General features: G+C 40.1%; 2 protein-coding genes across 2 annotated transcripts in view; both read right to left on the reverse strand.

Annotated features, from left to right (window-relative positions):
- Positions 1 to 4,783: 4,783 nt before the first annotated feature.
- hdac11 (histone deacetylase 11) lies at positions 4,784 to 33,529 on the reverse strand. The gene is made up of 11 exons (XM_010744256.3): positions 33,290 to 33,529; positions 32,764 to 32,823; positions 32,496 to 32,644; positions 30,512 to 30,612; positions 28,848 to 28,964; positions 24,711 to 24,753; positions 21,173 to 21,249; positions 17,606 to 17,668; positions 12,776 to 12,872; positions 11,535 to 11,713; positions 4,784 to 8,655 (listed from the first exon to the last, which is right to left on the reverse strand). Exons 2-11 carry the CDS (start codon positions 32,796 to 32,798, stop codon positions 8,413 to 8,415), a joined length of 1,104 nt encoding a protein of 367 aa, XP_010742558.1. The 5' UTR covers positions 32,799 to 32,823; positions 33,290 to 33,529; the 3' UTR covers positions 4,784 to 8,412.
- Positions 33,530 to 45,935: 12,406 nt separating this feature from the next.
- LOC104936177 (serine/threonine-protein kinase pim-1) overlaps positions 45,936 to 51,367 on the reverse strand; it is a 5,595-nt gene continuing 163 nt past the window's right edge. Inside the window, exons 2-8 of the mRNA XM_027275954.1 lie at positions 49,556 to 49,780; positions 47,365 to 47,433; positions 47,217 to 47,260; positions 46,806 to 47,021; positions 46,532 to 46,709; positions 46,236 to 46,409; positions 45,936 to 46,151 (exon numbers count right to left, since the gene is read on the reverse strand). Of these exons, the coding sequence (XP_027131755.1) occupies positions 46,060 to 46,151; positions 46,236 to 46,409; positions 46,532 to 46,709; positions 46,806 to 47,021; positions 47,217 to 47,260; positions 47,365 to 47,433; positions 49,556 to 49,780 (998 nt within the window). The 3' untranslated portion in view covers positions 45,936 to 46,059. The remainder of the gene's footprint in view (positions 46,152 to 46,235; positions 46,410 to 46,531; positions 46,710 to 46,805; positions 47,022 to 47,216; positions 47,261 to 47,364; positions 47,434 to 49,555; positions 49,781 to 51,367) is intronic.

The following is a 51,367-nucleotide window of genomic DNA, read 5'->3' on the forward strand; positions in this document are numbered from 1 at the left end:
AGTCAAAGTCTGGCCAATAACCATGAAAAACAATTGATGCAAAAATTGTTCTCACTTATTTTGTAACCATTCCAGAAAAGATCTTTGATCTCCAGCTTCATTGTCTGCAGTCATTAGAACTACTTAGTGAAAGTATCTTTGAAGAAGAGGACTTTGTTATATGAGGCCTGAGGCGGAACAAGCGCTTCACAAATCAGGCACCGAGTCAACACCATCAGCTCTGTGTTTTTTTTAAGTATCACATTTCTGTGTGACTGGCAAGGTCAGCACATGTGGATTGGAAAACAATGAGAAGCACTGACAACAGTATCATGACTTCCCGGATGATGGATAGGCATAAACAACTCTGCTTTGAAACAGTTTGCCAGTGAATACATTTCCCATGCAGCCTTGGAATTAGACACAAATTCAGACCTCACATTATGCTACGCGTGCCAGTAATTGCTGACTTAGTTTAAACACCTGAGCAAACTCTAATACGACTGTCTGATCAAATTTCCATCTAGATTACATCGCATCCCCGTTCTCTGGGGTTTGGCCCATTTACTCTGACAGCGAAGCCAGAAGCCCACAGTGTCACATGTTGTTCAGTAATGGTCTTTTTAATGATGTTGCTGAGATCTTTAAGCTGGTAGATTCCATTGAATTGTGAAGCCTTTTGCCTATTGATTTGACAGTGTTTATATAGGGAGAAAATTTTCCACCATCGCCCATAACCAGAGGAGATCTGTGGTTGTATTCTATTAAAACCATCTAAGACTGAGACTGGAAGTAACCTTTGAGAATCAGTCTGGAGTTTTAAGGATGGATTTACAGACTGTGCTGTGAAAGAAATAAGCTTCTGTTGTGTTGTGTCTGGCCAATCTTAAAGGGCAGCAATTTAGTGTTCCACATCCATGTTGGCGGCTCACTCAAGAGCCAGACTGAAACAGGACTAAGTGTGTACCGCATGCTAACATTAGTATGGCAGCATGCTCACAATGACAATGCTAACACAGTGTTTACCATACCATCTGAGAACATTTGCTAATTTTCACTAAAGACAAAGTGCAGCTGAGGCTGTTCAGAATGTAATTAGTTTTACTGTCAGAGTTATTACATATCATCATGAGGTAGTGGTGGGTGTCAAAATTCAATCCAGCCAATAGTTTTTGAGATATTTGGTGGTGGAACAACCAATCACCATCGATAGAGCTGTGCTGCCAGCATAACTGAAATGATATGCTGACTTTAAGGTCCGAGTATGGATCAAGCTTTTAAAAAACACTGGATACTACATTTCCCATAATGCAATAATAGGGTTTTTCATTCGACCCTCGCTGCCTTCTAGTGGTGTGTTCAAGAAACCACTCAAAGAGTGCCTTGGTGCAAATCCATCTGCCCAAACTCCACGAAGAAGCAGTTGACACACCTTTTCCTGTAGATTTCAACACATACCTGAATGAAAGTGCCGCGCAATAAAATGTATTATGACGTGTGTTAGCTCACGCATTGTTTTCCTCCTCAATTATGTTTATATATGCAAGCCTGCTCTGTGGAGAGTTCAGTTGTGTGAAGACCTGCCAAAGAAAGTTCAGTTTGTCATGGTCAGCCATGTTTTCTGTTGAGGTTTGGCATTGTTCACCTGGAATGCTGAAAGTCGTAAATTTCAGCTGGGAAATTCCGACCTCCAGCTTTGACTAGAACGCAGCAGCATTATTCCCCACCTTTCTTAAACTAACACCAATTTATCATGGAAGCTTTCTGTTAACAAGATCAAGAGCTGACAGCCATGCTAGCAGCTCTGTGAGGCTCAACAAGTTCACAATAAAAATGGTTACCATGGTGTTATGTTTACCATGTTACTTTAGCATGTTGATGCTGATGGGAATGGCATTCGTTTTGCAGTTATGTGCTCATGAACTGCACTAAATTCCATGACATTCTTACTATCTAACAAAACCACAAATCTCAACCTCATAGTAGCGTTAAAGGAAAAGTCAGTAGGATATATCATCTGAGGAACATGAATGTCAGTACAAAATGTATTAATATGGATAGTTTTTCAGATCTGGGCCAAAGCAGTGGACAAGCAGTTCAACATTGCCATAGCCGTGCTGCTGGATGCGTGTGTCTTAGCGGACATAACCTTGATAACATCATTAGAGCTGTTTTTAAAGAGAAACTTTAGAAAGTTCTTTCCAGAAAACATTATACAACTGTTTTCACAAGCTGACTCCTCGTGACACTCAAACTGAACTTTATGTGGCCCTTTAATCTAGCCAAAGACCATAAAACTCTCATTATCACAGTCCCCTGTGAAAGTAAAACATATTGAGCAGAGCTTTCATTAACTTGTTCTAATGCTGTTTTCACACCTGTGCTGTTGAGGGCTGCTGATAGTGGAGTGTTTATACCTCACTTGGGTTGCTTCGTCTGGAGAGGTGAAAACATCCCGATCGAAGAAGCCAGACAGCGAGCGCTCCACAGTCTCGGCCTGCGTCCAGCTGAACCCTAGAGCAGTTCATTTGAGGTAAGACAGCATCCAGGAGTCAGGCAAACTGCCAGGGAATCATGTTTAATGAAGCTTACTGCAAGGTTTTCTTTGTCCCACTGCCACAGTACCTGGTCTGCATGAAATCATGTCATGGTGGGTTCTGTCTGTCTGTCTGTCTGTCTGTCTGTCAGTCACTCGGTGTGTCTGTGGGCAGACACATGCAGGGAATACAATAACAATCCAAGATAACAACTTCACACAGACTCCATCCAAAGTTCATATTAGTAGCACCGATGTGTTATGTGATGACAAGTATGATGTTGCTTAAATATTCACTAATTAATACACTGACTTACATTAATAAACTATATAACATACACTATATATTATGACAGTCATGGGAGATTAACATAGGCGGTGGTTTAAGCTTGGCACACACCCCAGTACATACCGTTCATGATCATGTGTTTTGTGTTTAGTAATTTGAAAGCATTTTAATTTGTTCATCTGACACAAAATGAGAGCCGCTCATCACGTTGAAGCAGCAGTGACCATAATCTGTTTGTCTGTGCAGCTGCTCCACACAACTTTTGATTGATTTTTTGTTTCAATCCAAAGCTGAACTGGCACTGCTTTGTTCGAAAAATATAGTTTTATCGTCAGCTGGCAAACGAAAACAACATGAACACTAAAAAAAAAAAAGCCTCCACACACGCCCAGGTGTTTCTTATTTGCCTTGATTAGTGTGGACCTCTTCTCAGGGCTGTGTGGGCTTGTACAGACTGTGGTTGATTTCCATCTCACTGACTGACAGATAAAGATGTGGAGAATTTTCCATTCTGCATTGTCTGAAAGTCTAGTGACTGCAGTGATGGTGGTAGTCGAGTGATCATACACTACGGCAGTGGTTTCCAAACTCTTCCATGCCAAGGCCCCCCAGATAGCATTTGCTTATTGTTTAAGCTCCATGCCAGATCTTTAAAAACACACTGACAATACTTTAGCAAATGTAAAAAAAGAAAATCTAAAATCTAAAGAAAATCTGAATAAAGAAAAGTTTCATTGTCTGCAAATCTAAAGAAAATCTATTTATTTACTTTTATTAATAATCAAATCAACATTTTTATTTCAGATCTTCAGTATTTGTGTTTTCCATGTCAGTTCAACTTTTCTAAAATGTGTCCATGAGTAAGCTAGCACTAGCTATTTAGTTGCTATCAAACAAGCTAGTCGGATTATTTTCAGGACCAGGACACCTGACCTGGTAACAGACTGCCAACTAAATACCCTTCACCTCACCTACTCCTTCCTAGTGTGTTAAAGAAAATAGGTTCCGTTTAAATGCATGGAAAATGTAAAAGTCCCTATCTAGATCCAGTATTCAGTTTGTCCATTCTGGGCTACTGTAGAAACATGGCAGTTCAACATTGTGGACTCAAAGGACCTGCACCCTCTGTAGATATAAAGACTACGATAACAAAAACATAATGGTTCTTATATTCATGTGATTGTACATTATTGAAAACAGTTATGAATATTTTATTCAATTTCTGCCATATTCTGTAAATAGAGCCCCCTAAATCTGACACACTGGACCTTTTGATAATTCTAAGCATGTGCAGAACCTTGATCTAATGAACTACCTAGACTGGGTATGAAAATGAGCTGAGATTGTACCGGCAGGATGCATCAGGACAACTAAATGGCCTAAGATAAGGCAGATTATTAAATATATTTTTAAAAAAGTCATGTTGAAGACAGCCATGTGGTCATGCAGGTGTTAAAGAGTCTGACAGCTGTTGGAATGAAGGACCTGTGGTAGAGCTCCTCTTCCATGGTGGCAATAGCAGCTGTTTAAGGCCTCCACAGTGTCATGCAGGATGTGAGAGGAGCTGTTCATGATAGATGTCAGCTTTGCTCACATCCTCCTCTCCACCACTTCCTCTGTGGAGTCTAGGGGCAGTCCAGAACAGAGCTGGACCTCTTGACAGTTTGTTCAGTCTTTTTCTGTGACCCTCCGTGCTTCCCCCACTCATAGAATAATGCAGATGCCACCTTCTATGCAGATGTCTGCTGGGGAGGGGGAAGACCATGAGGGACTTTTCTTAGATATTTGCTTACTGAGTCACTGAGGTGCAACTGTGGGATCTTCATTACATCATATAGGGCAGGGTTTTAGGAACACCCATATGGGACAAACAGCACTCAATGGAGCAGTGCATAACAGCAGAGTTATTAACTAGAATTTTCCACTTTAACACACTTTAAGCATGAGCAGTAAATAAAAACAAAACGAACCCTTTGGTTGTTATGGTTTTATTCAGTATCATTATGAATGCATAGTAGTAGTTACATACATACATTACAGCTTTGAAGACTTCACCATTATTTTTGGCACACAACAATCCAATCAACTCAAATGACTAACATGCTGGCCGACAGAGAGAGGAGCTGATGAGCTGGAATCTGAGATCGCATCAGGTATTAAGGGCAGGCCTGCACACAATAAGTGATATATTCGGAGTCCTGATTAAAGGTAGACTGCACTAAACCTTTCAGCCGCATTCAGAAGCAGCACAGCAGATCAAAGGCTTTAGCTAATTAGCACCGACACTGCTAATACAGGCTGCCTTTCAGTTTCATTATGAATGTGTCCAAACAGCTTCCTGGATAAGCACCCGAACACAGCTTTCCATGCTGTGCAAAGATCGGCCTCTTAATCCTTTAAATGATCATGAGCCTGGAGTCCAGAACTTTGGAAACTTTATTTTTTTTTTTAAACAGTAGACTTTAGCCAGAGTAGCCAAATACTGAATGTGAAAATACATTAGAAAATCATTACAGCAGCACCTGCCAGCTGCCACTTCAGATCCACTCAGCTGCAAAACACATCGAGTGCACGCGCAGGCACAGTCCACAGAGGATGTGGCTTATTATTTCAACTATCCGGCCACATTCACATTAGCATCTCTTCTAATTGGTCAACAGCATTGTGTCGCTCTTTTCCCTGAGCTTTTTGAACACAAATTACTCACAGGCCAGACGTACGTGTCTTGGTGTTCAGGACTGTGAAATTCTCACGTATGAACGTGTGTGTGTGTGCAAATATCCATCCACTTCCATCTACTATGCTCTTTCAGGACACTGCCTATGTCATTTAGCATGGCTTAAGCTATGTTGGACAAGTTTTTGAAGTATTGTCAGTGACTGGCATAGACAGAGAGTTGTCTTCTTTTAAATAATCTCTATTAGCAGATATCTGCATGTGAGTGACAAATATTTTGACACGGGAAGCGTTTCCATTTGTAGACTGAGTAGTATTGACAAAAGAGGGAGAAGAGATTGGCTGAAATACAATCTTGGAACCCATCAGTTAGTTAGTAGTTAACTCATGTGCAGATATCTGTTCACAGAGATCAGCAGAAATGTCTTTCTCATATATCAGACTATATCAGAAGAAGTCCAGATATCGACTGGTTGCACCGGAAGCCCTGAAATATCAGCTGTTGCCCTCAGAGGCTGACTCGTTCTCAGATGACAGCTGATGGGTTCCGAGATTGTCTTGCAAAACATTAAATTCTTGGGTAAATTCAAACTGACGTGAATTCACCTGGTGAAGAATCGAAAGTTACTGAAGCAAGAAATGGCCAATAAAAACTCAATCGAGTATCAGATGGAGGATCTGTCATTTCTAACATGATAACTTTGTACAGTATTCACCGCAGTAACTGCTGAGATTTAGACACGTGGTGATGAAGTTGGATGAAGAGAAGGAACTCCAGCAGTCGGACTATCAGACAGGTTGTTGGCACTTTATTTGGAGTCCAAACTGTGATGGAAGCATCCTTTTTTATGCACTATAAACATCAATTCTTTATTTTCTCTTTCAAGAATAACCTGCGGCTTTGTTTGAGCCTGCTAATCACACTCAACTGCCGTCTTGTTTCATTTCAATCATTCAGCCTGACATGCTGTTCATGTTACCTGATTTTTCTCTGCCCTAACCAGGTGAGACCTTTGGCACTTTTATCTAACTAGCTCTACAGAAAGATGTGATCTACATTCTAAATCTCACTTATGAACCCTGATAGGCTGATGCTTTCTTTCAGCTGAGGGGAACAGGTGTCAGTGGGCTCAGCAGCAGACCTATTATCACTGATCACTGTCACATTGTAGGCAGTGATTCAGAGGTCTGATCTGGTTTCTTTAAGTCTGATCATGAGCGCTTGTGTTTCTTTCCCTGTAGGACTGCGCATCTTAAGCCAATGGCAATGTAGCATTGTATGTAACGCTCACTAAAACAGCATGTGACTCACTCGAAGACAGAACACCTGCACAAGAGATGAATCTCATTTTTACTAAAAGCGTGGAAATCAAAGTTCATGTGATTTCATACATCTGTAGTGAAATAAATTTAAGCAATCCTATCATGAAATCAGTGATTTCCTCATCGTACCATCTAAATCTAGAATTGTTACATCCTTAATCACCGCGTCCACACATCTCAACAATTGACTCGGTTAAACAACATCATTCTTCCAGCAGAAAAATCCTTTCAAACGGTATTTCTCCTTTTAATCTGGAGCCACCAACATGCAGGGAGCTTTACATTAGCCTGAAGCGACAGTGAAGAGACAATGCACTGACATGTTTCAAATGTTTTAGGCAGAAATTGAAGCTAAATTTGTTTATTCAACATTACACACAAGTTAGTAATCTGTGTGTGTTTAGTGTCAATGTTCCAGCTGCTACATTAATCATATTGAGCCAAAGATCCATTTTACAGTTACTGCATGTGTAAACATCATTGGAGGAGTTCTGTATGTGTGACTGCAGCCAACCAATCAGAAGTGACGCTGATGAGGAGCTCCTCTGTACAGGCCTGCTCATTAATCACTCAACATTTTTCACTGTTTGGACTGTTTGATGTGCGGACCGTAGGAACACACTGCAACGCAAACATTGATTTTTACGTGTTTGGGAATGTTGCTGCGCTTTTAACACACACACACACACACACACACACACACACACACACACACACACACACACACACACACACACACACACACACACACACACACACACACACACACACACACACACACACATGCACACACATGCACACACATTCACACACACACACTAAAGTGCTCATAGTCACATGTTTTAGCATTTCAAATTTGTTCAAACACAAACAAACACTGTACCCACAGTAAAAAACATATCAGGCTCTGTGTAAACATTAACTGCAGGGATTTAGTGGATTTAAGTACTATGACTCATCAGTAGCTGAGCTTGATTAATGAAAACCCATTAACTCTGTAAGGATGACAATATTATCTCGAGAAAAAACACCAATTTAAACTAGGAATGAAAGAAAATGCTAACGAGGAATGAAGCAGACATCAGGTTTCACATCAGGTTTCACCCTCTCACCGAACACTGAAGAACACAAACCTCTCTATCGTTTCATCAACTATTCATGTGTCTCTTTCAAATGACATTTTTACATTTCCTGAGATGAAAGAATACCTCTTCAAAACGCTGCTCCGAACATACATTAAACATAAAACCCATCGTTCTCCAACTGATGAAACACTGAACAGCTCTTTTTGTGGCATGTGACCGAAATCTGATGTAGCCTATTGTTTCAGAACAATTATTCCCTTTAAGTAACTGCCAGCTTCTACATAAAAATAAAATATACATTATAATAATGTATAAATGTATAATTTAATACATTAAAAAACCTTTCTCCCTCTTTTGTTGTATATGTGCAAAGAAGCAATGGGTACCCCTCCCCTGTTCTAAATTTTCATTTCTGTGTGAGAGCATTAACTTTACAATGCTGTCACACTCACTGTACAATATAAAGTTACTCAAGTGCCTTTAAATGTCACAGCTGCAGACCACCTGTGAGTGTTTAATGCGCCTCAGACGGCGGTGAATTTTGACCCAGCGGAGCCAGAGGGGCACATCATGCTGGTTACCAGTGATGATGACCCCTCCCCCTCCAGAGCTTCTCCTCCAATCAGGCCCTGCCGGTGCAAATTGAGGATGGAGTCGGCGATGATACGAGCTGTTTTCTTCTGGTATCCCCCGGACGTCACCATGAGTATGGGGACGCCCCGTTGCCTCGCAGCCCTGAACACGATCTCATCTCTCTTTACGATGCCCTGGCAGAGAAAGAAAGACGAGAGAAAGGCAGGGCTGTCAGTCTAATCACAGATGCCATTTGTATTTTCTCTGAATTCTGAATTTTCTCAGGCGGCTGGCCAGCGGTTCTATCTACGCTCCTTCCTCCCTTGAGGAGGGAGGAGAGGCTGAAAGCGGCCTGACTGCTCTCATGTCTTCCTGCTCCCCTGTGGAGCTCCAAGCCTCTCAGGGCGACACATGAGGGAGGAAAGAAGCACACACTCCAGACTGAGAGTGGGAACAGCTTGTGTCAAAAAATCTCATTGATTATTACTTAGTAGCACGAGGGCTGATTTGAACTATTATTAAGCATGACAGAAACACATGTTCAGCCAGAACTTTGAATAATAATTATTAAAGCTGCGCTAATCAAGAGCTTCTTTATTCATTTAGGATATTTACCACCCTAAATCCCAAATTAGCTCTGCAACACACCTCAGTGTACAATCCGCGCTAACACATTCTGCAGATTCGCCTTATTTGCTCCAATTATTTTTCTGGAATTTGCAGGATCACTGGCAGGAAATGTCTGCACAAGGGAAGTAATAAATTCAGATTTGGCTCATGTGGATCAGCTCTCAGTATGCTTTCAAATTTCCTGACAAATTATCCACATGAAGAGCTGATGTGTCCTGACACAGCCCAGGCTGCCACTCCTATAGTCACATATTTGTCCTGACATTGCAGCAATGCAGAATTTAAAAACGGTCAGGGATGTAAAGTGATCTGCAAATGCTCTGCTTTACACTCTCCAACACTAAAATGCATAGGAAAACTGAAAGTTATGTTGAGGTTCATTTGGGGGATTTCAGTTGTTAAACCTGAATCTTGATATCCTGACAGCGTCAGAGTATTCTGATTTGTTTATTGTTTGTAAATGAATCATTTGTCCTCTTGGTAATATGCACCTCTGTTGCATTGGCTCTATGCCACTGGCATTTGTGAGCACATGTTACAGCTAAGACTGCACATAGAAAAGATGCAGAGGTGAGGTAATGCAACTAAAGTTTGAAGCTGACAGCCAGGACGTGAAAAGATACCCTCAATTTGTTACAGAGTTGAGAAATGTGAGAGGTCTATCAGGCATACAGTGAATCTATAGTCAATGTTTCGCTCTCATTCATTCATTCTATATGCTTTTACAAGAGGCGAGGTGCAACTGGAAAACATGCAGGGCTTCAAATGACACAGCAGCTTTCAGAAAACACTCCCTGTTAAAGGGAGAGTGGATCCTGTATTCATGGAGTCTGAAGAGAACACAATAAAGCAGAGAAAATATTCTATATATAGTGCACACCTTTTCTCCTTAATCTCTATACTTTAATCTAATCTCTGGCATCTGATGCATTCTGGGTAGTACTGACCAATCACGTTTGAGCAGACTTTGGTTGCAATAGTCAAAGAAAAGAGCTGAGATGTCAGAACCCATCAGCCATCGTCTGACCATGATTTAGCTTTCTGTAAAGTTCTCTTCACTCATATGCAGATATCTGTTTACAGAGATAGCATAGATGTTTCTTTCTTGTCATTTTCACACGTCAAGTTGCTGATCAGATTGCGGAGGATGTCTTGGCCTGGATATCAGTTATGTGGTTTCCAAACATCCAATGGATACACCGCAAGGCTGTTAGCCCAAGAGGTTCAATCGTCATCAGATGATGGCCGTCCGTTCCAGGACTGTGTACACTGATAAATGAAATAACCATAACTATCCTTTAAAATCCTCAGTGTGAGAAACCAGCAACCAGAAACAAGTACATAAAAACACAAGTTAACTACAACTCCCAGAGAGCATTTTGAGAGAGTAAATTCTGTTGCGTGTGCCGCAAACAGCGAGAAGCGGCTGACGACAACACAACACTCAACTTCACGACTCGGGGTGAATGATGAACTCACAAACTGCAGTGAGGTGCTTAGTTCCCATGACGTGCTGTGGATTTGCTACAGCTCAGATATGCGACTAAATGGGTTCGTCTCCATGGCAACGGCAGCTGAGTTGAGGTATCAGAATATTTAGGGCCATTCACCTGAACTTTAAATTCAAATATCAGTTTAGAGACGTAAATAAGACGCATGAACAACCCGCCGCACACCGCGGCCACTTTATTAGGTACACCTGTACATCTACTGTGATTCAATACAACAGCTCTGCTGTGAAGTTATGCTATCAAGTTTAGAGTGTTCAGCTTTTGGTGACAGTGTCAGAAATGTGTGACTTCAATGATATGTTTATTACTGAGTTAAAGGTGGTGTCATACTCTATAATACAGTCCAGAGGAAACTTGTCTGAACTGTAACCCACAAATTCCGCCGGGGACGAAATGCAACGTGTTCCGTGTGCACTGCGGCCGCTGGAGCGATGTGGCCGTTCTAGTCAATGTTTTAAACCCCACCAGCCCCGCCGTGCCATGTTTCAAAAGCGGACCTCCGCTCGGCTCCACTGGGAATAATGCGGCTGTTCTATTTTTGACGGATGCCACGAGCAGCCTGTGTCAATCTGCACAGAGCAGCTCGAGCTGACAGGAAGCCAGACAAACAATAAAGGATCCGGTCCTGTGTTTTTCAAAATAAAACAAAGCGTGCAAACTGCCAGTTGGAAAAACAGCTAAAAGGGAAACAAATGGACTACGTTGCATATTTACACATTTTTAGAAGCACATAAACCAGAAAAAAGACCAAATCTGAGCAAGCTAATAAAGTCTGGTGGGCAAACCGCTCCATTTCTGACTGCGTGGGGTTTGAAGTCGAGTGGAGGACGGACCAAAACAGCGTCACGGCTGTGATGTGACAGAGAGATTCCCTGTTGGGGTTTTGGGGTAGAGAGTAACTCTGTCTGATAAACACTCCGCAGGAAAAGCACCTGTGGTGATATGGAGAGTCCTCCCAGGGGGTCTCCATCCAAGATGTCTGTCCCTGCGTTGTAGATGATGATGTCAGGTCGGACCTCGTTCAGCGCTCCCTCAGAGTGGAGCTCTACCTTCTGAAGGTACTCCGAGTCTTCAGTGCCCCAGTCCAGCTCCACCTTCCTCTTTATGGCTCCTGGAGTTACAGAGAAATATTGACAGATATATCCATGGCGATCCTTGCACGGAGTTAGAGAACATAGCTGCCATCAATAAACCAACTAATAAAACTGTTGAGCTGAATCTATAGATCTCACATGTACGCAGGCTGGTAATTGCTGCAGTATTTCATGCAACAGGAACTCTTCTGATAACTCAATGTGAACGTTATGAAATGTTCAGGTAGGTAGCTGTGTGTCTCTATAGAATACTCAGATATGTAAGTCTGCAGCAGCATTTTAATTAATTAGTATGTACATTTCCAATAACTAATGTGAATGATGAAAAAGGTTAATTAGGAGACCTTTGTGTTTCAAAATTCAAACAGAATTAAGCTGCAAAAGCAGCAACAGCATGTGAAACAGGCTTCTGGGTAGTTTTTTCGAGTCAAGTCCTGCAAGTTTTTCAAGAAGGAAAAATTGGAAGCTTCTGTATTTGAAGGCACAAGAAATAAATGTGTCTTAGAGGGAAATTGTGAAGCAGAATGAGACTGTGTGTTTTTTATCTTAAACAAGCCAGAATGTACATTGATTTCACTTTCTTAAAGGGAGAGACGATTATTAAAAAATGTCTGAAATTCAATTAACTGCAGAGAAGAAGATAGCTAAAGGATGGGGGGAGTTTTAAAAGCAGGACTGTGATGTTTTGTCCACAGAGTGTTGTTAGAAATGGGGTTAAATGCTAACATGTGGCTGCTGTCAGATCAGCTTTAATGTATTGACAGATTCATTTGTGTAAAAGCAATGATTATAGTGCTGCACGGACTGCTGCATGCTAGATTTCCCGCTGGGCGCTAATAGAGTGAGTGGTCGTGCAGAGGGAAATCACTACATAATTAAAATGGCACTGAATGACGTGTAGGCTCCCTGCTCCTTCCACTCCTACCACAACATCCAGCCACACATCCCATTTGGAGCAGGCTGCATCACATTGCAGTACATGAGAACACTAGAACTGCAAGAAACTTTCTAAAGTTTGTGTGAATTCAAAGATAAAAAAAAAGAAATTAGAAAAGGGAATTAATGGTCCTTTCACTCACTTTTGGCATATCCATCCCCGGGATAGATGTAGCGATTGTACATATCCATGATGAACACTCGCCTGTCATCCAAAAAGTCACGCTCGTGTCCATTTCCCTATAAGAAAGCAGATTATTTTTTTTAAAAAGCACTTTGACACTGTCTCTGCTTGTTTAAACACCATCCAACGCTGACAGACTGAATCAAGTAATTGGGTTTTTACCCTTGATGATGCCTCATTCATGTGTAATACAAAGCAGGCGATAAGTCACGGCATTCTGACAGTCCACTACATCACTTGACTGTGCCAAGGTCCACGCAGGTGTCACTCAGACCCCATTTGTTTAGCCGAGACACACCGCGCTGACTGACAGCGCCAGATCACGGGTAAATGGGCTTGTCGTCTGTTAAGCATTAAATGTTAAAAATACTTATAAAAAAGTCATGGCCGCTCCATCATTTCTCTTTTCCTGTCCTCCATTTGTCAACCAGAGGGCCTGGCTGCTGTCGTGAGGAGATTAGGCTTTGTGCCAAGTTTAGTATTACTAGATGAAAAGGAGGATGTATGGGATGAGCAGGCCAATTTGGTGTCAGCTGAACATCATGCTCAAGTGACTGTATAATCCATTGTTGAATGTTGAACAAAAAAAGGGGCCTGGGGAGTTTGCTTGTTGCTAACCTGTTGTCGGTCTGCTTCTTCTACACATGTGAAGTATATATCAAGTGAGCCCTGTGCCCTCTGAAAACAATGATGTGTAGTGATGGTAATAGAAATTGTTGACTGAATTGTTGTCATCAGTTTGCTTCACCATGATATATACAGTAGTCAACCAGCTACACTGGTACATCTCCGGAATATATTAATGGTGTTTCATGTTGGGTTTTAATTGTGAGGTTTAATGAATTGTTCTGTATCGCTAAACCAACACTGAGGACTCATACAGGCTTATTGAGACTATGACTAATTCAACATGTAAGTGAATGCTCTGCTCTGCCTCAAAAAGACAGCCTCGGACTATAAATCAGCTCATGCGTCGCCTGAGCTCCTGCTGCCTGCAGTCTTATTGGTCTTATCCTCTCCCCCACATACTGTACAATAAAAGATTGCTGTTCCACTACCATTTGTTAGTGTCACCCAAAAGCCTTTACTGCTGGCTTCAAACAGGCCTTCCCTTCCATTCTTTAAAACAGATATCCTCCCTCACCAAGTTCAAACATCTGTATTAAATATTAGAACCATCTATCACTACTTAACAAAACGCAGCGCAAAGGGCAGGAGGATTGGAGCATACATACATACATGATGCATACTTTTTCATCGGAGAATATAGAATTGTAGCCAATGTCCATTTCCAAATAACAGAATGATACCGGTGAGGGGCGAGCGATTCAGTTAAAATGAACAATATTCCATTATTGAATGTTGTAAAAAAAAAAAATCCCACATTTTTAATATATTAGTATTATTATTATTAGATTAATACACTCTCATGTCTGTGTGTTATATTGTGATCTGTATATATTAACTGATCTGAGCATAAAGACTGGAAGCAGCTAGCCTGGGTCTGTGTGAAGTTCAAACATACACCTACCAACACCTCTGAAGCTCATTTATCAAAAGAATGCATCTTATTTATTCAACCTGCACATGAACACAAATGTAAAAGTAACTCTAAGTATTTCTTGGTGAACATTAACAGTTCTATGTAAAGGGCCTTGCAGACACAAAGTGATCTGAGCTGCACTTGCTGCTGAGTCCAGCTCACTTTGTGATATATCACTCACTGGGCACATGGGACACCCGTCCCTACTCTGCTTCAGATTGGTGATACCCATATATCCATTACCCAATGACAGGATGATACTGGTGAGGAGCAAGTGATCATGAAGAAGTATTGTTTCTTCAAAACACATATTTCTCTTTCATTATTTATGTTGATTTATTAACAGCATTAACTCAGTGGTCATTTAGATCTTAACTGATTATAGATGATGTACACTGGCGTACTGCAATGTTTATGCCAATAATCGGTGTTTCCTGTGGGTCCGCCAACCACCTGTTCTATGCAGGTCAAGAACTCAGCACACCCTCACCCAATCCTTGTTTTTATCCTCTGTCATTTTCATTGTCTTTCAACCAGCTGATGAATCAGTATTTAGACATCAGGTCTCAGTCTAAGCACCATCTCAAAATACCTGTCAGTAAAGACTTTTTGAGGATCCAGTATAATGTAAATGTAAAGTTTAGTACAGCCTGAACGGTCCAGTACCATCATATTTTTCTTTGCATTTTTCATCCATCTGTTTGTAAATGATGCAGAAGTACTTTGATAGAATGCAACTACGCCAGTACCAGCTCAGAATGTACCACAGAGGTGAGTCGATACACAAACAGTTAAAGTAGTAGCAGTGTTTGTGTTGTTCACCCAGTGTCGATGGAAAGGTCACCTGTCACTGTTTGTCTTTATTTAGTAAAAGCATTAGATTTAACGGTGTATGGTCTATAAAAATGTATTTGACTCATAAAACCATCCTCTGGGTGCCTTATCACACACACACACACACACACACAGACACACACAGACACACACACACACACACTCATCACAGACAGCTAGGAATATGGCTTAACAGCAGGGCTCCAGTCAAGCTTGTTATAAACTGAACTAAAATTGATCATTACTGTTTTGCTGTTGACTGGCTGAATAAGCAACACAGCTGTGTAGGCCATAATCTCAATTTATGTGAGGACAAGAGCACTTTAAGTGTCATGTTTCAGGGTTGTAATTAGGATTTTACTGCATATCCCCAATATTTCTCCCTGCCCAATTATCTGCTGAGAGGGGCACTTCAGACCTATCTTCATGCCTTCATGCAGATTTGATCTTTTGTTCTTCTTCATGAATTATTTACTCAGCATCTGTATTGATCCCCTGCTTGTGTCAATAGGTAAAGGCCCATTGCCAGTGAGCCATAGCTCAAAATGAATAATCCTGGAAAACCGCCATGGACCTCAAGAACCTTGAGACATCATCAATGTTAACACAGTCCTCAGAGTTAATTGGCGACTCATTATGTTAAAAACACAGAGTAAGACTAATATATGATAATCAGACTTTCAGAAGTGTTGAGTCATTGTTCTGCTGGAGTAAACAATGTATCAAAGAGAAAGCACACGCTGCCCGATATAAACACAGTAAGCAAGAGATGACGATGAAATGATATAGACGATATAATGTGATATAATCTCTGCACTATTACGTGTGTTTTTCTTTGAGGGTAAAACATTATGGGAATCTGTTTGGATCAACTGATGATCAGTTGATGTAGCACACAAGAGCCTGGTGTCAGATGATCAAACTCTAAATCTGTCTTGTGTCTGTACATAACTCATCAAAGCCTTCTCTTGGTTCACTGAAGTGCTATGACAATGTCAGCTACAGTACATCTGCCTTAGTTTGTTTGGTTGTTGATAGAAGTCTGAAAGCCTCAAAGGAAACAGCCTTGTGCTGCATTTCCGACCTTCTGCTTCTGCAACCCTCATCACTTCTTTCAAATCCCACATGAACAACCTGCCACTCAGCAAAAACAGACTTTCTGATGATTCACTGATCATAACATATACATGCCAGTTCATTACAGTTTACCTCTGATCTTTAATGTTGGCTTTTAGAAAACAAACTGTTAATAAATCAATAAAACCTCAAAATTGTTTCCCAGGTGAACTGATGTGTAACTGACGATACAACCTTCAGCCTTGTTCTATATAAACCCTTATTTCTGAGCTGCTGACAAAGTCAAGAGTACAGAGTTTCCCCAGTCAACAGAGGAAGAAAAATATCCTGAATAACTTAATTCAAGTCGGTGAAAGGGCAGATATTCAATTGGAAGGCACAAGGCTGAAACACTTGAAGTTGAGACAAAATCAAATGGAGATTTTCATGTTTGTGAAATTACTTCATCAGTTCTTTACCGTTCATCTTCGATACATTGGACGCATTTTGCAATATATCTTTTAATATTTACTTTATGGTTGCTCAGCTGATGTCAGTGAGTTCAATAAATCTTTTTATAGTTCTTTATAAAAAATATATGATATAGAAAATGTGGTACTGCAGATCCTTTAGGCACAGTTTTAAAAATGTTGCTTGTTGGAAAAATGTTGTTATCCTTTATGCTTATGTGTTTTTTCATTTAGAGATGACTCAGCGTCACCTTACATGTGTGTGCAGGGATAATTACTGTGTGCTCAGCTTCAGGGATGTTTTCAAATGAACAGATAGCTGTAATGGCAACTGCACCCCAACATATAAGGTTTTTTGACCATACATGGCTTAAAATGTCCATGTTGAAACTATGAGTTGTAGGTGTCACTCTTTCCTGTTTAGGAGGTGGCCACTTTCAATATAAGTATGTGTTGAACAATTGAACCTTTGAACATTTACTGAACCACAGAGTCTGTAAGTTGTTCCCTTGCTGCACTATTAAAGGATCTATCTTAAAAGTCTGACAGTGTTCTGAAGGTTACTGAATAATTTTCCTGACATTATTAATAGTTTTTTAATGAAAGTGTGATTATGTGCTTAAAATCCTAAAAAATAAAAAGATATTTCAAAAACACAACATACTATAGTAGCTGACATTTCTACAGATAATTCAGAAATAGTCCAGTTTTATCCAAAGCTGGGATGCACACCAGTGAAGATGTTCATTCCACTGAATATGACATTAAGGGCCCATCTGGCCTGCAGAGAGCCTCATTGATTGGTGTGGTTCTGAAAGGGGGGTTATTATGTCATTAATGTCAGCTATGCACATTGAAAAAGACAGAGGTAATGTTAGCGGCTCACCTGATGAGCGTCCAGATCAATGATGGTAGCTCTGGAGATGCCTTCCACTCTCTCAAACAGAAACTGAAACATGAATGGGACAATATTTACTTCCTCTCTGAAGACGACACATGCACAGTTCAGATTCTCACCAAGGGAATAAAACTTATATTACATTAGAGCTAAAGCACAGAAAAGTTCCTCATCCTTTGGTTAGAGGCAGCTAGATGTCTTTCTACCACTTACTTTTAGTGAACAGGTTACAGCTACATGTAAACCACATTCCACTGCATGGGCGGAGTTTGCGGGGGGGCAGGGGGGGCAGTGCCTGTGGCTGAAATATGTAATGGCATTAAGTAAACGAAATGGCAAAAAATAAATGTTTTTGACCGTACTGGTTTTTTTTTTTTTTTAAGTCCGAAATAAACTACAATATATTGTGACAGTAATATGAATCATATTATCTTTTGTTTTAGAATACATTTCGTTTTAAGCAGTCATATGGCGTAGTGACGTTATCTGTTTACGTCGGCTACGTGGTGGTTTCCAGCTCAGTGTCAGTCTTGCTATTTAGTAATACAGTTCAGTTGTATAGTAGTGTTATTACAGTGGTATAAGTGAATGCCAATGGATATTCGGCGTTTTTTAAGACGTCCCTCGACCAACATCCCACAAACAGCCGAGGAAGAGCCGCCAGGACCGACATATAACGCGGACCTAGAAACACCTGCGACCAGCTCGGGGATAGCAACCCTGGCTAGCTCTCAATCGGATCTTGTGAGTGTTTCATCCGGCTTAGCAGAGCAACTACCAAATGATCTTGGCGAGAAGCACTGTTGTCCTAAGCAACCTATTCTTACGGAATTTCCCTCAAAATTGTTCGGAAACATTAAACGGTCATTTTCCACGTATTATTACAACAAGTACTGTTGGCTTGAATACTCTATTTCAAAGGATGCTGTCTTCTGTTTCGTCTGCCGCCACTTCCAGACTAACAGCAGCGTGGAGGAGTCTTGGCGAAAAGGCATAAGTGACTGGAAAAAACTTAGCACAAAACTAGAAAAGCATGCAAATTCCCTGGCCCACCAGAGCTGTATGGTTAAATGGGACAACTTTAAACAAAGTAGTTGTGGATCGATAGCTGCCAAGTTGTCGGACAGCCACAACGCCACTGTTGAGAAGAACAGATCTTATCTTTGCAAAGTCGTGGATATCGTGAGGTTGCTATCTTCACTTGGATTGCCTTTCCGTGGACACAGGGAGGCTAACAATTCAGAATCCCGGGGGAATTATCTTGAGGTTTGCACATTCTTCTCGAAATATGATTCTGACTTTCAAAGTATGCAGTCAAATTATTTCAATGCCACAAGCCCAGATTTTCAGAACGAAATAATTGAGATATGTGCAAATCTGGTTCGTACAGAAATTGCAGAGAAAGTACAGGACACTGGATTTTTTGCTGTAATCGCAGATGAGGCCAGGTCATCGAAAACTGAGCAACTCTCGCTTTGTTTAAGATATACAGAGCAGCTCGAAATCAAGGAGCGTTTTTTGTGTTTTATTGATTGTTCGGCATCTCGAAACGCAGCTGGGCTCGTGGACGCCATAAACACAGGATTGGAGATGTGTAGACTCAAAAATATCCCAATTGTTGCCCAGAGTTATGATGGCGCATCTGTAATGTCTGGCCAAGTTTCTGGAGTGCAGCAGCGCATCAAAGAGATGCATCCATACGCAACATACATACACTGCTTGGCGCACAAACTGAATCTTGTGCTTGTGGACTGCTGCACCGTTAACCGTAGTGTCAAAACATTCCTGAATGTTATCGGCAAACTGTACTCTGTCTTTGCAGAGCCGTCAAACCACCATCGCTTTATTGAAGTCCAGAAATCGCTGAATATGAAACCGACAGAAATTGCGCAGCCCAGCGAGACGCGCTGGGCATGCAAGTGGCGTTCTCTCCACGCAGTTAAAACACACTACGCTGCAATTACACAGTGCCTGAGAGAAATGAGGGATGACGGAGAGAAGTGGTCAGTGGAGGCCACTGGTCTTTATGAACACATGGCCAGGTTGTCATTCATTACATGTCTCATTGTACTTGAAGACATTTTGCGTGTGATTCATGTCACGCACAAAGCCCTACAGTCCTCCAACCTCACACTTTCCGAAGCTGCCGTGCTTACGGACAACCTAAAGGCGCACTTCGTATCCCAGAGACAGGATGATAAATGGGACGATGTATGGGGATTAGTGAAACAGTTCTGCCGAGACAACAACATCTCTGTATCCGAGGATGTGAACATTCAGCGTCAGACACCTGCTGGTCCAGGACCAGTTCCACCAAAAAGAAAACGGGCAACACAACCCCCCACCGCTCTCGACAGTTTCCTTATAACAACGACTTTGGGCCACAGAGAAGAAACTGCTGTAAATGCGGTGCAGATGTCCCAGAGTGAGTCCCATGGATTCCAACAGCACCTGTATTTCCCAGTGCTGGATACCATCATAGGCGAACTGGACAGACGCTTCACGGGAGAAGCTGTTGAACTTGCACAGGCCTGTGCAGCAGTGTTAAGATGCGACAAAAATGGAATTGAACCCCTCATACAAAAATATGCACAGCCTCTGAAAATTAACCATAGCCTTGTTGGGGCAGAGATGGACCTTGTTAAAGCCTCTACTGTCGGAGATGTGACACGTGAACATCTTCAAAAAACTGTGACAAAGGCCATATACCCAAATCTATACAAGATGCTGCAGTTGGCACTGACTCTGCCTGTTGGATCTGCCACATCTGAGAGAAGTTTTTCTGCCATGCGAAGGATTCGGAACTGGCTACGGCTAACCATGGGAGCAACAAGGTTTTCGGCTCTTGCTGTTCTCCACATCGAGGGCGACATAACCGCCAAGCTGTCTCCGGAGACTATAGTGGATGTTTACGCCGGACGCAAAAAAAGACGTCTTCTTCTGCACTAGGTAAGACAATTTCTTTAAATAAACGGTTAGCATCTACTGTGTACTGTATCCTGTTGCAACTACTGATTATGGTGCGCTGTTATTTGGAACCGACTAGGCCTACACAATGTCACTTCCCTTATAAAGACACAGTGTGGTCAAAACATTTTGACATTTTAATTAGGATTAGAATTAGAATTCTTTAAGTCCGACCCTGGCCTATCTTGTGTGCCATCATGTGTGTGTGAGTTTGCTTATATGTGCGTATGCGCGCCCGTTCGCGTGAGAGCGCGCCCGTTTGTTGAAAGCGCTTGGCAATTTTTGCCCCCCCTGACGCAAAAGTCAAACTACGCCTATGTTCCACTGTCCCCATTCCTTGGAAAAAATATATTCCAAAGTTCAGACAAAGCTAACATGAAAAGCTGTAATGCTTTAACATATTAGCTATCATTAGCCACCACAAGTTATGGTCTATATCTAACCAAGTAAAGCTGTGAAAAACTACGTACTAAAGTGCATTTAAGTAACAGTTACATAGTCTTACAGTCTTTAATCGAATAATACCTCCGGCTGAATGCCAACAGGCTTCTCCCTATGTGTCACCACAGCTTGTATCATCTGTCTTACCTTGATGGCCAGAGTGATGTCAGCGTAAGCACAAAAGCCCCCTCCCCTGTCGCCGGAGCAGTGGTGAAAACCTCCTCCTGGGAAACAGAAAATCCACTGGCTAAGTGTAGGGTCCATTATACAAGCCGAGCAGCTCACTGCACATCTGAGTAGTCTATTATTCTAAACAACCATAACTGGTGATTTAAAATAGGTTTCTATTGAGTTTATTGGGTCTTTTAAAGATTGCTGCTGTCCCCCTGTGGTACAACAATAGGTGTATTGACATTGGAATGGGAATGTCCAATTGCTCCTAAAATACCAGAAGAGCAGCAGGAAAGGAGATTTTTTAAATTGGGATGATACTAATTTATTCAGGTTAAGAGTTATGGTCCCCTCTGCCCTGCTATGCTCATGTTCATTAAACCATAGTCTAGAGTAGAATATTAATAAAGGCTAGTAAGGCGACAGGTGAAATATGATTATCATTTATTGTCTGGCTCCAAAAAACAGTCCTTTAAAAAGCCTCTACATCCTCATAGTGTTGAGACACATGCAACACACCAATACGCAGATGTCAGACACATTTGAATAGCCTTTATATCTTTATTAACATCCTGTTTATTGATGCAGAACAATCCCCCCCCCCCCCGATTCATCAACACAGAGTGTGAAGTAGCTGAGTAAGCAGCAGGTACAAAGTAAAAGCCTGATGCAGCCTTTTTTTTTTTGTTCCCTGCTTGGCACAAACTGGAAGGGGAGGAGTGAAGGATGACCATGGCTTTTCAGCCAAAGACCTCCTACTCAAATAGCTTGTCCACTGATGGCAGCAAGTCAGCAAGGAACTGTACCCCTGCCCCAAATGGCTGTCCTATTAAATCACTTATGTGCAAATGCGTCAAGATACCGCACTGTACTGTGACAATGATATTAGAGAGGATGATACCTGAGAGAGCGGACGATATTATCTGATTAGAGAAGAACTAATGTCAAGTCCATAGTTCAGTTTTAAGGATGAGATTCGGACTGTGTCAGCATGACAGCACAGATTAGAGCCTCTGATCTCTTTGGTGAGAATTTCATGATAGCATCTGATGACTGTCAAAACGGTGTCATACAAGGGTGTGGATGAAAAAAGATAAAAATCCATGTTGAATGGTTTTGAATGTGAATAAATGAATGAATGTATTATTGTGTTTATATTGAATGTTCACTGCCAGAACACAAAACTTGAATGCATTCCAGTCATTTTTCCTACAATATCCACTCCTGAAGCATGATTCATGTTTTTATTGTATATTAAGACAACTCTGAGCACCTGTTTAAGGGTAGGTTAGAGAAAGACTGCATTCCACTGAAGAAGTCAATGAAGCACAACCAGTAAACTGTCATCTTTCCCAAAGTTTAACGACTGCTAGCAGCCTAATCCTAACCACACATGGGATATTGGACATGAACCTGTTCCCAGGTTAAAGTTCTACACTTCCTGTAAATGGAGTATAAATAAATAAACATATTTTGCATTTCTAAAAATGTTTCCACTTGCTTCTCCATTAGAAAGGAGCTCCCCAGAGCTCAATCTCATGCAGGGCCCCAAAAGGGGGCTGAGGCTGGCCCTGATGATCATTTTGGTCATACACTTGAATTGAATTACATTTTCTCTAATTCAAATTTGAACAGGTCTTTATTATCTTGTGGTATGTGTATCAATTACAAAAGTGTTTTGGTAAAGTTGTGATTCTGAGAACAAAAAACAGCAGGGGTCCAGCTGTGATGCTCACTGCTGGAGCTGGTTAACACTACACTGCTATATTTTTGTTCAATCTTCGGAATTTGAAATGGTTCCATTCTCTGTATACATGTTTCTCTGGAGACAAACCATACGTAATCATCAGATGCAGACTTGTAAGATACAGTACCTGTTTGAACATGAATGAAACAACAAAACTGAATCCACCATTGAAAATGGAGACAAATGACAGCAATGATAAGCAGAGGTGCTTGGGCCCTTACAAGTTAGCCAAACTGCTGCAGGACTGCGAGATTCAGAAGAAGGCACTTGCTTCACAAGTCGAGGAGTTAGAGGGTCAACTCGAAAGTGCCAAGACTCCAGAGAAAGAAAAGATCAAGGAGCTTAATGCCCAGCTGAAGGACCAAACTGAAGAAATACAGGCTCTCCATCAACAGGTGAAGGAGGTGGATGTGGCTCTGCAGCGTGCCAGGGAAGAGTCTGATGGAGCCAAGACTGTGAATGGGATGCTGACTAAACAACTGAGCAGGTTGATGCAACAGTTGGATGAGGAGAAGACTCTGAAGAACAAGTTCATGGCTGCGGAGAAGAAAGCACAGAATCAAGTCAAAATTGAAAGAGAAACTAATGCCAGCCTTCAGGAGCAACTGACACATGAGAACAGATGTCATGCAAAAAAGGTGTTAACCGATCTGTTGGTCATCAGAAACCTGCAAGAGAAAGTGAAGAAGATCCAGGTTCTCCAGAAAAATGCCTCAGAGAGGGAGATGTCATTTACCAAAGAGCTGGAGGATTTCAGATCACGAGTCAAACTGCCCCAGGAGGAAACTGCCAAGCTGAAGGTGGAGGTGCTGGAAATGGAGGCTGTGCCTGATCCAAATGACGTCCAGCCTCTGAGAAATGTCAGCGTCGACGGAGAGCAACTTCCAAAAACAACAAACAAGCGTACATTGTGGAGAAGATTCTGCTACTTTGTGGGGCTGACGAAGAATTGAGACTAGTCTAAAGCAGCTAAGACATTTAATAAATAAAATGATAAATGATGATAACATTTCTGCTTTATAAAATTGTTGATTCCTTTTATTTCTCTTCTCACTGCTATGAAATAGGTGGGGCTCAGTTGAAAAACCATGATGTCATGCACTTTCATGCACCTATCAGGATTTAGGATTTAACATTTAAATTAACATCTACTGACAGTTGGTTGGTTGCTGTCAGTAAATTGAATCAAATCATCCCCACACAATCCTGAGGAAGTAGATTAGTTGAGTATTTAAAAGTTAAAGAGGTACTGCACACTCCATTGTGTGTGTTTTAGTTCTACATTATATGACTGTACTGTGATGAAACATAACGCTGAAGTTCATAGTGACATTCTCATCAAATTGATAAAAATCTGTATTTGGATTTGGATTTCTGAAAACGCCATCCTGCAAAGCCAATGGCGACATAGATTACATAGATTAGCCCTGTTTGGGGCTAATCTATGTAAGAACAATGATATAAAACGGAATGTTAACATCTAATTAGAATTAGATGGCCCACCGTGCCCCCACCCTTGAGCGGTAGCTGTTGAATCTGTGCTCATTTTATACTGATCCATTCAGTTTATGCTGTTTTCTGCTAACCCTCTACTTTCTATTTTAGTGCAATGGTTCAGACTTTTAATGTAGTCTGTAGAAAGTTCTTTAAAAATCCAGAAAACTCAGATAAGGCTGGAAAATGACAGTGACTGGTATCTCACTCTCACATGCTAGAGGTTGCAGCTGGATTGGTTGTCTGTTCATGCGTAATGGGTATCTCACTTACCTACATTTATAGCCCATCCTCTGTCAACAGCTAGTTTTCCTGCCTGTAAAAGACAAAAGAAAACAAATAAATATGTATATTTATTGAAAATAATCTTTTTAAATATGTCTCAATGCAATTCATTCAAATTCTGCTTCTCAGCCCACACACCTAGATAAAACAGTTCAAATATAATGTTTACCATAGCTTCTGTTTTTCCCATTAGTAAATCAGACCTGCGGTCATGTGCATGTACAGGTACAGAGCCTTTACATTTACATACAGAAAACAAATAAAAAACACCATAAAATTCCTCCTGGAGGTCTTTGAGGGTCTCTGTTCAGCAGTTATTGCATTAAAAGGGAAATGAAATCACAGATTTCAATGGGGAGGCATTTTTTCATTTCCTGGTTGCCCTTTGGTGTTTTGACCTTTAGCCTGTAAGCCCCCTCCCCCACCCAGCTGAGATCACACCAGTGCTGTATAATTAAAGGTTGTAGGTTTTTAAATAACAGTGGTGTCCAGTGGGTTCTGTCAGTGTGTCCTGGGGCAAACAAAACTGAACAGCCCATCTTGTACTGTAGATCACTGAGAACAGTGACATAAATGCTTAACCTCTTTCACTCCATGCAGATGACTTTCAGAGGCTGTAGCAGGTTTTTTTTATTTCACAAAGGACTGTTGCATAATTTTAATAATAGTAATAAATGTTTACAGACTTTTTCAAGATCTCAAGTGAATATAATGTAATATAATGAGTTCTTATTTGGGCTGAGTTATGTTGAAAATTATTATCATGAATGTCATATTGGTAAATATCACAATAAAAAAAGAATGCTCGCAAAACACAAAAAAAAAATTATTTGATGTTTAATGAAATTTGAGTCTGTTTCACTGCATTACATTAAACAAAAGTCGATACATGTAAATCAAACATTTAAATAACTTCACCTTGAATAAAATGAACTTTAAAAACGGTTTGAATCCTTAATTTGTAGAAAAGTGTTTTGGTAAAGGCTGGTACATAAACAGAAATGAAGAAATGCCAATTTATGGTTTCAGGGGGATTTATGTGCTCCAGCTATTTCTCAATGAAAACAACAGCCAAGCTCCAACAACTCGTGCTCACTGACCGTATCTGGCCAACATATAAATAGCTTTTCATTAAGAAACAGTTCCATCCTGTAATTTTTACCTAAATTACAATTTGTATTATTATTTTTTTCATTTATCCTCTTCAAAAATGTCTCATTTGACATTTGAAAAAGAAGCAAGTCAGTCTATTATGCTAAAAGTCTCACTATTCCTTTAACTTTTACATGTAGTTGGGGGAGCACATGTTTACCTCTAGAATAAATAGTGTATGCTAATAGACATTTTCACTTCTCCCCAGGGACTTCTGTTACAGCCCCGCTATCCGTTAAATCTACTCTGGAGAGCATTTTTCATGAAAAAAGAGACAGGCAGTGTTCGTCTCACATGTTGCTCATCCTAATCCTGACGTGCATGGCTACGCATGAGGAAGAGGTTATTTACAACTGGTCTCTGCACTGGCTCATCCTCTTCAAAAACCACTGAGGGTTTATCTTCTTCACAAATAAAGAACATTCTCGGGAATGTAGTTACAAAACCTTCAAACCACTGGATTGTTTTCAAGGATTGATGGCCAAAATATAATCTGATGAAATATGAATAACCAAGGCACGTGAGCAACATTTGAGGAAATCCCAAGGAGGATCCACACTGTATGCCTTTTTTTCACTAAGAGGAATGTTGTCTGGTGCACAGTGGCAGCTGCTTCTTTCAAAGGCAGGTCAGGAAATTTCTTTCTCGGATGAAAAAGGGGGCTTCTCTGCCACGTGTTCCTGGAGCTCAGAGTGTAGGACGCCTGAGGGGAGGAGATATGAGCTGTGGAGAGATTGTGTGTAAATGCCAATATGGCTCTCTGATGGATGAGTAATAACACACATTAGCATGTATGGCCGTGGCTTTAACACTCCACTCTGTCTGTGGGAAAACAAGCACAAGAGTACCAAGCCTATTTTACTATGTCCCTCTAATTGCATCTGCACGACTCCATCAGACCAAGAATGCATCCATTTGCATGAAAAGACCTTTGGCGTGGCGCTAGGTCTGATATCATTTGTAATTCTATCAAGTATCTGCACTGGAACCCACACAATGTGCTTTTGCATAATACCAATCAGGTTAGCCTCTTGTTTATTGCTTAGTCTTAGTGCTAGTGCTATTTCCCAACAGTCCCTGATTATTTGAGACCTCACATGGAAGAAAAATGAAGACAACATAATCACTTTCAGTTTCCCTATAGGAGATAAACTCAAGCTATTGTGTTGTGCCTGTCATAAAAATCTAAATTTGAAATGCTAGTATTTGGCATAATTATATGGATAAAATTCACTGCAGCTACAATTTAACCCAAACAAAGGAGTTTGGAAACATCTGCCCGTCTGTAAATACTCACTGGTTTCTAATCTATCACAGAACAACCCGCTGGACCCTTAACAGTTATGTGCCAACCACCACCTCCAACTCAGCAGCCTTTTTGTATCTCTAGTTAAGCTTTTCCTCTATCAAGCTGACCTCACACATTCGGCTGCACTTTCCCTTCCTCTCCTCTGACATGAAGACAGGTTAAAGAGCTTGTACACAATGAACTTTCCTCTCCAAAAGTACGTTGCCTTATTACTACTACTCACTATGAATCTGTGTGTCTTTCAAGTCAACGATACATAACAAGATGTCTGACATCTGTCTTCATTACCATTTACAAAAAACTAACTACCAACTAATGCCTGCATGCTTGTCAAAAAACATTGGCCTGATCGGTGTCAAACTAATTGTCTGACATTCATCATCCTTCTGATGTGCTTAATGATCAAATATTACTTCAACGGGAGACTAAGAAAGCCCTACTGCAACCCCTTGGATCACCATGTCCTTCTTAGCCAGCAGGATAAACTACTGTGGCTGTAGAGCGTGTGAACATGGCAGTTCAACATGGCCAACTCATGTTGTCTGTTTAGAAAAGGTTCATTCTCAGGTACCAAAAATATAACAATTCTTATTTTAAGGAGATTATAAGGTGACAGTAATATAAACATAGTTATTAATATTATATTCTGTAACTACAGCCCCCTAAATCACACCGGGCCTTTAATTTGTCGTCACTATATGTGATTTGTGGAGCTCCAACAAAAGTAAAAAATTATGTTTTTTTCTGACAAACAGTGTTTTCATGGAACCATAATCATTCCCCCTCAGCAGGTGCTCCCCTGCGCCCCCCCCCTCCCCACCCCCCATCACAGGTGTTCACTTCACTTGTTCCCCTCAGGCTATTCTATCAGCAAGGACTAAACAATTAAACTGTGAAAAAGTTTTTATTCCCCTTAACTCCAAAAACATTTGCATTAAACATCAAATTACATTCTATGAAACTGTTTTGTCTAGAAAACCTTGTATTAATGCCACATTGTGTCATTTAAAGCTTGACGGTGATGGGAAGTTTCTGAAGGTGAAATGAACAAGGTGAATGTCTCCTGTGCTGTTTTAGTACTAAATGTCATCTCCACAGACATAAAGCAGTGAATAATGGGTAAGAGCCCAGTAAATAAAGTGTAAACTCCATAGCTCCATCCATGGGCTGGATTAATGCAGATCTGCAGTGATCCTGTACACCTGTACGCAGCTCCAGAACGATGAAATTAGACAGTAACTGTGTTTTTTAATTCTCTAGTCAAACACCAAGAGCAATGTGCCGAACATCTACTAAGCTACTTAACTTAATCTCACTTACTAAGTCATAATTAACCCATCTGTTCACACTCTAAATGGGACTTTTGTAATTCTGTAAAATTATTAAAAAGATTTCAGTTGTGAAGTGAGTGAAGATAGCGAAATTTGAAGTATATGAAGATATTTTTGGAAATTCATTCAGATTCTGTACACGATGGTAAATGATCACACTTGTAATGTTGTTGTAACGTGCAGAGCTGTATCATTATTTGATATATCATCTCTGTTTCCTTTCTCATCCTCCTGACAGATGAAGGTAGATAGGAGGATTATGGATAAAATATGTTAATATACAGCTCAAATGTGAAGACACACACAGAGGAAATGAGGCTCTGCGTTACCTACCATTATTGTTCCTCCAGTCTGTGTCCGCAAAGGCCTCAACACCTTCCGCTGCACCAGGAAATTAGGCAGAAACAGGAGAGGTGGGATTTCTGTGATTGTTGCCACCACCAGAGACCACTAAAGTGGAAAAGAACACAATTAGACAGAGTATATAGAGACATCTACTTAGATATGACTCTATCACTTATGAAATAAACAAAACCACAGATGGACCTCAGATGACTGAAAAGGAGCCAAAAAAAGAAAATCGCGTTATTTTTCAGTGTGTCCACCGGGGTTTTCATATAAAGGTGTGGGAAAGCTGACTAAAGAAAGACATAATAATGCAGGGGCCACAGGGCTTAGGCTCGAGCCTCGGCTCCTGTATGAAAACACGGCAGCACAGAATAATGCAAATTCACAGCAGAGTACTGAGGTACCTCTCTTGAGCCCTCCAAGATTTGGCTCTGTGTGCAGTAGAGGGGAGAGGGAATAAATACAAAGTCTTTGAACACGACAGAAGTACTGTTATCAACGTTACTTTTCTTGCAGCACACTCCTTTATGAGAGATTTACAACCATGTCTCAATGACTGTGTGAAATGTCCACAAACTGTGGCCTCCCAACTCTCCACTCCACTCTGGAAAGAAAACATATGTGGATCCTAATCAACTCCTGGGGCCGATAAATTAAAAGTGCAAAAACTCTTATCAACTCAAAGGACTCAGAGAGGCGCCATCTTCTGAATATGTTTGACATGACTGATCTGAATGAGGACTAATTCCCCTACAGGAAAATACACTGCATTGTGATGAGAACTCTTTGCTCTGTTATGTCAACACCTGCATTACAACATGAGAAGAAAAATGTCAAACAGAAGGAACATTTAGCAGAGAAAAATTAAGACGTCAAACTGCTCGGTTTTAATCATCATTAAATGTGAACGATACCATTTGATTTGAATAACAAATCACTTCAAATCCCTCATGGCTCCAGCAGTGGTCACATCAGCCTTAAACACATTTAGTTGCTGCCCCACTGCACAGCAGTACATCGCTTAGCTTCCATGTGCATCCTCCTGTCTGATTTCTGAAACTGCTGCCATGCTGACTGCCATCTACTACATTGATAAGTTATAAACACCACTTCAGACTACCCAAACTATCTATTTAAGGTGGGCAGTGCTGAGGAAAAACTGTTATGGAATTTTCTATTGTTAGGTTACACGGGGTCATGCGTGGGCCTTGAGGTCCTCGGCAGTAGTAGTTGTTTGGCTTTGCTTGAAGAAAGCAGGTGCCAGTCTATCCTAACGTTGTGGTGACCTGGGTCCAAGGAACTGAATATTGCCTTCGTAGACATAATAGACAGCTGGCCATTGACCATAAACAAACAACAGTGTCTCCAGACGAGACTCTGCTGACGGTAACACAAACATAGATAAAAACATTCTCTTTGACTATTTCTGGGCATATAGTATTTGCTATACATCTGTAGCGGTTTATAGTCTGACCACCAGCATGAGTCCGGCACAATGTGAGACCGGCTCAGGCACTTCTGATGTACTTTGAGCCTGTCATTATTTCTCCTTAGCCAAGCTTCAAATACTACAGCATAAGACATCACTGACCATCACTGATTTTGACCATTGATTTCAGAAATTTCTCCACAAAAAAACACAAAGCAACCTTTAATCTGTTGAGGTAGCGTTTGGTGTGAACCACCAGCAGATCCTCTTCAGTAGCTTCACGGGCTTCCACGATGCTCCCATCAGTGATGAACTCCTCCTCTGAGACAAAGACATTGTACAATTAGAGTCATAATAAGTCAAGTTTAGACTGAAAATATGATGCTGTTGTTACATGAAAACCTTAGTGTGACATCAACTATATGACTTTCTTTTGCATTACACAATTTTCATGACACGAACGTTGTTGAAAAATCTACATTCCTCCATGTAAACTGTAAAATATGCTGGTGGGATGAGGGTTAGCATGAACACAACTTCGCACAAGGTATGTTTTGGAATTTTAGCATCACATAATAATCTATTTTTACTACTATAATTCTTAGATATCGCTTGTTAGAATGTGTTCAAATCAGCATGAAAGCACACCTGACTCATCACTAAAAATATTACTCCGCCATCTGCACATTGTCACATCCTGAAAATATATAACACGTAAACAAATACAAATAAGTACACTGGAAGTCAACTTTAATAAAATAATTAATCTGAATTTACAATTTCAGCTTTCCTTAATGAATATTCTGTGTGTGTACCTGGTTAATACAGGTGTGTACCTGGTTAATACAGGTGTGTACCTCGTTAATACAGATGTGTACCTTGTTAATACAGATGTGTACCTCATTAATACAGGTGTGTACCTCATTTGTGTGCAGCACTTTGAAGATCAGACAGTTCAGTGAGCGCAGAGAAAATATTTTTAAAGACTAAAGGTGGACTAATGTGCACTGAGGAATATTTGGTTCGATTTTGGAAATCATTCCATCGATCTTTGTTCAATACATTTTGACTTGGACTTTACAACACTGTGGAGTTACTGGAAATGTTTGGGTCATCCTCTATCAGCTGTGCCGGTGAGGCGCTGATACGCCGCTAGCTTCAAAATAAATGTGAAGTTCACGGACTGAGGAGCCAAACCTGTCCATTGAAAAATCAGATCAGATATCTTAGTCACTACAAGACTGAACTAGCAAAGCAGTTTAGTGTTTATATGTGTGCTATTTATTCAGTTTGGGAAACTCCACGATCTCCAAAAGCTCTGACAGGACTAGAAAGCGTCTCCGTTGCTGGGTTGTCACTAAGGCTCAGACTACTTGCTGGAGTAGTGCACTGGGTTCCATTACATGTAGGGGTCTACAGCTGTGACTGATTGTTTTCCAGGTCTTAGTCAGACCCCATGTATCTCCATGGAAACTGAGATGAGAAATGGCAAGCAAAGAAACGTTTATTCTGAGAACAAATTGCCCCAAAACATAAATATCGTTTGATTATATAATTTATTTAAGTTGGTAATTGTTGTATTATCGCAATATAACTTGAAGGTGTGCTTTAACTTATTATTGGCACTGTTGACTGACCTGTGCCAATAATGACGTTAAAGCACACCCTCTCATGTAATATTGCTTAAATCTAACATGGAGGGCTCATTAAAATCTATTACACAACAAGTTCCTTCATATGATTTTTATCCAATTCTTGCAGAGCTACAGTTTGCCTCTGTCAGCAGAGGCTGTTCTTCTATTTGCACTCTTAACTTGTGAAAGTTTTTCTGAATTCATTAAGCTGTGTACGGCACTTTCTATAGCAAAGACAATCTAAGGTGCAAATTGACAACAACTTTGTGTGCGGTCATGCCAGTCAGCCGGCAACCATTTTCCCTTGGCCTTGAGACCCGTGCTGGGCCTCATCTACTGTACCTGCACAGTAGACTATTAGAGGAGAGTCCCATAGGGACTCTCCTCTAATCTGTGCTCTATTGCTCTGCCTTTCCCCTCTCCGACGACTACACCTCAGCTCTCCACTCTCTCCTCTTTGTTCTCTACCTTTCTTTGCCTCTTTGAACCTCTCTGAGTGATTCCACATACATAAGCTCGGGGTTTATGTCCTCCCCTCCTTCTTCCCACCTGCCACTCTCAATCACTTACCTTTCAAGAAGTGAATGACTTTGCCCCACTTCCCTGCATCAAATGGATGGAGCTTTTCCAGGCCCATGAAGGTGATGTTGTAGTCTGGGTGGTACACAATGGGCATACATGTTTGAGGGATGTTTGTGTACAACTCGGTGCGGTGAGAGCTGAGAGAAGAAAGTCAAAAAGCTATTCAACACCCCACTGCTGCATCACATTACCATGGAGTAATTTCCCCAATGGCCTAATAAACACTATTGAAACTGTCATGTTTGATGTTGCTCACCTCGTTTTCCCTTCATTATCTTCTTTGTGAGACATGTTTTTCAGGCATTGCTTCTCTCATCTGGGAACAACAGTAAAGCTTAGCAAACAACGAGATTCATTCACTTGTAACTGCTGTCAATGTTTAAACAGTAACTCACACAACATAAGCCATTATTATTAAAATACAAAATAAATAAAAAAGCTTTAATCAAGCAACTTATGTTTGAAGAAATGACGTTTATTCACGTAACTGCAGAAGCAGGAGTCAATAATGACGAACTACATGGTCTCTTCATACGTTTCATGGTGAAGAGATCATGTCTCGCGCATGCGCAGTGACATTTCTATATTTCCAAAGACGCAACAGCACAAGGAACACACACACACACACACACACACACACACACGCTGTCTCCAAACAGTGTAGAGGCATTTAATCACTCGTTTTGGCGTCGCAGACAAAAACATGTTTTTACAAGCTGCTCTATGGATCAGCCCGGAGCTGTTTTAGCGGACAGAAACTAGGGACAACCGATGCGACTCACCTGCTACTGTGTGTGGATAACCGCCTGTCAGCGACAGCCGCTGGAAGCTAACAGTCACGGCAGCCTGTCAGCGTGTGCCCGTCCCGGCAGCAGCTAGCTCGTGTTATCGGTTAATAGTTCACTAATACTGTAGAAGGAAAATGTCTTTTCTTGGCAGTGTTGACAGTGACAGGATCTTTATTACCTCCCACTCCAACCGCTACGTAGAATACGTACGTAGAATCCGCGCAAGCTCCGTCAGTTACGTTCTTACCGCACGCGGAGATTTAAAGCGATATATATATATATATATATTATATATATATATATATAGATATATATATATATATATATATATATATATATATATATACTGTATCCGACTTTTATTCTTTTTATTTCTACCTGGGGTTAAAAATCTATTTTTCAAAGAGAGTCATCGCCCAAGACAGCAGACAGCAGCGTAACAATAAAATGAAAACAGACAATATTATTATATTATATATTATATATATATTTTATATTATATTATATTATTATTATATTAGATTAATTGCTTGTGTTTGTATACTGGAGTATTGTAACAAAAATAGTTTCCCTCTGGGATTATTAGTATTAGTATTAGTATTTCTGATTCTGATTCCGATTATTACTGTAACATCCTAGAGAATAAAAGTACAGTACAATGCCATGCATCCATAAGGAGATGTGCAAATAGCTCAACCTTGTACTTGAATACAGTCCTTGAGTTTCCACCACTAATTATATTATAGCAAAATGCATTTGTTTAACCTAATTATATACAATTAAAAGCTTATTTAACAGCTCTAACCATGTACACCATGTAATTATATAACCAAGTACGCCTTTTGTCACTTTACTATTTGTAGTACAGCACACATTTACATACAAGATACTAATCTGTATTTAATAAGCAATCGTGCAGCTGGTCATATTTGTAAGTTATCTAATAAACTTACTTTCCCACATATTTCTCACCCCAGTGCACAGTTGTGCCTCACATTTCATTTTGTGTTTCCTCGTACAGTTACGGCACATTTGCAGGCAGCAGAACATTTTGATCCAAGTTTCACCTTTCACAGAATGTGCAGCAAGGACATAGCAAGGGGGAAAGACAAATCAAATGCTTTTACATTTACTTAAGCAGCAATGTTCCCACTGGGATCAATAAGGTTTCATCTCATCTGATTTCAGTGTGTGTAATAATGTGCACTTCCCCATAATAACTCTTCTGAATGCTCTTTTGTAACAGTTTTCACCACTTCAGTGCAGTGACAGCACTGACTGTCTGAAATGTTACCTGTAATTGCTGTGAATTTGATGACCGTAATCCTGCCTATTGACAGCAGAAAAGAAAAGAAGAGACAGGTGTAAATGGCTTGATATGTTAATGTCTGTGTGTGGTAGATAGTCTGCCTCTGAAGTGAGGAGAGGCCTGATCTCTCTGCGGAAAACATTTCCTTTTCTTTTCCTGTCTGTAGTACAGTAAAGTAGAAATAACCATGACCTAACTGTGGCCTGTGGTGTATTTTTAGCTCATGTTCACTGCCTGTACTCTGTCTGAAGAATGCTGCATATAGATGATTGCTGTGACGTTAGTATAATGTACCTTCTCAAGAAACATTTGTTTTCACAAGCACACCATTCCATAATCACCAAGACTGGAGGACATCATGACAAGTTATAAATATTTAAAAACAATTTATCAATGAGGATGTGACTTTCAGTATAATTATCTGTTAAAATATATCATTTATGCAGTGTTTTAACCATTGTGTCCTCACAGTCCTTTCAACAGAATACTTCTATCACATAGAGATGGTTCCCTACATGGGGTTAAGGTGAGGTTACATAATAAAATGGTTAATTAAAGTTTAGTTTATTTGACATTATGAGGAGAAGGACATAAAATCACACACAAAAATTCTGATGTATAACACACAATAAACTTTTTTTCATTGTGGCTCCAATATTTTTTTCAGCCAAAAGTTATAGTTGACTTATAATACTAATAATGTCAAATTTTAAAATAAAGGCTTTTTGATGGTCCTCCTCCATGTTGGGATCCTTGGTTTGTATTTCCTTATTCTCTGACACTCCTGGAAATAAAACCTGGACCCAAGAGCTTAAAAGCACCAGACAAGTTTCATCTTCCATATTATTGAACTTCGCTGAAATACAGGACCAACAATTCATTTTACTTTATTCAAATATCATCTGAGAGGTCCTAAATTAGCAAAAATGCACAACACTTCATGATTCTCAACACATTAAAACTGGTAAACATGTATACTGTACACATGTAAACATCAAATGCTATGTACTATGTACTTGTAACTATGTATTTTTTTCTCTTGTTGTCTTCATTCATTTAGGGGAGTTATCTTCATAAACCATGTTCGGCTTCCAACCTTCCAAATTCGTATTGTTTTTTTTATTTGTGCAAATAAATCAACTAGACTAAAGTCTACATCCATCCCATCCTGTTTCATTTTGTCACTTTTGGCTGCTTGTATAGGTTCAACATATATGTACATTCATATTATATACATTGTAAAGTTCATGTAAGAAGTGCAGTCTTGTACCTTGCACCATGTATCATTTAGTGTCTGAAGGTCTGAGGGATAGGTGTTTAGAATGTCCATAATGTGTAGTCTAAAATGCAATGTGCGTTGCTCATTCTCTTTCAGCGGCATTGTGTTGGCATTGAGAAAGCTTTAAACACATCACTACTGTGACTCTGATGGGTCTAATATCAGAGACCTGTAGAGGTGACTTTAATGCCACTGTTGTAATAGTAGTTCATCACACATACTGATGAAATACACCCAGACTTTTATATTACTGTTTTCAGCTGCATAAATATTTCTTTAAGCCTGCCAGTTGTAATTTTATTTCTCTACTTCAGTGGAAGTGATTGACACTGCGAGGCCCACATCTGACATGAATTAGATGGTCTGCTAGGCACAATAAACACCTCACCAACAATACTGAGCATCTGTTACCATAGCAACTGTCAAAGTAGATATGACAGCCTCCCATTCTCACTGATATCAGAGAGAACAAATGAAATAAAAACGCTGCTGCTGAAGCAGAGACGTCTGCTGATGGTGTGACTGGACCATCAGTGAAAGCTCTAAAGTGATACTGAAACAATCACTCCTGGCTGTTGTGTAGATGGATGAGAAAGCAGCTTTTCATCACTATTCAGAGAGGTATTTGTAAATCCAAACACACTGTTTTCATCTGCGCCGCTAAAGCCAGAAGGAGCAATTATATCACGCAGGGACTGAATATTTCCTTGATTCATGGGATGATTCCTAAGACCAAGGCGATTGTTTAAACCAAGAGCCCCGGAAAACACCTCAGGCTTTAAACACTCTACATTATTAGAGGAGATAGGTAGGATTACAGCAAGATGTGATAGTCTAAATGACCCCAAAGCCTGCTTAGAATGAATCCAGCTTTACATATTAAAGTTAGCCTTCCAGATATTGCTACCTAGTGTGGTTGTGTTAATTTTTTATTGTTAGGAATTACCTAAAGCCTAAAAGTGATGGAGTGTGAGGTTATAATATCCAAAAGTGCAAAGTAATATTATGAAACTTTCTTTTTCATTATTTTCTGAGCCTAAATCAACAAACTGACTTCAGATATTCTCATAATAAAGTCATTATACCGGAAAATGTTAAAAACTATTGATAAATTTAGCTCTTTGAGCATCATCACAGCATCATTTGTTTTGTTTATGGGTTGGGTTTTTGTAATAAAGAGACATCAGAGAGGAAGGAGAGGAGTCATATATGAACCAGGGCAACGTTTATTGTTCGGTTTTGAGCTCAGCTCATCCATATGCATAAAAAAAATCAAGAGGGTGCCCTGATGAGCCAGTAAATGGGGGATTAACTGGAGTAACTTCTCACATTTCTCCAGTTTAGTAATTATTTTAATATCTTGAACAGGAGAAGCACCACAAAATGTCCCCATGCTGTTCAGACAGAGGGTGCCACAGTCGGCTCACAATTTAGCTTTGGCTTTGGTAAGGAAATACACTGCAGGCCAATGTAAACCACAAACAGAGAACACTGAAACAGGCACAGGTTTGGAGAGATAACCTAACTGACCAGAACAGTGCAGGAGTTTTGACAAAAAACAACAACAAATGGATTAGATCATTTTCCACAGTTTGATTCATTCATACTTTTTATCATTTGTCAGAAAAATGCGGATCCCCAGGGTTGGCCAAATAGAAGTGAATCATTATCTTAAAGCTGAAAGCCTGAAAATTAAAATTAGTTCAAGTTTTTCTAGTCATAAACCTGGAATAGAATGTATGAAGACTTAAAATATTATATATAACCATAGCCATATATTTATGGTCTGTTTTGGCTCATACTGTAAGTTGTTGCAGCAGGTTTTGGGTTGAAAATGTAACCCTTTTTGTCAAAGAATGGTCAAAAATTCCTCCAAAATACCACATACACACATGCTTTATTGTCAATACAATAAAGCATGTGTTTTTGTTTTTTGTTTTTTTACAGTGAGGTCAAGTTTCAAAAATCACTACAATGAAACGACTGCTACAGGGACACAATCGCACATGAATATGATTGGGCTCACAAGAGTCTTAGCTGTTTTTTAGAATAGGTAAAAATAACCAATTTATACATGCAAAAAGAAATGGCTTTTGACCAAAGCTGCATGGGATTAGCATAAAGCGGGCTTGTCTGCAAAGGGAAAACTTGTGGTTTTCATTCACCTGGCAATAAAAGTGATTCTGGTTCTGATTCTGGTTATCTTGAGAGGTCAAGGAAACCCTTTAAAAATGTCCATGCCAGTTTTTCCCTTGCTGAAATGCAATGAGTAGGATAAAGCCACCCAACCCCTTGATGAATATGATAAAATGTCAATCAAATAATTCTGTCTATTGCCCTATGGCCAAGTTGGTTAGTTTAATGCAGGTGAAATGAGCATTAGCGTTATTTTGACTGTAAGACATTGTAGGCTACACTGGCTGGATGAGAAAATAAGCCTAGCTTAGTAGCCTACTTTTATGTCTTTCATTCTAAACGAAATAGTCTTTAATGTGAGAAAACTTGTTCACCGTTCACCAACAATAACAATAAGTCTAATTTCTTATTAGACTATTGTTGTTTGTGGGGTGAGTACTAGGCTGGCCTATTGGCTAAGTTGCTTTTTTGTCCTGCAAATATAGCAGTTCTTTATGTAGCCTAGATGGTAGGGACAATGTAGGCTACATAACTGATAGAAAATCTCACTTTTAAAAATTATATCATCTTTCTCTTTTCTTTCTCCCTGAAACACATAGGCACACCCAATAGAATGAATGCTGCCTTCAGATTTATTACTGTGATTGAGTGGTGCAGTGTATTTTTATAGTGTTAACAAGTTTGGAAGTATTTAATGTGTCCACTCTCACTGATTCCTGTTAAGTCATTGCATGGCTCAAGGTATGTTGTTTTAAAGACTTGCACAGTTGCACCCTAAAGACTGAAAAGGTGTGTTATAAAAATGTTGTGGGCCGGTCTGGTCCAAAATGCCAGGGCCGATTTTTTGTCCCAGTCCGCCCCTGTTTGCTACTGAGTAATCTTTTCATCATAAAGTCTGTAAATCGCCAGAGATGACTGTAGCTCATAATCATTCAGACTGTATCAAACAGGAAGACAATGCTAAGATGTTTTAGAGTTATGTAATGCTGTTGTTAGCCCACAACCACATTATTTACCCACATAGGTTTTTTCTTCTATCCTGCCTGCATTGGTAACGTTTACCAGGCCAATTCTGGTCTGCCCATGCCTATCTCAAAGATCCTTGATCTGTTTCTACCATGGCTGCTGTTGTGGTGATTCAAACCACCCCGAATTCTGTAGACCTGATGTAGAGCAGAGAGATATTGAGTTTAAAGAAGACAAAGACAAGTACTCCAGTTTCACCTGTTGCAAGAGGGAGAACACAGCTTTGACAGACTCCGCAGTCCGTTCACCATCACACCCAGCTGAGTTCTGAACTCTCTCAGGCTCCAGCTAGTTTTATTAATTCACACAAGCGGTTACATATTTGTTATTATCTTCATACAGGGTAGTCTGCTGGGTGCAGCCGTTGTCCTTGGGTACACTCTGTGCCTAGATTCAGATGCTTCGTAACAGTTTCTAGTTGTGCTCACACACATACCTCAGGCGTGGGATTGCACTCAGACACAAACTGTAATCTGCAAAAACACTCTGCTGGTTACACAACACTCAAAAGCAATATACTCTGTGTGACCTTATACTTACCCAGATCCATTTAACACACATCTATTTTAATTCAAACATTATTATACATTTCCACACTGCCTTTGCACTCTTCTATCTGTTTGCTGATTCTGCCCTGCAGATCCTACAAAGAGCTGCAGCTGAACTGTTACAGGGCTGACAAAATGAGTGATTCTCGTGTTAGTTAGTAGGATCAGCTGCACTCCTAATTATTTGTGAAGAAACCTGAAGGCTAAGGAGAATTATTGTGACACAGAGACAACCTACCTGGCAACCCATCATGGTCCAGTCATAAACCTTCCTCAGCACCTACATCATTAAGCATGAGCTACGACTCACACTAATCCATGTGAGAGCTACAGGAAGAGATGCTGAAGATAACTCAGTGTGTTATAATAATTAGATCTATACATTGGGCTGAACAATGGACCATGATTCTCTTTTGTTTATTGTGAGAAAGAAGCCTTGAATCACAATGAGCTATTATTTGTTTTTGAAGACTTCAGTTTCACCTCTGTTGTTGCATGTGGGGTGTGCAGAATATCTCACTCATATTTCAAATTGAAAATCAGAAAAAACAAAGTAGTGCTTGCTATGCTTGCATTATTTTTGACTGACAGTGGAGCTGTGTGTCTGAATCCTATAGGGTATACAGAGTTTTGGACTGCTGGCTGGAAGACTCGGGAGAGACAGACTACAATTTATTTCCTCTCAGACAATGCCTCTCAGTTTTCCATCTGCTCATGCTGATGTAAACATCATCTGATTTCACAGAGCCAGGCAGTGATCTCATGAAACACTGCCTTTATGGCTGTTTGCCTTGCCATCCTGCCAGCCCTCTGTTGTGGTTCATTCAGGTGCCAAACCCAACCACATGCAGTACAGATCATCAGTGGATAAGAGCCCATGTTCTGACTGGTCTGCTCTTTCTTCAGGCTGTAGATGGCAGGTGGAGTCTGATGAAGAAGATGAATAAAGTGGGGGACTTCAGTTAAATTCACACTCTGGAAGAACTGTTGTACATCAGCCACAATGAGGGCATAAAGCCAATACTGCTTGAAATACTTGAAAATGAGCTGCATGCTGGTCTCTTCATACGTTTCATGGTGAAGAGATGAGCATATAGCCCACTTATGTTGTTTAACATTGGCTGTATGGTGCCAAATTACACTAGGATTGAACTTATTGTCTAATTTGCTTAAAGCATTTTTATGTGACCATACTGCAGCAACATTAAAAGAATTGTGGTGCTGCTGAATTGCTTCCACCCAAATCATCTGTCCTTCGTCAAATCCAGTATTTTCTTCTACAACCACTGAGGACGCCAAAGCTGTGGTTTTAAAAATGCAACATGTAGCTTTCAAGGTTCCCTGAAATGGTATCATCACATCCTTACAAGAAGAAAGAAGTAATATCAGAAAACATTTGCTGAATTGTTAACCTCAATTAATAAGCTGTTGAAATGTTACAAATACAGAAACTTGTGTTGGAACAGGATGTTGACTCTGTATTTGTTAGGAACAAATCTTTATCTCTAAATTGATGGTCTATTGGTTACAGAAAGAAAGTTAGGTAGGATTGTTCCAAAAATCAGAATGATTTTATTGGTGGGATCAGAGAAGTTTGAAGAAATACCCAAAGAAAAAAACACAAGGTGTTATTATAAAAAACACATAATCTTAACTGTAAGTTTGAAGCACTTTGTCACCATTCGGCATCACCAATAAACTGTAAACTGTACTTCTGGGATTCTGTGGTGTGTTGAGGCTGGGGATTGGGCTCTGTGTGCTCTCATGGCAGAGGTAGTCGTGGTTTGCTGGGTGACTGAGGACCTGGCTGCACACACCTGAGCCAAATCAGCATCATCTGGAGCAGTATTCAGAGGCTGGCCTCCTGTGTTCTCACTGCCAGATTGTCACCGCTTCGTGGTGGATCGGCCTGTATGCTCTTCTGTGAATTTGCTGCCTAAGATTTCTGACCATATGCTCACCTGTGTTCTCTGCCTTCAGGATCCAGCCTCAGCATTTTGCGTCCAGCACCACCGCCACATAACAGATTCACTGTAAAGGTCTGACTTGCTAGACATAGATGGAAGAGTACAGCCATCACTGAAGAGTGTAGCATTCCCCGCTTATTGCTATATGAATTTCACACTAATGTTTAGACTTTCCCTCCCAGCTTCCATACTAAAACCCAGGATTTGTAAACAAAGCGAATTTACAACATTAGTGTTGGACAATCATTTTTGTATCGCTCCAAGGTTCATGGTCCTGGCTGATGATGTGTGAGTGTCTTATATGAAAATCTTAGCTGGGACACTGCAAATGTTCGTTTGAGGGTTATGATTCCACAATGTTTTATCACAGCAAAAAAATAGAATATAAATAGAACGAGACATAAACCACTGTGTGTGGATGTATTCCAACATAAATTAGGAACATGGGCACATTGTGGGCTTACTATGTCTTTAAGCTAATTTCTTCAGCTGTAAAAATAATAACTTCCTTAAATTTCAACTTAATTTTAAAAAGTGTTTTATATACTCACAACATGCTGTTTAGTAAAATGACAGAATCCTGGGGTCTACATTGTGCTCCCAGCATGTTTTCATGCCTCCTGTGGGAACCTTGACCACTGCCACTCACAGCACAATGGTCCTGACAGAGAATATGCTGTGGAGCCATCACAGGGAGCGCTAGGCCCACAGCATGGACGTCAATGGGCTGTCACAGCGTGTACCCAACTCCTCTTATCCAGCCCGACATCTGACAGCTGCTCCCATGTCACCACAACACTCACACACTTGACAGGAGTGTTTGGAAGTGGACTACAATAAAAAGAGACACCACTCTGTAGCCTTTTCTTTGAAGGGGAGGCAAGTGTGTATTGTTGAATTTTCACGTGGTCTTTTTATTAACAGAACTGCAGTTATACAGAGAACCACAGGTGGCAGTATTTCACATCTTGACCTGCATTGTCAAATTACTGTATTACAACATGTATGCTTGGGTTGTTGGAGACCTGAAGTGCATTACTTTCACACGCAGCAGAAAAAGTGAACATACTGCTGTTATGTTTTACATGATTTTTTTTTTCATTAAATCATTATTTACAATGACAAGTACACCGTTAAGATCATTGATTAAAATAAATGTATCCAGTTTAAACTTCAATCATTAGTAGCAGCAGACTGGAATAACAACAGACCAAAGGATGTACTGGATTTAGGGGACTTTAGTCTGATGTGAGAAGAAGACTGCTTGGCCACCAATATTGGCTGCAGTAAGTGACTTAAATAGAGGGATGAGTATCCTTTGTAAATAAGCCTGAACCAGTGTATGTTGTGACAAGTGTGCAGACTATTGAATACAGAAGACAGTGGTGTGTTTTAAGGGTGCATTTACAGTAAATTGAACAGCAAAGTGATAAACCAGACAAGGGAAATATAGTCATGTCAGTGATTTAGTGTATGCCACACACACACACGCATACACACAAAACATTTTGGAACTTTAAAGGGGCTATGATGTCACTGTTTAAATTACTTCTAGTTAACATAAATACACAAGCCTCAAGTCATTTCATTATAAATCATTGACCTTTTTAATGCTGAAAAAAATCGGCATTCTGTTAGGTGAGGGCACTGACAAACAGACTAAGACAAATAAGAAAAAAAAGCAACTGAACTGTGCGTTTAGAGCTTTTGTTTCTGTGACTGCCTCTTCGCAGATACTTAATACTTGATACTCAATTTCTAAACAGTCCCTTATTTTTTGTCCTGTTAGGTCACACTTTCTTTGGCACACTTCTGAAACCATGTTCATAGCCAACTCCTGTCCCTGGAAGATATGCAAAGCAGAAAAAAAATAGCAAACAAACTCAAAACCAAATTTGAGTTCAACTAATGCCACAGTTGACAAGATATTGATGTTTACTTGTTTCTGTGATAAAAAAATGCTTGATAGTTCACTTTAGGTTTTCAGTTGATTGCTCATGTGATGTGGTTTCCCCAACTAGACTAGTCCACATTAGAGTCACACCACTGAAATGCTCCCTTTCACACAACATATTGAAGTTCAGTATATTGTATTGTGTGTGAGTGTTTCAGTATGTTGTTTGAGAGGTTTTCAGTATAGTATGTGAATGCATTTGGTTTCATATGTGCATGTGAAAGAACAATTCTGAATCATGTCCCCAATGGCCCCTCATGAAAAATGCAGACATTTCATCAACTTACCAGTGAGTCTGGTTGGGAAACACTGAAAATGTGATAATTGTGACAATGTGATTTAGCCTTGGTAGATAAAGTGTATCTTCTCAAAACTTTATTGATCAATCTCTTCCATACACAAACATATCACAGTCACATATCACAAACCACAATTAACTCAATGTGTATAAATAGGAATAAAAAAGAGGAATGTGCCTAAAAAAACAAAATTATTCTACACACACACAGCTTTATAATTTTAGAGCAAGTGAGCTGAAGCAGCACACAGGGGACTTATTTGGCAGAGTAATGAACGAAGTGCTCTGTCTACTCTGCTGCTAAATTTGTATCTATGTATTTCAGGACAGTGATTACCAACCTGTCAAAACTGTGATTTATTTTTACATTATTTCAATAAAATTTTGAGAATTTATGGTGAGATTAAAAAGTTTGCCCTTTTATTTTTCAAGACATCATTCATTTTTATTTTTCAAGACATCATTCATTTTTGTTGCTGCATTGCCAGGGCCAGGACCCTGGGACCTGAAACATGAATGTTAATGAACTTCTTCTTCCCCTAAATATACTTGTGGATACAATAGATTGAAAGCCAGCCCTTCATTTGTCATTTTCCATAATTTACCATCTTTGATTAACATATCATTCTTTGTCTTGTATGTAAATAATATTCCAGCACTTCTCTTGGCAAATAGTCTTGCTGGGTCCCATGTATCACATCACGTTCCAACTGTGGCCACGACATCACTGTACACAAATCATGCACCATGTTATGATACACTACATATGAACACCTGCACAATCTCATGTAATCCAATACAGCAGCCCTCCTTAAAACAAGATGATATATTAAAATAAGCTAAGAAATTATGAAGTAATGAGGCAAATAATATATAGCTATCATTCATTAGTTTAATATGTATTTAAAGCATATCATACCAATTTTATTGACACATAAATACAATAAATTTGGGTGGGGGAAACCAGAGCACCTGGAGGAAACCCACCAAAGATAGGGAGAACATGCACTGGGGAACAATTTGAAAAAGATATTCTGTTGAGTTAGATTTTTATGCTGATTAAAACTAAAATTGGCATGCTGATTCCAGAACTGCAGTCAGTTTTTTTCTAGCACGTCAAGTTTTTTCTCCACAGCTTACCCTCCAGATAAGCAAAATTCCACTGATTAGCTGTAGTAAGACTTGCCAGCTGATTACGACTGGACGCATCTACGGCTACGTGGCAACTTGTTTGTGCAGTCACAATTAAGACAGTGCAGTGAGAGGTGTGTGCAGCTCCCAATAAGTGACTACTATCAATATCTGCAAACAGAGGCTAGCATAGTAGGATTTGTGCTGGCTGTTCTCTTAACTCTGTAACCATAGGCATACCGTTGTAAATTCTATTTTGTTTGATGCTGTTTTTGTAGTTTTCAAAGCTTGTAACTATTCCATCTTAATGTTTGATTTACATAGGTATATATTTCCTTTGTTCCAGATCATGTCTGCTCCTGCTACTTCTCGTCGTAAATGCCTAAACCTCCTTTTGCTCTATTTGTGGTAGTTTCACCATTCCAAGTCAGAGGAAAGCAAACATCAGTGCATTTGTCAAACACAAGCATATTAAGCATATTTTAAAGTAAAACTCTGCAATCAAGACAAGCCATGGGCCCCTCACAAAGTGTGCAAGCAGTGTGTCGAGAGTTTACGGATGTGGACCAAAGGAACACGTGAAAAGTTGGCATTTGGCATCCCCATGGTTTGGCGAGAGCAAAAAGATCATTGCACAGACTGTTACTTTTGTTTAGTGAAAACAAGCACATATCTGTTAAGTTCAGTATTTTTTATATTTTTAAGAAAACGGGGATCCTATAGTTCAAAAACTTGACGTGATAGAGAAAAATTGAACTTGGATTCCGCCCCCAAAAATTTGTTAAAATCAGCTGTCAGACCTAACTCAACAAAAATTGTGTTCCCCAGTGCAATCATAGAATCATTCACATTCACGCCCATGGGCAATTTAGAGTCACCAACTAACCTATAAGTGCATGTCTTTGGACTGTGGGAGGAAACCGGAGTACCCGGAGAAAACCCACGCAGACACAGGGAGAACATGCAAACTCCACACAGAAAGGCCCCAGGTGGGAGAACCCAGGACCTTCTTGCTGTGAGGCGACAGTGCTAACCACTGAGCCACCGTGCTGCCCTGAATGGAAACTGATGAATACTTATCAATCCAGTAGCACACAGGTCCAGGTCCAGTTGGGATCACATCAGCCAGGGGTGGTCCTTGAGCATGGCAAAGGTGGGTCGGGCATCTGGGTTTTTCATCAGACAGCTCAGTATAAAATTCTGGTAGTCTGGATGGACAAACAGGAATCACGTTTTAATACAAACACTGTGCTCTGTGTGTTTCTGTTCTTACGTGTGTGTGTATAACTTACCGTAGGAAAGACTGTTATTCATGATAACATCTATATTCATGATGGCAAAGGAAGTCTGGAAGGGGTAGCATCTGTGCAGCATTTCAAACAGCACCAGACCAAGCCGCCAAACTGTTGTTGGTTCAGGACGCAATGTTTCATTTCTCCACCTCTCAGGTGGGCTACCCAGAAAGACTGCACAATACACACAACCACACAGGGACAAAGTTTAATAGTGAAGAAAACGGTAAGGGACAGAGACACCAAAGAGGGTGTGTTGGCTCAGAGAACAGGACTTTATAAGAAAGACAGCCTACCTCTGCGTTGAATGTGTGTTGCATCTGACAGAAAAGCGCCACAGCCAAAGTCAATAATCCTGACACGTGGCACATCAGAACCGGTCTCGATAAGAATGTTGTCTGACTTGATGTCTCCATGGAACACGCCCTTGGAGTGGATCTCAATGAGAGCATCCACCAGCTGCCTTGTTATGATCTGTGGGAGAGAGAAAGACACATGTAGACTGTGGGACATGTTGGGCGTGGGCTCACATACAGACACATGGAAACACACATGCCATCAGCTACTTACTTTAGCCTTATGCTCTTTCATTGGGTCCTGTCTGCTGTGTATATAGTCGAACAAGTCCATGCTTGGATCTGGTCTCTCTAGGATGAGAATGAGCACATCTCTTAGATCGAACCAGTCCAGCAGGGTCACGACTGCACTAGTTTCTGATTCTGCTGGTTTGAGGCTCAGCAGAAGTGCAACCTCCAGCGGGACCATGGTTATGTTCCCATCCAGAAGCTTTGTACATAGAGAAAGAGAAAACAAACAATTAAACATACATGTATATACGTATACTACACATGAACAAAGGTTAATGGTATTCCATCTGTTAGATTCTATGGGGTGCAAGAGGAATAAGCATTATGCTCCCATTGTATTAAGAATAGAAATTTGGTTTAATGTTGGCATCAGGATGAAGAGCAAATTATTTACCATGTACGGGTAACTATGAACTGGGGGATTTCTTTTATGGCAACCTACAGAACATAAACAGACATTTAGTTAGCTTATAGCAGATCATAGATTGTGTAGATGTGGTGTTGCATATGTCTTACATGCAGATTGTCCTTCTTGCGTTCACCAGCAAAGACTGAACCGTAGCTTCCTTGACCCAGCATTTCCTGTAAACTGTATTTGGCCTCAAAGGCATCTGCAGAAACAAAAAAACAAACACAATTTTTGATTTGACTTGTTCACCACTTTCATAAAAGCTAAACACTAATAACAAGAATGCAACAAAATCTACATGCCAATATCTCCAACGCGCACTAATAAACACTTAAATTCGTACAGAAGTATAAAAATGACAATTTTTCTTTATGCTAAGCTAAGCTAAACAGCTCCAATAGCACTGGATCCTACACTTCCCATAATGCAACTCACTAGCATCTTTAGTTTTAAAAGACACCTCCTAGGGATGTAATTGGTTAATCGGTTAATTGTCGAAAAGAATTTAATCGATTAAATTAAATTAATCGGGTTAACTAAATCTACGGCCATTTTCCACAGGAGTTTTTTCAGTGAGATTTCATGGTGTCGCCAGTTGAATGTACCATTGCTTAATCTAGGCCACACCGAACGTACCTGAACGTAATGCGGCGACAGACCCGGAGTGGAGTATGGAGCATTTCAAACTAAGTAATGATGACAAAGACGCTCAGTGTAAACTCTGCGTTGCTACGTTTAAGTTCAGCAGCTCTACGAATTCACTAAGATACCACCTTCAAAACCTTCAAAGCATTAGCCACTAAGAATTAAATACATGCTGATTGCTAACATGCTAATGCTAATTGCTAGTGCGTCATCGCTATCTGCTCCTGTGTGTAAATAAACATGCTCAGCCCACTCATCACTCTCAACATTTCTGCGGGAATTTTCTAGAGGCCCTCTAATTTTACTGTCCCCGTCCTCAGGGATGATTGAAGCTGTGTTCAGTACTACATGTTACTGTAAGTTTCCAGGACTAGTAATCTTACTGTTACCTTTCTCAGAACAAGGGAGATTATAAGTGGTGCTGCTAATGTTTCAAGTTTTTCATCTAAGTACTTTACCAGATAATTATATGTATATAATATATCTGGTATATATGCCATTATATGTTATTTAACTTTAAAAATGCATTTAATTTCATTTAAAACATCAATTTGCATTTATTAATGCCAAGCCGACCTGTCTCATTTGCAACGAGGTTGTTGCAGTTTGTAAAGAATACAATATTAGAAGACACCACGAAACAAAGCATGGCCACTTTAAAAACGCATATCCTCTCGGGACAGAGATACAAACACAGAAAATGAAATCCTTGGAGGCTGGATATGCACACAGCAGCATCTTTCTTAATTCACGAGCAGCGCAGTAGCTCAGCAGGAGCAGCGCAGATCTGTTTCCCCATGCCGCTGGTGTGCATTCGCATTTTTTAATTAGGCTATTTGATATTTGAGCCAACCTTGTTTTTTTTTGTTTGTTTGTTTTGTTTTATTTCATAAAACATATTTGTTCACGTTGTCCGTTACAAGAGGGACACAGGACACTTTTATTTTCCACAGGTTACAGCACACGCACGTGCCAATTAGTGTTCCAAGTAAAGAGACTGCGAGGATGTTTTGGCTGCTGTCACGTTACTTATCAGCTACTTTTCAACAAATGTTGTGAAATCTGTGGAATTGTTGTATTTTTGACAGAAAACATAAGGTTTAAAAGATATACTAATTTTTTTTTTTTTAAATAAATCAACGTCATCTCACGGGCCAGATATAACTGATGGCGGGCCGCTAATTGCCGACCCCTGTTGTATAGGTTTAAAAAATATTTTATGTTGCTTAATGTTTCACATGCAACAGGTGAGTCAGTGCACAATTTTTTTTATGTATTTAAATTTTCTGTGCAGAATTTATTTTGGTTAAATGCCATATCTGTACCGTATCCCCACTGGTACAATAAAACATTAGTTGAGGAATATAACATGCATTTTTTATTCAGTATATAAGCAATATTTTGCTTTATGTTAAAGACACAATGACAAATGTATGTTCTCAAGAAAAAAGCCGCTTATCAGTTAACCCTTAATCGACTGATAAGGTCAATCAACTAACGATTAATGAATTAATCGATAATTTGCATCCCTAACACCTCCTAAATGCCCATGTGTTTCAAAGCCCATGATGACATCATCAGGGTTATTTTGTCAGACTCTGGAGAACTTCCCCCAGATCCACAGTAGACATCATACAACAGGCTAAATAATAAACGTAACTATTCCTATCTCATCTTACCTAAGTTGTTGGAGGGCACAGAGTTTGATGATGAGGAGGTGCTTGGTCCCTCACTGGAGCAGACCCGGTGGCTGGGGCCCGCTGATGGACTTCCCCTGCTTCTCTTGCTGGCTCTCTCAAGGCTCTCCTCTGATTTTCTCTTGGAAGTCTTCTCTTCACTGCTGGTCTTCACATCCACAGTGAACTCAGCTTCACTGCTGAAACTGGAGAGACTGTGGAATTCTTCTGAGCCATGAGACAATCAACAAAAAAAGAAAAAGTTAAGAAACGTGAGCATGTTTGCCTCACTGGATTCAGAGTAGAGTGTGAGGACTAAATAAACTAACAAATGGCAACCTGCTATTTAAACTAATCACACACACATTTATCTGTGGACCACCCCAACTTCAAGCATTTGGATGATTTCAAACTGAATAATTCATGGAGTTCAAGTCTGATTTCAGTGTTTTGACTTAACTGACTTTAGTTACGGACTCTCAACATAATCTTTGATGAATGGTTTTGTCTTACTGAGATTTAACAGTTTCACTTAACACTATGACCGCCAGCATTCTAGCACAGGCACCCTGATGGTCTGCCAGACCATCATGGCGGTGTTCAGTATAGTGAATACAGTATAGTGAATCTCTTTATCATTTCTATAATCTAACCTGGCATCTCAGGAGCAACAATGTACACTGAGCTCGAAGTGGATGAGTGGGTACTTGATGAAGACCCACTTAATGCCTGGCTGCAGGCCTCATGTGGACTTTGACTTCCCCTGCTTCTCTTGCTGCCTCTTTCAGGGCTATCCTCCGATTTTCTCTTGGACGTCTTCTCGCTGCTGGCCTTTACATCCACAGTAAACTCGGCTTCACTGCTGGATCTGGAGGTTTCTTCTGAGCCATGAGACCACCAACAAAAAAAGAAAATTGAGCATGTTTACCTCACTAGATTCAGAGTTGAGTGTGAGGACTTTGGGTGGGTGATTACATACAGAATACGTCTTGGAGTTCAAGTTTTATTTCAGATAACTTTACATGCTAGTGTTCAAAATGCGCAAATACAGAATAGTGAATTTTCTATCATTTCTATTAAATCTAACCTGGCATCTCAGGTGCGTCAGTGTACATTGAGGATGAACTGGAAGTGGGCACTAAATGCCTGACTGCAGCCCTCACAGGAACTTCTACTGGTTCTCTTGCCGGCTCTTTCAAGGTTCTCCACTGTTTTTTTTGTCTTCCTGTTTCTATGTGACCTGCAGTCAGCATAAATGACGGGATCACTGTGGCATCCTACAAGAACAGAAAAAAGACCATTTTCTTGCTGCACATATTGAATGTAGTCTACATTATCTTATCTCTGAGTGATTTAAGTAAGAACTAGTATTTGTAATCATTGGCCTACCAGCTAAACCATATGATTAACAAGGAGAAACACTGCTACACACCTAATTGTCTTCTGGAAACCCAAGACTTTATAGAACTTCTTCTCGGCCATGATTTGGAAGCCATGGTGCTTTCACAGCAATAGTTCACTGTTGCAGTGACTAAAACTTGGATCCTTTCCTGAAGTCTAAATGTTTTTTATCTCAACAAAAATGACAATCAACAAGTGGTTGGGGCCATCACACACAATGTTTACAGCGTTTGTATTACTCATAATAAGTCATGTTTAGAATGAACATGATCTTAAGATTTGTATCAACTTTATGCAAGTTCAACATATTCCATGTTATCTGACTCCAGATGTGAAAATAAGGAAGAACTGGTTTTTAGATTTGTTCAGACCTGATTGGCTTAGATTTGGTTACATTGACATTTAAAAAAAATG

The sequence above is a fragment of the Larimichthys crocea genome, unplaced genomic scaffold (assembly GCF_000972845.2).
Source record: "Larimichthys crocea isolate SSNF unplaced genomic scaffold, L_crocea_2.0 scaffold269, whole genome shotgun sequence".
NCBI lineage: Eukaryota > Metazoa > Chordata > Actinopteri > Sciaenidae > Larimichthys > Larimichthys crocea.

Excerpts from the sequence above, each read along its gene's own strand:
- hdac11 (XM_010744256.3), bottom strand. The coding sequence starts at position 32,798 with ATGTCTCACAAAGAAGATAATGAAGGGAAAACGAG. Across the intron at positions 30,613-32,495 it reads AGTCATTCACTTCTTGAAAG|AGGAGGAGTTCATCACTGAT; the intron begins GTAAGTGATTGA and ends TCTTTGTCTCAG. Across the intron at positions 11,714-12,775 it reads CGGGGATGGATATGCCAAAA|GAGCCATAAAGAGGAAGGTG; the intron begins GTGAGTGAAAGG and ends CTGTAACTCCAG.